Source organism: Sus scrofa, chromosome 10 (assembly GCF_054392235.1).
Source record: "Sus scrofa isolate SSC_HxYL_T2T_F1_AM1 chromosome 10, Sscrofa_HxYL_maternal_Yorkshire_Landrace_v2.0, whole genome shotgun sequence".
NCBI lineage: Eukaryota > Metazoa > Chordata > Mammalia > Artiodactyla > Suidae > Sus > Sus scrofa.
Genome location: NC_139392.1, coordinates 48,925,809 through 48,986,756, shown reverse-complemented (window position 1 = coordinate 48,986,756; position 60,948 = coordinate 48,925,809). Strand labels below are relative to the sequence as shown.

General features: G+C 45.9%; 1 protein-coding gene, 1 long non-coding RNA gene and 1 pseudogene across 17 annotated transcripts; 1 reads left to right on the top strand and 2 right to left on the bottom strand.

Moving 5' to 3' along the window:
• The first annotated feature begins 350 nt into the window (after positions 1-350).
• LOC110258908 (USP6 N-terminal-like protein) lies at positions 351-48,579 on the top strand. Of its 14 annotated transcripts, XM_084979651.1 has the most exons (27): positions 1,133-1,185; positions 15,886-16,163; positions 20,212-20,393; positions 20,743-20,854; positions 23,052-23,134; positions 23,219-25,754; positions 27,036-27,198; positions 29,197-29,351; positions 30,092-30,240; positions 31,235-31,363; positions 32,231-32,379; positions 33,319-33,468; positions 35,989-36,135; positions 37,193-37,316; positions 39,811-39,881; positions 40,335-40,411; positions 41,223-41,289; positions 41,785-41,892; positions 43,008-43,117; positions 43,598-43,646; positions 43,950-44,142; positions 44,351-44,471; positions 45,156-45,250; positions 45,426-45,491; positions 45,915-46,014; positions 46,249-46,401; positions 46,686-48,579. In XM_084979651.1, exons 19-27 carry the CDS (start codon positions 43,108-43,110, stop codon positions 47,129-47,131), a joined length of 1,233 nt encoding a protein of 410 aa, XP_084835777.1. In that variant the 5' UTR covers positions 1,133-1,185; positions 15,886-16,163; positions 20,212-20,393; positions 20,743-20,854; positions 23,052-23,134; positions 23,219-25,754; positions 27,036-27,198; positions 29,197-29,351; positions 30,092-30,240; positions 31,235-31,363; positions 32,231-32,379; positions 33,319-33,468; positions 35,989-36,135; positions 37,193-37,316; positions 39,811-39,881; positions 40,335-40,411; positions 41,223-41,289; positions 41,785-41,892; positions 43,008-43,107; the 3' UTR covers positions 47,132-48,579. The 14 variants fall into 14 exon arrangements, 11 of the variants coding, with proteins under 11 accessions (XP_084835776.1, XP_084835778.1, XP_084835777.1 ...); XM_084979650.1 differs by lacking the exons at positions 1,133-1,185; positions 27,036-27,198 and adding exons at positions 351-692; positions 34,369-34,517 and having other exon boundaries at positions 23,052-25,464; XM_084979652.1 differs by lacking the exons at positions 1,133-1,185; positions 15,886-16,163 and adding an exon at positions 570-692 and having other exon boundaries at positions 23,052-25,464.
• On the bottom strand, positions 15,234-16,002 carry LOC110258909 (isopentenyl-diphosphate Delta-isomerase 1 pseudogene; annotated as a pseudogene).
• On the bottom strand, positions 23,021-58,307 carry LOC146399373 (uncharacterized). 3 transcript variants are annotated; one of them, XR_014817648.1, is made up of 7 exons: positions 58,106-58,307; positions 45,117-45,247; positions 39,685-39,845; positions 36,828-36,904; positions 35,161-35,295; positions 24,838-24,965; positions 23,021-23,112 (listed from the first exon to the last, which is right to left on the bottom strand). It is a non-coding gene; the product is annotated as an uncharacterized LOC146399373 (long non-coding RNA). The 3 variants fall into 3 exon arrangements; XR_014817647.1 differs by lacking the exon at positions 23,021-23,112 and having other exon boundaries at positions 45,117-45,418; XR_014817649.1 differs by lacking the exons at positions 23,021-23,112; positions 39,685-39,845; positions 45,117-45,247; positions 58,106-58,307 and adding an exon at positions 38,771-38,953.
• Positions 58,308-60,948: the final 2,641 nt, after the last annotated feature.

The following is a 60,948-nucleotide window of genomic DNA, read 5'->3' as shown; positions in this document are numbered from 1 at the left end:
CAGACGCGGCTGGGATCCAACGTTGCTGGGGTTCTGGCATCGGCCAGTGGCTACAGCTCCGATTGGAACCTAGCCTGGGAACCTCGAGACTCTGCAGCAGCGGCCCAAAGAAATACCAAAAAGGAAAAAAAAAAAAAGCTAAGGAAAGTTGACAGATGGAGGGGGGAGCTTGAAGGGGCAAGTGCTGACAGGGTGGAGGGGGTAGGTGCCCCATTGAGTGTGTCGCGTGAGTGGTGGGTTTCCAGCCTGCGGCAGAGGGGAGAGCAGAAGGGTATGCTGAGGGACCCCTCGAGGCTGAGGGAGTGCAGTAAGGCTGTCAGCGGACCTCAGCTGACAGCTGACAGCGTGGGGGTTTTTTGGTTTGGTTCTCTTGTGGTTTTTTTTTTTTTTTTTTTTGGAGAAGGGGAAGAGGGTGGTGTGGGTCCTTTTATAAAGCTAAGGCAAGATGGCCGGACTGGGGGTGTGTGTGGGGGTGCACGTGTGTGTGAAGGGGCGACTGCTGGGCTGGTCTCGGGGGGCGGGGAGCCTCTTGCGGGTGGCGCCTGCGGGGTGTGCATTGCGTGCGTTGCGTGCGTTGCGTGCGTGGGTGTTGCGCGCGTGGGGCAGAGGCGAGCGCCGAAGGGTATGCTGAGGGACCCCAGGCGCCCGCCAGAGGGAGTGCAGTAAGGCTGTCAGCGGACCTCAGCTGACAGGTAAGCCGGCGGGTATGGAGTTTTTGGCGAAGGGGCGGAGGGTGGGAGAGGGTCCTTTGAGCAACCAGAGGAAAGAGGTCAGGAAAGGGGGGGGGTGAAGGGGTGAGCGCTGGGAGGGTGGAGGGGGGCGGGGCCCGGCGGGCCTGCGTGGTGGGGGTTGGCGTGCGTGCGTGGGGCAGAGAGGAGAGCGGAAGGGATTGCTGAGGGACGCTGGCAGGCGCGGTGGGAGAGAGGTCAGGCTGCCAGTGGAGCTGCAGCTGACAGCTTCCAGGGAGGAGAGTTTTTGAGAAGGGGCAGAGGGTGGAGAGGGTCCCTTGAAAAAGCTGAGGAAAGATGGCAGGAAGGGGGGGTGAAGGGGTGAGGGGTGGGAGGGTGGAGGGGGGCGGGGCCCCGCTTGCCTGGTGGGGCAGAGGGGAGAGCAGAAGGGAATGCTGAGGGACCCCGCGAGCCTGAGGGAGTGCAGTAAGGGTGTCAGGGGAGCTCCAGCTGACAGGTGACAGTGCGGTGTTTGTTTTTTTTTTTTCTTTCGGTTGATTTTTGGGTCTGTTGGTCTGTTGTGCTTTGTGGTGGTGGTGGTTTTGTGCGAAGGGGGAGAGGGTGGTGTTGGTCCCTTTAAAATCCTGAGGAAGCACCTGAGGAAGGAAGGCAAAGGGGTGAGTGCTGGGAGGGTGGATGTTAGCAGGGATCCAGTGGCTTGTGGGGTGTGCGTGGTGGGGAAGGCGCGCGCCTGCCTCAGGCAGAGGTGAGAGCCTATGGGAAAGCGGAGGGACACCTGGAGCCTGAGGGCGTGCAGGAAGGATGTCAGCTGAGTTGTAGCTGAGAGTTAATCGTGCGTTTTGTTGGTTGGTTGGTAGTAGTCTTTTGAGAAGGGGCGGAGGGTGGAGAGGGTTCCTTGAAAAAGCTAAGGAAAGTTGACGCAAGGGGGTGGATGGGGCGGGCGGTGGGCCTGAAGGGGCGAGTGCTGGGAGGGTGGAGGGGGGCGGGGACCCGGCTGAGTGTGTGGCGTGCGTGGTGGGGGTTTGGTCTGTGGGGCAGAGGGGAGAGCTGAGGGGTCTGTATGCTGAGGGACCCCGCGAGCCTGAGGGAGTGCAGTAAGGGTGTCAGGGGAGCTCCAGCTCACAGGTAACAGTGAGGTGTTTTTTTGTCTTTCGTTTGGTTTTTTGTTTTTTTGTCTGTTTTGCTTTGTTTTTTTGTGTGTGTGGGTGTGCGCGAAGGGGGAGAGGGTGGTGTTGGTCCCTTTAAAATTCCGAGGAAACACCTCAGGAAGGAGGGCGACGGGGTGAGTGGTGGGAGGGTGGATGTGGGCTGGAATCCACTGGCTTGTGGTGTGTGCTTGGTGGGGATCGCTGGCGCGCATGCCTTAGAGGGGAGAGCCTACAGGAATGCTGAGGGACACCTGGAGCCTAGGGGACTGCAGCAAGGATGTCAGCTGAGCTGCAGCTGAGAGTTCATAGTGCGTTGTTTTAGTTTGTTTGATTTTTTTGAGAAGGTTAGAAGGGTGGAGAGGGTTCCTTTAAGAACTAAGGAAAGGAGTTCTGGTCGAGGCGCAGTGGTTAAAGAATCAGACTAGGAACCATGAGGTTGCTGGTTTGGTCCCTGCCCTTGCTCAGTTGGTTAAGGATCCGGCGTTGGGGTGAGCTGTGGTGTAGGTTGCAGACGCGGCTGGGATCCCACGTTGCTGTGGCTCTGGCGTAGGCTGGTGGCTACAGCTCGGATTTGACCCCTAGCCTGGGAACCTCCATATGCCATGGGAGTGGCCCAAGAAATAGCTAAAAAGACAAAATAAAATAAAGTAAAATAAAATAAAATAGAACTGGGAGTTCCCTTTGTGACTAAGCAGGTTAAGAAACCATCATAGTGTCCATGAGGATGCAGGTTTGATTCCTAATCTCCTTTAGCAAGTTAGGAATCTGGCATCACCACAAGCTGTGCTACAGTTTGCAGATGTAGCTCAGATCCATTGTTGCCTCGGCTGTGTTGTAGACCCTGGCTGCATCTCTGATTCAACCTGTAGCCCAGGAACTTCCATATGCTGCAGGTCCAGCCAGAAAAAGAAAAAAGAATAAAAGTAGAATTTGTTTCTCACAGTATTGAACATTTTAAACTGCTACTAATTTACCTATTTATGGTGAATTTGTAAGCCATTGTACATGATGGCTTCGGAGTAACTTCGCTACAAAAGCATTCTGTGTTTTATAAAGTCATGTTGAGCACCCAGATGGCGTCCACATCTGCCCATACTGGTTGAAAGTGTACTGCAGGGTTTATATCCCCACAGGGTATAAGTTAACTCCTCAACACCTTATAAAACAGTTTCTGGAGAACACTATATTTTACATGCTCTTTCTCTCTGTATAAAACTTCAATACTGTACAAAAGATGAAATTGTTGAATTTTTCTCCCATTCATTAATGCAATGAATAGGATTTTAGTGCTGACAATCTATCCTAGAGCTATTTTCTGTATTAATTGAATTTTATTGCCTAGCTTGTGTATAAGTCACATCAAATTCTCAGAGAAGTTATAGAGTATGAATGATTCAAATATGATTTTGAAATTTATACTTGTATTTTATCATTTTGATTGGTCCTACATACAAGGTTATTCTGTAAATAGGAGAAATGAAAGAATTTAGTGATTATTTTTCACAAATTCACTCAGTTGAAGTTTATGTTTTGCTGCATAGTTTCAACCTACTTTGCTTTTTAATGTTCCTGAAACAATTAGTTTTATATGTCCAGTTTATATTGTTTGTTCACATGACATGGGTGACTAATCAAATTAAGTAATTCAAGGTGATATAATTTCAATAAATTTGCACCTTTGAGGATAAAGTTGCAAACAAAACCGAAAATCCGTCTAGAGCACCCTGGAAAAAGTCCAGTTGACCGTAGGGAGGAGGCTTATACATTTAAAAATGTGTACATTAAAAAAATTATGTAAATTAAAAATTGTTGTTATCTAATACACAATAAAATATTTTCTCTACCATTTAAATATCCTATAATTATTGATGGTAATGTTGAAAATTAATTCATTTTCCCATGATAAAGTTATTTCACAATACTTTTTACAAAATAAGAGAAAAAATTCAAGCTTAAATTCAAGAAATTACTAATATTACTACTAATGGATATTGTTTTTGGTAAATTTGAAATTTTTATTATGATGCTTTTTCAAAATTTTTTTCCTGCTGTACAGCATGGGGATCAAGTTACTCTTACATGTATACATTTTTTCCCACCCTTTGTTCTGTTGCAATATGAGTATCTAGACATAGTTCTCTTGCTATTTTTAAGTGAAAATTCATGATTTTTCTTTTCAGATATTTAAATCATCTGTTTATAACAGATGGCAAAATGAATTATATAGAAAGTCAGAGCAGTATCTCACTATTCATTTTTGGGGACTTTCTTCTTACCAGAACATATAAATATTGTGCTTTATGTTTTTCTTATTCTGTTGCATTGCCCTGTTGATAGAAAACTTTCTGATTCTTATTACTATTAGATGCAGTCCTCTTTTTCACCAACCCACATACTATTTCCTCTGCCACAGTCCTCAGTCCTCTTCCTTGGACATCTGCTATACCTCTAGCATTACTCCCAAATTCATTGGTGACCTGCTAGTGGAAAGAAAACCATTTCCTATGGTAATTGGATGTTGTAGGTCTTTTCCAAGCATTTCTTTGGAATGATTGAAGTCTTAATTATTACAGTCATGGCCTTTGATAACCATGTTGCCATCTACAGACCTCTCCATTACATGATTATCATGAGCAGGACAAGATGCAATTTCCTAGTCTTAGCTGCTTGGGCTGGTGGAGCTGTTCACTCCTTTTCTCAATTGTCTATGATAATCCAGTTGCCTTTCTGTGGTCCTAATGAGATCAATCACTATTTTTATGACATCTCTCCTTTGCTAAAAGTTGCCTGTCATTATGCTTATCAATTCAGGAATGGTGGCCTCAATGACATGTGTGGTTTTATTTTCTCTTATGTCATTATATTATTCACTTTAAGGAATCACTCAGCTGAAGGAAGATGAAAAGCCCTCTCCATCTGTGGCTCTCATATCACTGTAGTAATTTTATTTTTTGCTGCTTCACTCTTTACCTATCTTAGACCTTGCTCCAGTTTTCCTGAAGATAAAGTATTTGTCCTGTTTTACTCCATCATTGCTCCTATGTTTAACCTCTTAATCTATACACTAGGAAAACTCTGTGAGATAAGTTTGGTGTCAAACATCATAGCTAAACATTTTCATTAAAAGAAGTTTGGAGTCACCTAAATGTGGAGGTAAGGAGCTAACATCTGTCTAACAGATTAATTGGCCATTGTTGTCATTTTATGAATCACATAAAAAAGGCTTTAGTAAATGACACTTGTTCAACCATACAGGAAGTAAATTTGGCATTTAGTTAATTCTCTCAGATTTTAAGATGATGTGAGCAGATTTACATGCATAAAAAACATCTGGCTTACAACAATTAAAGCAATGTTAAATAAGCAAAAAAAGGATGCAGAAGTGAAAATATGAATAATAATTTTTTAAGAATCAGTTACAGGAGTTCCTGTCATGGTGCAGTGGAAACGAATCCCACTAGGAACCACGAGGTTGTGGGTTTGATCCCTGACCTTGCTCAGCGGGTTAAAGATCCAGCATTGCTGTGAGCTGTGGTGTAGGTCACAGACACAGCTTGGATCTGGCATTGCTGTGGCTCTGGCATAGGCCGGCAGCTGTAGCTCCAATTAGACACGTAGCCTGGGAACCTCCATATGCTGTAGGTGTGGCCCCAAAAAGACAAAAAAAAATTAGCTATAGGAGTTCCCTTTGTGCCTCAGCAGAAAGGAGACTGACTAGTATCCATGAGGACATGGGTTCAATCCCTGGCCTCACTCAGTGGGTTAAGGATCCAGTGTTGTGAACTGTGGTATAATGATGCCAAGTGTTAGGGCGAAAAGACTGCTTCTTTTTGATATTTTCTTTTCCTTTTCTTCTAATACCCAACCAACTATTCCAGCAATGCTTGTCCCAAAAAACAGGTAACTTCATACCAATTATGATATTGTAGGTCATCACTTTACTGACGTATCTTCTGAACATTTTGGATCCTGATAATGATCCATACTTGGAATATAAATGACTATGATTGGTTCTCTCTCCTACCTCATCCCTTGTTTTCCTAGAAGCTAATCTAATACTATGAGAGGCTACATTAGTTTTTTTCCTGTTCTTCAGAATTCTGGAAGAGCACAAAGCAGTCAATAGGTGGACTGGAGCTGCAGGTGGAGCCTGAGCCAGAGGCGGCCAGCCCTCCAAGAGCCTGCATGTGTGCAGAGATGAGTCCTATGGCAGTCCACTTCTCCTCCTCTTGCCCTCCCCCAACAGTGGCACTTTGCTTTCCTGTGGGCCCAGACCTCCTCCTGGATTCCCTCAGCTCTGGTGTTCTGCTCCCTAGATCATGACACATTGCTCCCCAGCCCCTCAGGCTGTCTCCACACAGCCATCCATAGTCCTCTCACCAGAAGTGACCTCTGAAGCCTGAGTCTCAGCACACAGTCCCCACCAGAGTTTCTCAGGCTGTGGTTTCTGGGGTGGTATGCAGATGATCTTTGAGGTTCTCACTCTGCTTTTCCCTCCTCAGTCCAGCTGCTGCACTTTTCTCTGTGACTTTGAGGTCCCTCATTCTCAGTTCATCTCCCTGTTGGTTAGGTGGCTTCCCAAGATGTGGGTTCCTTTTCTCTTTCACAGCTCCCTCTCAGAGTTCTAGTCCCATCTTGCTTCCTTCTCTCTCTCTCTCTCTTATTTGCTTTTGTTGTACTGTTATGTGGAGGGTTTATTACCCTTTGAGGAGGTTTAATTTCTTCTGCCAGTGTTCAGTAGGTGTTCTGTGTGAATCATTCTACATGTAGATGTGTTTTTTTGATGTGTTTGTGGGACAAGTTGAGTGAGATGTCTTACTCCTCCACCACCTTCATCATTCTCAATTCATTATATTTCTTGATTGTTTTGATTTAGGATACCCGTTGACTTATCTGTCAACACAACCATATTAGAAACTCCTTGTCAGTTGGGAATATGATCCTTGATTGAGTTTTTCCAACCTCTATGTAGCACTGGTATTTAGCACATCCTCATTATGTATGTGTGTAATTGATAAAATTATTATATGCATTGATGGATGGATGGAATAGATGGATGGATGGATGAGTAAATCCAGCTTTCTGTATTTGGGAAAATAAGTGTAGATTCTACACTTACAGAGCATATGCCACCAGGGAAGTTTGACACTACCCCTAATGGATGGTGACAGTTTCACCAGCTCTCAGAAAATCAGCTAGAAGACACATAAATAAATAAACTGTTTAATATTAGAGTGCTTCATCCTGCGCTGCAGGTCAATGGGAGATCCTGAAAGAGGCGTGCAAAGCACGCGAGACTCTTACATTTTAAAAGTGGGGAACCAGGAGGCACTCTGTTCTGCTGAATAAAAGCCCCTAGGCTTTAGCCCAAAAGACTTATTAGGGAAAGTGATGTGTTTAGATTAGTGAGCAAGAGTAGGCACAGGGAGTATCAAAGCTATCTCTTAGTGAGATTTAGGGAGGCTAATAGCAATAAAAGTCACAGGTGTATACATATAGGATATAGTACAGCTGCCTAAAGAACAATATAGTTAACATATAAGCCCCTCATTTTATTTTGACAGGAGACCCTGCATTTTAGAACACTGTGTCAGCAGACATGCTTATCTGCCTTTTGCCATCACAAGCATTCCTTGATTTATCATGCTTTTGCATGTACCAAGTTTGCTTTCTGAGAGTTCTGCAGTTCAGTGGTCTCCAACATTAGAGCAGAGTGAAGTTGCAACACATTGCTTCTCTTTGGTCTAGATTGAGTACCATAATAGATCCTCTACTTTTGCACTGGCAGTGGATGTATGTGAAAACCAAACAAGTTTAGGAGAGTACAAATTAGTAATTATTTGCACAAATGTTATTGACATAATCTTTGAGGCTTTATCTTCAGGAAGCAGTGAACAATTGAACTTTGTATTCTGTAAATTAGCAATGCAAAATAATTGAAGTATAAACTCTTCTTTCTCTGGGATAAATTTTGATGCTTCAATCATGAGGCATTTTCTGTGGTTGCTTTTATTCATTTATTGAATTTGACCACTCCCAGGGCATGCAAAATTCTGGGGTTAGTAATCAAACCTGTTTCACAGCAGTGACCTGAGCCATAGAAGTGGCAACACTGGATCCTTAACCTACTGAGCCACTAGGGAACTCTTCTGTGGTTAATCCTTGAGACTTCATTCTTTTTCATTTCATCTTGAGAAGCTTGAAGGAATAGATCATATACATATGAATAGATAATATTGTGCATGTTGTAGTAATTCTGAAACTATAAAAAACTGGATTTGTTACAGAATTATAATTCTGTAATTGAAGACCATAAAATATTGCACATTGAAAGGATTATTTTGAAGTGTAAATAAACAAGTATATGTAAAGCTACTAGTATATGCATAATTTGAGAATTACTTGATCTAAAATGTATACATATATATAAATGTGTAATTGTCCTAGGCGAGATATAAAGCTTTTTCCTGTCACATTGCAATTACATATAATTGATTGCTATTTTACCATTATTGTATTACTATTTGATTTTAAGATAATAGTGTTTGATTTCCTGGAAGAAATTAGAAACTTTAAAAATATCAGGGAAGCATCCCAGATGTTCTTAGATGTTGTCAGAGAGCAAAAATCTCTGGAACAGGAGTTCCCGTTGTGGTGCAGTGGTTAACAAATCCGACTTAGGAACCATGAGGTTGCAGGTTTGATCCCTGGCCTTGCTAAGTGGGTTGAGGATCTGGCATTCTTGCCATGAGCTGTGGTGTAGGTTGCACACACGGCTCGGATCCCACGTTGCAGTGGCTCTGGTTTGGGCCGGTGGCTGCAGCTCCGATTGGACCACTAGCCTTGGAATTTCCATATGCCGTGGGAGTGGCCCTAGAAAAGACAAAAAATTAAAAAATAATAATAATAAATAAAATCTCTGGAACATAATACGCATCCAATGCCCTTCATCATGTGAAAACATTTGCCCTCTATGAAAACATTGTCAGAGTACAGAGTACAATGCCACTCACTTATTATTTTTGAGTGTTTTCTGAAATGGATGGGTTATTATGCATAGTTCTTTTACTTTCAGTGTACTCTTCTGTTGAAAAACATTGACAGTTATCATAGGATGAGCAGATTTTTTTCTAATCATCCATCGTGTTAATGGGACATAAGGTTGTATAACAAAACATACCGATTTCCTTATAGGAACCTATCAAATTTAAGTCTTAAATAAATCTAATTAAATGTGATCATTACAAATATTCTACTTTATTCTAAGTTATTTTTAATTGTGTCCTACTTTATAAAATATATGTATATATATTTACATATATATACACAAATTTTATGTGTCAAAATTACATTAACTCTGTGTTTACATTATCAAAGTGAATTTTAGAAATTGGGTAAATAATGCTGAACGAAATAAATAAAATCATATCTGAGTTGTTCTTACCAAATTATTATTCTGATGTATGTTCAGGCAGTGACCCCATTCTTATGGGTTTCATTTGCATTATGGAAAATTTGCTTCCAAGGGGACCTCTGGCAATACTTTTATTTTCTCTTTAGGACCACACCTGCAGTATGTGGAATTTCCCATGCTATTGGTGTTGAATCAGAGCTGTGGTTTCTGGTCTACACCACAGCCACAGCAACTCAGGATCTAAGCCATGTCTGTGACCTACAACACAGCTCATGGCAACACCAGATCCTTAAGCCACTAAGTAAGGCCAGGGATTGAACCCATTACCTCCTGGATCCCAGTTGGTTTCATTTCAGCTAAGCCACAATGAGAACTCCTGAATACATTTTGATTAGCATAAATAGGATGGTACTACTAGCATCCAGTGAGTAGAGACCAGGGAGGCAGCCAACCACTCTAAAATGTAAGGAATATGAGTTCCCTAGTGGCTCAACAGGTTAGAGATCTGGCATTTCACTGTGGTGAGGATTTGATCTCCCGCCCAGGAATTTTGCATACCAAGATGTGGCAAATTGAAACGAAATGTTTTTCTAATTTACAGGGTGGAGCTTTTCTCTTCGTCTTCTCCCAACAAGAGTACTGGCAAAAAAATCAGTAGTGCTGCTTTTAGAAATTCTGAGCTAGATAAAGTCGTAACAGTTTTATAGTTTGCAAATACATTGTAGTTTACTTATTTTATAGGCTTCTTTTTAGAAGTTTAATATCTTTCAATACTTTTTTTTCTTTTACAGCCACCACATGGCATATGGAATTCCTGGGTCAGGGATCAGATCCAAGCCACCGTTATTAGGACCTACACCACAACTGTCATAACACTGGATCCTTTCACCCACTGTGTCATACTTGAGACCTGGCTCTGCAGAGATGCCTCTGATCCCTTTGCACCACAGCAGGAACTCCAAATCCTAGAGCATTTTTATACATTGGGGAATAAATTTGTAAAACCATGTAATAGAACACATGCATATTTAATTAGAACAAATAGCAATGTATCAGTTATAAATTATAGCGTGTCCTGTATACCATACTTAAAAAAGAGTTTGCAGCCAAATAAAAGAAAGTATGGATTCTCAAACAATATTCTCTCTGACTCTCTTGCCTTATGCTATTAAAGTGGAAAACATTATTTTGTGTGTTTCAAGAAAATATTTTTGTTTATTTCTGAGAAAACAAAATTTACTCATTGACATACTCCTTGGGAATTAAATATTTACTTAATCCTTTAAATATGAAAAAAAAATTTGTCTGATGTTACTAGAAAATTTGGTATTTTTTTAAACTCGTGCCATCAAACTCCTTTGCCCCTGACCTCCAGAGCTCAGTGTAAGGACAAGCAAGATGTAGAATCAGCACATTATTGCTGACCTGAATTAGACATGTTTGTTAATACGTAGGTATTTTTACAGAGGGAATGTAGGTTTTACTTTTTTAGTTTGTATGTTGTATTACTTCCTTATGACTGAAATGTAATAAGGTTTTTTGACATTCTCTCACACCATAGATAAGATAAAAATAAAGCTAATTGGAATTCCCATTGTGGTTCAGTGAGTTAACAACACAACATAGTGTCCTTGAGGTTGCAGGTTTGATCCCTGGCCTCACTCAGTGGATTACGGATCTGACTAGCCAGGGAACTTCCAAATGCTGCAGCCGAGAAAGAAAAACAACAACAAAACCCTAGGATTTTGCCACAGTACATACTTTTTCCTACTGAGATAAAATATTTTATGCACTACAGAAATCGTTTTTGTTTCTTGTGTTCTTGAGCAAACTGAAGGAAAATGACCTGACACCAACTTCAAGCACCTTCCCACCTCAGAGAGACAGAAGAGGTATCAGGTGTACTGTTCTTATCACTCATCCCATTCTGAAGTGAATCTTGCTGCGTCAGCCTTGTTATTGAGAAGTAAGATATATCGCTTTTTTAATAGTATTAGAGAAGCAATGATCCTTCCTCCTTTAGCAGATTGGAAAATGGGTTCCAATAGCCATATGCCCTGGCTAAACCCTGGGTTCTAACTTTTTTTCTGCAAACTCATAATTCTTTAGTTGGGAGGACACCAGCTCCTCCTACAGCTTGACATTGAGAGTGAAAAATAAGACTTATCATTGAGACCATGCAAGAGGACAGAATACTGGCATTGACACAAAAGGACATCACCACATCTCTGGATGAGCAAAGGCTAAGGGCCTAGTCTTGGAGCTGTAAACAATGCCAGGACATGTGACCTAGCTGCCACTTCAGCATCTATTCTGATTGTTTGTCACTCTGTTACAAAACTTAGTAGGTAAAACTTAGTAGGTAAAAACAACAACCATTCATTTATCTAACTAACTTACAAAACTTAGTTTGTCACTTTGTTTGTCACTCTGTTACAAAACTTAGTAGGTAAAAACAACAACCATTCATTTATCTCAGGAATCTGCCATGTGGGTAGAACTGGATAGAGATGAAGTCTCTGCTCTCTAATGTCTAGTATGTCATTTAGGAGCACTTGAATAGCTCAGATTGGATGGAGCTTGGCTGAGCATCTCCTTTTCAGAGCATTTCCCTGTAAACTTTTAAGGTGTTTTCTTCAACAAGATGGCCTCAGAGTAGTTCATGAGCATATGACCCAAAAGACCAAGGTTGATGCTGCTGGCTTCTCATGTTATAGCCTTGGAAATTCCATAGAATTATTCCTGTGGTCTCCTATGGAGAAGCAAATCACTAAAGCCACCAGGATTCAAGAAGAAGAGTGTCAATGATTTTATAGCCACATTTAATCCATGATAGCACTCTATTGTCATTTAATCTCTTTTTTTTTCTTTTTATGGCTGCACTTGCAGCATAAGGAAATTCGCAGGCTAGGGGTCAAATCAGAGCTGCAGCTAGAGCCTACACCACAGCCATGGCAACAGTAGATCTGAGCCATATCTGCAACACACACCAAAGCTTGTGGCAATACTGGATCCTTAACACTGAGCAAGGCCAGGGGTAAAACCCACATCCTTACTGAGACTATGTTGGGTTCTTAATGTGCTGAGCCACAATGGGAACTCCATAATTTATCCTCTCAACCTCTCAACTCTATGTTTTTCATAGCAGTTTACAAAAAAGCAACCAGGAGGGATTTGTTTTGGATAAGTTAGCCCCTAATTCATATTCCTCCATTTTCATCCAGTGGTGTTTTCCATGGTTTATAGCTTACTATGTCAGTGATCCATACACTTACAGATAAAAATGACTGTAAGCCTAAAATGAGACATTGCACAGGGACACAGGTATGTATATTTAGAACAGTACACATATATGTTTGTCTATGTATAGAAAAAGAATTTGTTGCAACACTTGAAGCCCTCCAGCAACCAGGGGCCAATCCATCAGAAAATCCTCCAGGAAAAGATGTCAAAGGATGTGCAGTCAGGAACTTTCCCAGTGCAGGAGACTGTTGATCCTATATACATCGTGATGTGTCAGCCAGAATGCATATACCTCCTTGGCTCCATAGCAGAATAGTTTTGAAGTATAAAAATGTCGAGGCCAAGCATTCTAGGCTAATTGACATGCCCCCAAGAACTGGATGGTCTTCCTGACAGACCCAATTTTTTTTCAGCTCAGGTACCTCCCTCCCAGTAAAATGACTCAACCATAGAAAAGAATGAAATAATGGCATTTGCAGCAATATGGATGGAACTAGAGATTATCATACTAGGTAAAATACATCAGGAAGAGAAAGAAAATACCATATATTATTTACAAGTGGCATCTAAAATATGACACAATTTTACTTATCTATGAAACAGAAACAGACGCACAGACATAGAGAACAAACTTGTGGTTGCCAAGGAGGTGGAGGGTAGAGAGGGATGGATTGAGAGTTGGGATTAGCAGGTGCAAACTGTTATGTATAGGATGGATAATCAACAAAATCTTATTCTATAGTATAAAAACCTTATTCAGTATCCCCAGATAAACCATAATGGAAAAGAATATAAAAGTAACTTGTATGTATGTATAACTGAATCACTATACTATACATCAGGAATTGACATGACATTATAAATCAACTATACTTCCATTGAAAAATAAAATCAGTTTGAGTTATAGGTAGATAATTTGTATGTCATAGTACTTACAAAATTCTGCCCATTAGTGTTGAAGCCAAAGTATGACTATGATGTTGGAAAGACCTGGAAAAATGAGCATGGTTGAATCACCAACTCCAGAGTACCAGCTATGTCCACATGTGGCTAATAAGGATAGACATTTGCTCACATGTGGAGACTAGCCTTATAGGAATATGTCCACCAGTGAAGGCATCACATGAGTCAACCAGGCCCGGGCTGTTACTTCTATCATGGATGTAAATATTGCAGGATAGGACTGAAAACTGGCTACAGTGTCAGGACCTGCATCATTGCTCAGAAGCCCCTACCAGTGACCAGGTTCTCTATTTTAACTTAGATGGCTGTGGTAGGCAGAATGGTGCCCAAAGTTCCCACCTCAACATTTATAAATGAGGAAACATCAGCCTTTCCCCAGACCTAACCAAGATCGAGGATCTATGGTCCAAACCTTTTTCTTGCAAATACATGAGTTTGGTCAACATTAGTCTTCATGGTTAAGGCATGGATCAGTTGGGAATGGAGTCCAACTGATGAGGCTGAAGCTTTATGACATGTCAGACCCTGTGGCCTGACCACTGCTTCAAAACCTCAGTGTTTTCCTTCCATTTAGTGTTTTTTGGGGAGTTTATATTTCAATAAAGTTAATTATATGCTATACAGTCCTGTCTGAAATGAACCATTCAGGGTTAAAAATAAATGGATTTTACTACTGAATTTATAAAACATTTAGCTTTGTAAGAAAATTTTTTATCATTTTCATTAGTTATTACGTAGCTTTCAAGGATAATAAAGCTGTTTTGAGATTTCAAATGTGAGAAATGTATGGCAAGGGTATAAAAAGTACATCAGTCAAGGTGCAACTTAAATGTTAATATAAACATACTCTATAATCCAGATCTATTTAACATGAACATTAGCGCCCTTTTTGTTGTTAATTTCACCTGTACAGTACAGCCTGAATGTTGGACAGTGGTTCTCAACTGTGGGTGATACTGTTCTCCAGGTCACACTTGGCATCCATTGTCACTGCCATGTAGGGAGGGGTGCCAGTGGTATTTGGGGATAGAATGCAGTGATGCTGCAGTCCTACAGTGCAATAGATGGCCCCCAACAAAGATTTCTCCAGCCAAAACATGGGCACTTCCAGTTTTTCTCCAGCCCAAGCATAGCATCTATCACAGAGTATGACCTATATGAGCCAAGCTGTGTTTTACAGATTTCTGGTCTGTCCTCAGGAATTCTGAATACAGATTTGCTAATCTACAAAGGCTGTTTCAATGACAACGTAATGAATGTGTACCAAAAGCAATGTTTCTAGAATGATTAAACCACAGAATTAACTTACAATGACAGAAATCAGGATATATACAATTTAATGCCTTTGAATATGTTCAACTATATTATCTTCTAATATAGAAAGTTAATTTGACCTGTGTTGACGTGGAAAAGAAAATATATTCCATTGTTCATTTTTCTGGATTATGAAAAAATTTAAAGATATGCCAAGTACCAGGAAAATAGTAAAAGGCACTACAAGTCTTCTAAAAATGTTTATAATATATCAAAAATGAAGAGTCTCACTTATCCAAATTTGTCATGACCATTTGTTTATTTAGATAGGTTAAATTAAGTTTATTTATTCTTTTTTAATAATCATTTCTCAGATTTTTTTTTTTCAAATAGCAGTGCACATATATGGGGAGTAGAATAAAAAATGAAGAATTCTCTTCCATACCAATTCTGGTTGTAAAATGTCAGTATTTCCAATGAGAGTACAATGGGGAAACACATTTTAAAAATTCATTTTAAGCTTACCAAGTAGAGGAATTCTTCAGTACTTTACAGTCATTCATCTCCACGTTTACATTCTTTGTATTTTCTTGTGGTCAATAAACTGATTCAAATGACTTAACTTATCCCACCATTGAAAGAGAAAAGTCTCTGCAATTATTTGAAGCCAAAATGACTTAACTTATCCCACCATTGAAAGAGAAAAGTCTCTGCAATTATTTGAAGCCACAGGGTTATCTTAATTTCACCAGTGGCTGCCTTTTTCAGAAGTTCCTTTAGTTCTTCCTTTGATACATAATGATAGCTTTAGTCTCAATGGGCTCTGGATTCAAGGTTACATTCTTTCCTCACCAATTTCATGTTCTCCCCAGATATCATCAGATTGATCCTTAAAGTGCATTTGTGTCAGGTAATTACTTTCTTCTGGAAGAACCTCTTCCACAGGAATTCCCAGTTCAGGCCTCTGTGCTGCTCTTCTAACTTCACTTGTGTCATTTTTTTCATGCTCTTTTGGGATACTTAATGGATGACTAAAACAAGTATCAGTGAAACAGTATGGAAAAATAATTTTAGAATCTGATCGCTATTGTAGCACAAGTTCATTTTCAATGTTGAGTAATAGGAAGACACTAAAACCCTGATGCAGTTATCCTTTCTCAATGTTCTCCTTCAGGTGACAGTTCTTGATCTCCACCCTGATCCTGCAATCTTTCTTGTCCATGAGGATGCACATCTCCATCAGCAGCTGCACCTGCTTTGCATCCAGGTGGTCTCTGTTTATCTCAGGCATTGTGGGCAAACTTGCACACAGTCCTGGAGACCTGGATCCAGAAACTGCAGGAGAAGACTGCTACCATGTTTCCCCCATGGTCAGAGCGCCCTGCCCCTTCTGGCCCACAGGACAGCCTCCTCAATGCAAAGCTCAGGCCCTAGGGTTTCTTCCTCAAACAGGTAAGGTGAAGAACTCCCTGACCAACAGGCAGTGGGCCCGCCCCCTCAGCGTGCCAAGCGCCCAATGCTAAGCCCAGGACACACATCTGCCCCCAGACCTTGGCCTCTGAACCTCAGCCACCGGCTGTCCCATAATTGTCACGACTACTATCTCTTTCTACCTAAAACTGTAAAGATATAAAAAAATAAAGAATACAAATGTAAAAAAAGTAATGTGTAAAATATAAAGAATAGTATGAAATATCATGTTAAGTTTTTTTAACTAATAGTTAACACTTTTTTTTTAAGTGCTGCACCAGCAGCATATGGAAGTTCCCAGTTTAGGGGTCCAATTGGTGTGGCAGCTGCCAACCTACACCGCAGCCATAGCAAAATGATCCAAGCTATGTCAGTAACCAACACCACAGCTCTGGCAATGCTGGATTCTTACTTAACCTGAGCAAGGCCAGGGTTCAAACCTGCATCTTTGTGTATACTAGCAAGATTCATAACCCGCTAAGACACAAGGGGAAGCCCTGGTAACTAACTTTTTTTTTAAGTGCAGCATATAAGACATTCTATTAGTCACTGCTAAACATAGAAAGATCTTCACCTATGGGAATTTGATAAAAGACTTGTACAATGAGGTAGAATGTGGGGACCTGTATCTAGAAAATTGCGTTAAAGAATATCTTTTTCTAGATGGTAGAGTTTACTAAGCATAGGTCTAGAGGATAAAAAAAGGCAAGGTGTATTCTAAGAATGACATACTAGTAATTCCTCTTAAAAGTTTTCAATTTCCAATCAGGCTTGAGTAGTAAATCATTCTTTACATAATTAAACTTGGCACTAATGAAAATTACAAAAGTTTTGTCCTCCATTAAAACATTTTTAGCATTTAATATCCATTATTTTTAGTATAATTGCTGTATATAAAATGAAATCAAAGAGAACATAATGGTGGGCTTGTCTGAACACAACATCACATTGCTCTATTTTTCAGAGAGACACATATGCAAATTATAGAGTGTCTATCTTCTATTTTATAGATTAATTTTCCTGGTTCTTTTTCCTGGATCAAGTTTAAAGCTCATAAGACAGTCTGTTCTTCAAGTGCGGATGGGGAAACAGGTTTCCTGAGGCCTAACAGATGTGTAGGTTTTCTTTCCTCTGTGATGTAGTGACTCAGAGTGTAGATGCTGGAGTCAGATAACCCAACCGAGTAGCAGTTCTGCTACTGACTAGATAATCTCTTAAGTGTACCTATGAAATGGGAACCAATGATACTATTATTTATTTCATACAATATCTGTGAACATTAAATGAAATATTAGTCATAAAAGGTAACCTACTATATAATTTCATTTATATGAAATATCCAGAATGGAGAAATCCATGGAAATAGGTGGGATTGGTGATTACCAGGGAACAGGGAGAGAAAGGGATGGAGAAGACTTGTTTAATGGGTATGAAGTTTTATTTTCGGGTGATGAAAGTGTTTTGCAACCAGAGAGAGGTAGTGATTGAACAACATTGTGAATGAGTGGAATGTCACTGAAGCATTCACTTTAAAATAACTTATTTTACGTAACATGAACTTCACCTCCATAAAAAACCTAGTTCTAAGTAGAAAATACATATATATACATATTTCATATCTATATATGAAGTTTGTAATGTCATTCCAGGTTGCTGTTGTCTTAAATACATGTGGAGACTCCTTTCTTCTTTCCTTCCGTCCTTCCTTCCTTCCCCCCTTTCTTCCTTTTCTTTCTGTCTCTCTGTTTCTTGTTCTTATTTAGTATTAGATTTCATGTGGGCACAACTATAAATTTTTAAATCCAGTATCACTAGAGTTTTGTGAATGATAGTTGGGAATCTGGATATAAGTTTTATACTGATAAGCCAAAAGGAAGGCACACAAGTTAATTAATTCTCATCTCTCTCTCTCTGTTTGTGTTTGTGGGTCTGTATAATCACTCAAAAACTTTAAAGTGAATGATTACTAGAGTTTTGGTAGTATGATGTCATGCATTAATTTATATCAATTTCATAACAATGTGGTCAATAAAGCATGTATAAATGTTACCATTCTATAGGAATGGAAACATCAGCTGTTTTAGAACATTCAAACACTGTCTGAGTAGTGTCCATGTCATTGGAACACATTTCTTTAGTTCCTGACAACTGCATGTGTTCTCTGTGTTGTGCCTTCCTTCATCCCAAGATATTTTAGAGAACACATGTTTTCAAAATGTTATTCATAAAAGAAAGTATACTTTATCACAGTGAGAGCAGGTACAGTTGCTGAGAGGACCTGTAGTTCTGATTACTTTCAGTCTCAAGAGAACAGAAAAGATGTTCCTGATCCAACCTGTGGACATCTGAGATGCACATCTATGTAGGAACTACTGCTTTATCCTCAAAAGAAAAAAATCAAAGATAATAAAATCTCTACTCTCAATAAATCTTTAAGAATTGTGGAAAACCTTGTCTTCTCTGAATATTCTGATTATTCTGTATTTTGCTTAATTGTGAGTGTTGAGGAAGTAGTGACAGAGCGTTCTTTAAAATTTTTGACATTTCCTGCTGTTTCCATACTAAGAGCATCTATTACCATCTGTATGATTTGTCTTATTCCCAGACAGAAAACAATTTCCTAACCTGTGTTTATCTTTCAAATGCCTTTTTCTCCTTTTGTGGAAAGAAGGCATTGTTAATAATACTATGTTCAGTATTTTCCTGTGTGTGTATGTTTGTGGCATTACATATTTGGTTTATATAGTCACTTAACACCCTGTGCATATGTATGGAAAATTGGAGCTATTTTATGGAAAGTGGAATATCTCAGAATTGCAATCTATTTGTCTATAATACAAGGAAAATCATTTCTTCCTTAATTAGCCTATAAGTGCGGTTTCTTATATGTGGAATCTTTACAAAAGGATACAAATGAACTTATTTGCAAAACAGAAACAGACTCACAGACTTTGAAAAACTTCTGGTTATCAAAGGGAGCAGGTTGAGGGGGGGATGGACTGGGTGTGTTTGGATTGGCATATGCACACTCTTGTATATGGAATGATTGGCCAGTGGGGAACCTGCTGTATGTCACAGAGAATTCAACTCAATATTCTGTGATAATGTGGGGAAAGAATCTAAAGAGAATGGATGTGGGTACCTGTATAATGAATCACTTTTTGCTACTGTTGCAGAAACCAGGGCAGCGGAAAGAGGCAAGCTGCACTTGGAGATGCAGAATAGCCAGGCTTTTTCAGCACAGGATGCTGGCTCAGAAAAGTGGCCTCTAGAGTCTGAGCCCCAGGTCTTTGTTCTGGGTAGCTTTTATACCATACAGACTTTACAGACTTCCAGGTCTTGTTTTTCCTGCCCAAGCAGTCTGGCCCTCCCCCTTTCCTGAGCAGACAGTGTTCCTAAGAAGCTGAGTAAACAGGGTTACAAAAGTGAAACTGACAAGGAATGCTGGGTAAGCAGCTCTGCTATCAAGGACATAAGGTACATAGTTGCTACAAGATTACAAGAAGGGTGGTATGTGGACAGCAGAGGCAGCTGACAGGCACTTAGCTGCTTCTTCAGCCAGGAGGTTGTTTCTTTAGTTACAACTCTTACTTCATTCCCACAGAAATTATCACACCATTGTAAATCAACTATACTTCAATAAAAAGAATTTTTCTTTCTCTCTTTTTCTTTCTTCTTCTTTCTCTTTTTCTTTCTCTTTCTTTCGTTTTTTTTTTTTTTTTTTTTTTTTTTTGTCTTTTTAGGCCACACCTGCAGCATATGGAACTTCCCAGCCTAGGGCTCAAATCAGAACTGTAGCTGCCGGCCTACCCAATAGCCACAGCAATGCCAGATCTGAACTGCGTGTTTGACCTACACCACGGCTCACTGAAATGCTGCATCCTTAACCCACTGAGTGAAGCCAGGGATTGAACTCACATCCTCATGGATACTAGTCAGGTTCGTTACTGCTGAGCCACAACTGGAACTCCCCTCATGCATTTATCTTGTTTCTACTTTCTTCACGCCCACCCTTTAAACTGGATCCCAGAATGACTCACAAGAAGTTGAAGATCTCCAATGATGGATTGCAGATGGAGAAAGATGAAAGCTCTCTGAAGAACAGCCATACCTCAGAGAGGTTTAGTGGCACAGGGTGCTATGGGGCAGCAGGAAATATATTCATGGCAGTGGCTGCCACTATTGGGAGGTGGTCATGGGTTCCTCCACATGGTAAGTATACCCCGCTTTTCTTTTCTCTCTCCTGTTGTCAGTGTCTTGGGCAATTCAGTTCTATAGCACAAACATAATACCAGTAAGTCAGGGTTAAAAGGTATGTATGTGATGGAAACCACTTCTAGAAAAATTTGCCAGCTTTTAAAAGTAAAATCTTGGAAAATATACTGAGCTAGGACTTGAAAATTGCAACACTCTAATTGCTAACTTTTTTAAAGCTCTAGTGTTGTCAGTATCTAGCTATTTAAGGAAGAAGCATGTATTCTATTTCTTATATATATGGTGTCTAGCACAACTCAGATCACTAATAAATGTTTATTCTTTTCTTTTGTTCACTGTCTCACAGGTATGCAATTGGAATTGCCTACAAATCAGCTCCTAAGAATGAATGGATTGGCAAGAATGCCTCCTCGTGGGTCTTCTCCTGATTCAATAGTAACTTCATAGTGAACATAACAGTAAGCAAATGCTGGTGGATGTACACCCACAGTTGAAACGTCTGGGTATCCTTTGGATTATGATTCTTTCTACATATTCTATGGTCAATATTTAAATAAAAGTAGTTTGGTTGCATCTAAATACAAATGATTATATGGTGCTCACTGGCAATTATTCTGTTAAAATTGTAACTGTAATGTGATCACATTTCCAGGATTAAGCTATTCTATTTCTTTTTTCCCTCTAAATTGTTAACACAAATTATGTAAACTGGATTAAACACTTAGGAAAGTAAAAATATCCTTGCTGTTTCATTTGCTCAACTTATGCAACCAAGTAAGAATGATAATGGCAAACCTGATTCTGTGGGACTCCATGAGTAACTGCCAGAACTTTCTGATTGGCAACAGCAAGGGTCATCGACCAAAAACTGCAACTTACAAGTTGTGTCGTAGGCTGGCTGCTCTGATTGGACCCCCTAGCCTGGTAACTTCCATATGCCACAGGTGTGGCCATAAATAAATGAAAGCAAAACCAAAGCAGAAAACCTCATGAAAGGAGTTTCTGTAGGGTGCAGTGGGTTAAGAATCCTACTGCAGTGGTTTGGGGCATGTCACTGCAGAGGTGCAGGTTCTCCCTGCCTGGCACAGTGGGTTAAATGGTTCTGCATTTTGGCAGCTGTGGCTTGAATTCAATCTCTGTACAAGGAACTTTTATATACCCCTAAATAAATAAATATATTTTAAGATAAAATAAAACCGCCTGAAAGACTGCATCTCTGCACACTCAAGTATTGGGGAGAGCACTTGTCAGGTGAAGTGAGGGAAAAGATAAGCCCTGGCCAGTGGAAGTGCTGCTCAGGTGCCTGATTTCAGGAGAGCACAGCGGGGCACACTTCCCTGACTCTTGAGTACTCTTCACAGGTGTATGGGCACTGAGAGCTATGCCAGCACCTCAGTCAGCCTTCTGGTGTGGTAGCCTTCCTGCCTGCCAGGTGGGCACTGCTCCAGCAAGGAGGGCCTTCCCCCTGCCCAAAGACCCTGAAGGACTTTAAGAGGAACAGGCTCTTTTAGAGTAAAATCTGTTTCCACTATTAGTGGGTTTGGAAGGGCTGGTTCATTTAGAGAGTGTTAGGCACCCAGCATGGCACTGAGAACATAGTAGGTGCTTAATAAATGTAAAGGAGTGACACTTAGAGTGTCACAGTGTACTGGGTGCAGGGTGGCAGGAGCAACACACAGGCCTGATGTGGCTGAGGGTTCACGAGAGGCAGCGCAGGACCCACTGGGGACAGGGTGTGAGGATGGCCACCTGCACCACACGGGAGCTCTGGAAGTTGGCCTGGAAGAAACTCTTTGCAAGCACTAGTGCACCCTTGAAAAAATGTACTTTTATCCCCAGGCACTGGTATTCCCCTGGCAAGCCCTGGTATCTGCAGCTTCCCCATAGCCATAGGTAGATTTGAATCCAGGTGGGGCTTTTCCATGAGGGCACATGCTGCAGGAGGCTGGCTGTGCTCCTGGGCCTTGGGATTGAGGGCATCCAGGAGGCAGCTCTTTTGCAGCCATGCAGGACCTCCAAGCTCTCAGTTTCCTAAAGGCCCACATTTGTAGATGTTGCTTTTGTCAAGGAGGCTCTAAATAGAAAACTCGTCTTGAGCTTACAGCTCAGCCTGGCCTACTTCTGCCTCAGAACTGCTGGCTTGGTTGCTGGGTCTCTGCTGTAGGGGCTGGTTTTATAAACACAAGTCTTTGGACTATGAGTCACTCTTTCCCATCTGTTCTGTTGTTTGAGGACATGGTCATGCAGTCAGCCCTGGAGCACCAGGAGTTTGTGTGCTCAGAGGACTGCCTCCATGATGGGACACTGGGGCAACTGTTTGCCTGAAGACTTGGTTGAAAGAGGTCTAAGAGTTCCTGTTGTGGCTCAGAGGTTTACAAACCTGACTAGTATCCATGAGGATATGGGATTGATCCCTGGACTCACTCAGTGGGTTAAGGATCTGGCACTGCTGTGAGCTCTGATGTAGGTTGCAGATATGGCTCAGAGCTGGCATTGCTGTGGCTGAGGTATAGGCCGGCAGCTTCAGCTCCCATTTGACCCCTAACCTGGGAACTTCCATATGCGGCAGATATGCTCTAAAAGCAAATAAAGTAAAATTAATTGAGACAGTCTAGAATGCAGGCTTACAATCCAACCACCTCTTTTATTCCTCAGGTCATCATAATTCTGTGTCCACCAGTGGGAAGTTAAAAATCAATGAAGATAATCCATGCTCCTGGGATGGAAAAACAAATATTGTAAAAATGGCCATTCTACCCAAAGCAATCTACAGATTCAATGCAATCCCTATCAAATTACCCATGACATGTTTCATTTCACAGAACTAGAACAAACAATCCAAAAATTTATATGGAACCACAAAAGCCCCAGAATTGCCAAAGCAATCCTGAGGAACAGAAGCCAAGCAGGAGGCATAACTCTCCCAGACTTCAGGCAACATTACAAAGCCAAAGTCATCAAGACAGTGTGGTACTGGTACCAAAACAGACAGACCAATGGAACAGAATAGAGAACCCAGAAATAAACCCACACGCCTATGGTCAATTAATCTTTGACAAGGGAAGCAAGAACATAAAATGGGAAGAAGACCATCTTTTCAGCAAGCATTGCTGGGAAACCTGGGCAGCTACATGCAAATCAATGAAACTAGAACATACCCTCACACCATGCATGAAAATAAACTCAAAATGGATTAAAGACTTATATTTAAGACACCATCAAACTCTGGGAAGAGAACATAGGCAAAACATTCTCTGATATCAAACTTACAAATGTTTTCTCAGGTCAGAGTCTCCCAAAGCAACAGAAATAAAAGCAAAAATAAACCAACGGGAGCTAATCAAAAGGGCAAGCTTTTATACAGCAAAGGAAACCAAAAAGAAAACAGACAATTTACAGAATGGGAGAGAAATAGTTTCACATGATACAACTGACAAGAGCTTAATCCCTAGAATATACAAGCAACTTATAAAATTCAACAGCAAAAAATCCAACAGCCCAATTTAAAAATGGGCAAAATATCTGAATAGACATTTTCCAAGGAAGATGTACAAATGGCCAATAAGCACAGGAAAAAATGCACATCACTGATTATTATAGAAATGCAAATCAAAGCTACTATAAGATACTACGTCACACCAGTCAGAATGGCCATCATTAAGAAGTCCACAAATACCAAATGCTGGAGGGGGTGTGGAGAAAAGGGAACCCTCCTGCACTGTTGGTGGGAATGTAAGCCTGAACAACCACTATGGAGAACAGGATGGATGTACCTTAGAAATCTATACATAGAACTACCATATGACCCAGCAATCCCACTTGGGCATACATCCAGACAAAACTTTCCTTGAAAAAGACACATGCACCTGCCCTGAGATTGTCTAGTCAGCCATGTCCTCTTCAAATGGGGAGTTTGATTCTTCTCTCCCAGTTTGTCTGTTTTTCTTGCTTTTGGAAGCAGCTGGGGTTCTTGGGGCTGCTGTGCAGGGGGAGCAGACTTGCTGGGTCATGTCCACTCCAGGGAAAGGTTGGGGCCAGGGTTGGGACCTGCCAAACTTCCATCCAAAGAGAACACAGATGTGGCATCGTGTCACCTGCAACACAGGGCTGGTCCTTTTCTGCAGTGATCATGGTGTGGCTGGCTCCCCAGATAGGAAGAGATGGTGCCACTGTATGGGCACTACAGGACCAGATTACACAGCCTTGGCGGCCAGCAAGTGAGGGGCCTGGACTCAGTCCAAGAGCTGGTGGAGTTCAAGCTAGAGAGAGATACAGAGACAGAGAGACAGATGGACAGAGAGAGACATGGACAGAAGATGTGGTGGCAGAGGAGGTCCTCTTTTGTGACTCTGTCCCTTTGCAGTGTGACCTGTGGTGGGACTTACACTGACCAGCTATAACAGAGCTCTGGATACAGATCGAGTTCCCACTACTCACCCACCTCAGCTGGGTCTCAGCACTCCTGAGGCATCAGGTTTAGGACACCTCCTGGGACCACAGCAGGTGTCATCCAGTACCTGGTAGGGGCAAGTAGTGCAGTTCCTTTGATTTTCATTGGCACTTTCAACTCTGTAGGGATCAGAAAATCAGAAGTGGATGATGATCACACATGGCAGTGAACTGGATGTATCTTTGTAGCATCCCCTCAGGACTTTCCAGCCTGGGCCAGTCTGGGAACAGTCAGAAGAGTGGAGCTTTGGCCAGCCTCCCAGTGTTGGTCATTGGCAGGTCAGAACATGCAGAGGGATGGAGAGCCTAGTGCCTCTGCAGGGACCGGGCAGGGTGGAAGGGGGCCAGGCACTCTGGTTGCCTGGCCCCACAGGCTTCGGGGACCTGCTTGTCACTGAAAAATCACGTGTCCTGAAGCGGCCCCGGACTCCCCTCACTCTCTCCAGAATTTCATGGCATCTGGTGGCCTGGTGGGCATCGCTTGGTGCACATCCATCTGGCCAAGACCGCAAATGGATTTCTGCCAACAACAAGGCTCCCACTGCATTCAGCGAGCTCAGTGAAAACTAGCAGCGAGGCCACATCCACTGGACCCCTGGGCAAAACTCTCGAGCCTCAGGTGAGAAGGTGGTTCCCTGCCTCCACCATGGCTCATGGGGAATTTTCACCCACCACCAGGCCCCCAAGTTGTGTGCTCATCTGCATGCTCATGGACTGCAGGCTTTTTGGAAGGACCAGCTCCTGGGCCCTCTTCAAAACTCTTCTCCTGCCACTGACTCAGCCTATTTTGCATCCAGCCCCATGAGTTGATGACCCACTCATGGACCTGCAGTGTCCCTTGTCACCTGGTTCAACCACACTGAATCCACTCTTCTCCTGAAATCCACTTGAGCTGCATCCCACATGCCTGTTGGTGTAGTCACTCTAAGTATCCCTAATTCCCATTGTGAATCCTGCTCAGACCTGTGATCCATTGAGAAATGCATCTTTGTTTCCAAATCTGTGGGTTTTTAATCCATCAACAAGGAAGTATCGAGGGCACCACAGAGAAGTCACTGTGTTCTGGGTCTGAAATACCCAAGAGGGCCACTCCCCACTAAACTTGTATATTTTTGGCTATGCATGTGTTTTGTTTTGTATGTTTTTGTTTTTTGTCTTTTTAAGGCCACACCTGCATCATATTGAAGTTCCCAGGCTAAGAGTACAATTGGAGCTACAGCTGCCAGCTTATGGCACAGCCACGCCAATGCCAGATCTGAACCACATCTGCAACATATGCCATAGCTTGTGGCAATGCAGGAATCTTAACCCACTGAGCAGGGTCAGGGATCAAACCTGCTTCCTCATGGATATTATTCAGGGTCTTAACCTGCTGAGCTACAGTGGGAAATACCTACACATGTGTTTCTGAAATGTGTTCGGTTTTGCTTTTGTTTGTTGGGCCATGTCTGCAGCATGCATAAATTTCTGGGCCAGGAGTCAAACCTATGCCACAGTAGCAACCCAAGCCCCTGCACTGACAACACAGAATCCTGAACCCCCCCCAAAAAAATGCCAGCCTTACCTGCATTTAGATAGAACTTTTTTTTTTTTTTGCTTAAAATCACTACTTTCAAAGAGTAAGTGAGGCTGTTTTACAATTATTGTAGTGACTGCCGTACTGGGCTTTATTTTTAATGTCTTACTTCACATCATTTGCACCTCATTTTTCTTTTTTTTTCTGTGATATAATCATGAAATCTATCCTTTTGACTTGCATGCACAGGACAGTGTTGTTAACCAGGAGCATCTCTAGAACTGATGCTTTCTGCCACATGTGTTAAACTGATTTCATTCTGGGGCCTGTGCTCTGTGACCAGGAGCTGTGCAGGGCACAGAGAACTAGAACAGAGGGCACCCAGCCCATGTGAACTTAGAAACAGTGGAAATCAGTAGAATATTTTAAAGTGGTTCATGGGTGCTGAGTGAAGAGAAAACTGGAGCAGGGGAGTGGGAGCAGGGCTCCCTGAGACATTATCCCAAGGAAGGTGGCGATGGTGGGTGTGATTGGTAGGGTATCCAGGCCTTTGTGGCTGCTGCTCTGGGGGCAGGATACAAGTTAAAGGGCAAGAGCCCAAAGCAGGAGGACTGGCTGAGCAGGATCAACCCATGGCCATGGTCAACCTCAGTTCTCCTCTATTTCCTTGACAGTGGGGGACCCCATCTGACACCCTTAGGGGAAGAGGCAGTGAGTTGATGCTCCAGGATCCCCAGCCACTCAAGCCTTGGGAGCTGGGCAACCACTCCTGCTGACTCATGCGGGACTGAACTTCCCTCATGTGGTCACCATATCCAAGCCCCGGCAGCCAGGAGGGTAGGTGATGGGAAGGGCTGTGGATTCCTGGCCTGCTGGACAGTACTGGACCAGTGCTGGACCAGTGTCCATACCCCTCTGTACCCTCAGCACATACCTAGGTGAGGGAGGGAGAATGGGCAGCAGCCATGCCTGCTCCACCCCATGCTGTGGGTGAAAGTGATGAGTTTCTTGTGTGTAGGGTGGGTCAGCTGGGCCCAGAGGAGGAGCCAGATGCCCACCCACACAGCACATTTGCATGGTCACATGCAGAAAGCATACATGTGCCACTGTCAGAGGCAGGGCTAAAGGGGACACCTGTACCAGGTGACTTTGCTGTAATCCAGGCCACCAGCCCTATGGACTGGCCTGGGTCCACCAGTGGCCTTAATCACTTTTTTTTTTAACTTATTTTTTTTTAGGGCCTCGGGTGTGGCATGAGGAAGTTCCCAGGCTACGGACTGAATCACAGCTGCAGCTCCAAGTCTATGTCACAGCCAGAGCCAAGCCTGAAACCCACACAAAAACTTCTAGGAATGCTGGATCCTTAACTCACTGAGCAGAATTAGGGATCAAATTCACATCCTCATGGATACAAGACAGATTCATTTCCAATGAGCCACAATGGGAACTCCCAGGTTGCTATACTTTAGGAGGCTCTTGGTGTCAGTGAAGCTACAGAGGCCCCCACAAACCCACCCCTCACTGTAGGAAGGTGACTATGCAGCCTGCAGACCCCACCCCAGGCCCAGACAGGAAATTCTCAAGCCCACCACCCATCAATGTCCACTGCCTCCATGGACCTGCTTCTCCCTAAGTGGATGACACAGATGACCCCAGGGAAAATGTCATGCCAGCTCTTTTGAGGCCTGCTTGGGCAGCTTTAAAAGTTCACCTGCAGAGTAACTAAGCAACAATAGCTAGAAAAACTGGAAAAAAATGTTCAAGAGGGGAGGCCCTGGCAGCTAAGAAGATAAACCTAATACAAGGCTGACATACATAGGAAAAGTCTTGCTAAGTCAGACAAAATCCTAGAGGCTACTTATAAAAAGGGACAGGTTCAAAACACACAGAAGTCAAGTATGTGCATGGGGGCCCCTCAATGAAGTAAAAGAAAATTTGAAACTGAAAAGACATTTGCACTTCTAAAGGCCTTATTGAGTGAGGAATTTCTACAGATAAACTTTGTAATGGCAAACAGCTAGAAAATGATGTGACATATAGATCACAATACAAAGGGAGGAGAGAGAAAATATGCCTATTGACCTCACTACTAAGAAACATGCAGATGGAGCGCAAAAGCCCTGGCACTTAGCTCAACAGCTTTTAAGGTCAGAGCTGGGAGGAAAGGTCTGAGGGTCAGGAGGTCTGAGAGAGTGAAGCTGGGGTCAGTGGAGCACCACAAATACCCTTATTTATAACCACAGGCAGAGGTGACTAACAGGACCTCCACATGGGGGAGCAGCAAGGGCCTGGGGCTCCCCCTGGACTCCTGGGTATTTGCCAAATGGAAAGACCTGAGAGCTCCAAAATAAGGACCTTTAATAAAATCATGATAGATCCATAATACACATGTTACACAGCCACTGACATGGGCCCCAAGGTAATGATAGTCCCTAGTGTTGGTATAAGTGCAAAAGCTCTGCAGTGTCCTGGGGGCAGGAACAGAGCACGACTGTGATACCACCCCCCGCCAAGGGGTGCTGTACACCTGGGGAGATGGGCCAAGGGACAGTGGGACAAGGCCAGGCCTCCTGGGGGAGATCAGTTTGGTCACAGGACCCTCCCCCGAAGGCAAGAGCTTCCAGGTAAGGGGCTCAGGGCTGATGCTGACCAATGAGATGGGCCCTCATGGATGGAATGGCAGTGACATCATAGTTCCGATGCTGCCTGGCACCCACTCTGCTTCGTGTCCGAAGGCAGTTGGGAGCCCTTGTGGTCTCTGACCTTTTCTGGAGATTGCCTGTCTATCCTGTTCTGACCCACTGTCCCCCTCATCCACCTTGTCATTGTTTTTAGAGGAGAGGCGCACCTCCAACAGCGAGAGCTCAGAAAGGTGAGCAAGAGAGGCACCCTCATCCCTAATGGGCACCTTGGGCACAGAGGCCACTTGGCAGGTGACCCCCTTCCCCATGAGCTGTGGCTGAGCTGACACCAACACTGGAGCACAGAAGGTGAGCCAGGGGGATGCAGCCCCTCAGGGAGCTGAGGGGTGCCAGCTGCAGCCACAGTGCCCAGGCTCATGAAGGAGGCCAAGGTCAGAGCTTAGATTTCTGGAATGGGGAAAGGGGGGGGGTGAGAGGAAAATGAAGATGAGAATAAATGGAGGTGGGAGGATGGGGGCAGGAGGAGGTGGTGCAGGGGTGAAGGAGGAAAGATGAACAGTGAAGGAACAGGGCAAGAAGGAAGAGCAGGAAGAGGACCAGCACAGAAAGGGGGAGCAGGAGGACAGGAGGCCAAGACCAACCCAAGCCAGTTCCTTGAGAGTCATGTTGGGGTCCCTGTAGATATTTTACTTGAGTGATCCCTTGGTTTGATGCTCAGAACTGGGGAACCTCAAGGTACTGATTGAGGCCTGTGTGGGAAATCACTGGCCTGATTCAAGACTAACCACAAGAGCTTACTCTTCACATCAGTACCCTCCTGACACTACTAACAAGCAGTAGGAGAGGAGGAGTGAAGGAAGATCAGGGTTCAGGGACAGCTGGTTGTGAGGGTCCAAGTGCCCAGTTCCACTGCATCCCGGCCACCCTCCCCTGCGTGGAGAGACGACCCTCCCCCAAAGGAAAGTCAAATTTCAGGCCAACGGTTCAGGGCTGCTCCTGGCCAATGGGTGGGCTCCACTGTGGGTGGAATAGCAGTGACCCCAGAGTTCTGTCTGTTGCCTGGCACCCACTCTGCTTCCTGTGCCCAGGCAGTTGGAGGCCCTTGTGGTTGCTGACCTGCTCTGATGCTCGCTCGCCTGCCCGCCCTGCTCTGACACACCTGATTCCCACACCTTCCTGGGTGACTTATTATCATTTTGAGAGGAGAGGCCCATATCCAACAGTGAGGATCAGAAAGGTGAGCATGAGCTGCACCCTTGACCCTATCAACACCTCAAGGACAGAGAGGTCACTGGTTGGTGCCTGGACTACTCAGGTCTGGGCCTGAGGTGACAGGAACCTCCAGCACCAATCACTGAGTGTGTAGCTCACTCAGGGCTCTGTGGGGTGTGGGCTGCTGCCAGAGAGCCTGAGGTGAGAGCTCAGAACCCTGGCCCAGTAAAGGAAGAGAGGGAGAAGGAAGGAGGAGAGACGATGCAGGAAGAGAAGGAGGAGGTGGAGGAAGGGAGATCTAGCCAAGAAGAGATGAAAGTAGAAGGGTGGATACAGGAGGCTCCAGAGAGGAGGTGAATTAGGAGGAGTTAAAAAGACAGGAGTGAGAGCAGGAAGAGTAAGGATGAAGGAAGTAGAGCAGAAAGATGGAGGAGGAGGAGAAGTAGATGGAGGAGGGGGAGAACTAAGCAGGACAAGACGGATGGATGGAAGTGATGCATGGAAGAGGAAGAAGGAGAGGTGGAGGACCAGGAGGAGGGGAAATAGGGCATCTATGCCAGCCTAGAGCAGGTGGTACTGCAATCTGGATGAGGTTGCTTCAGTGGTGTAGTGAGCCCCAGGTTTGATGCTTGGACCCTGGGTACCTCAGGGAGCTGTGTAAGGCCTGGGTGGAAAGTCTCTGGCCTGATTTAAGTCCATTGGCAAGGGATTAGCATCCACATCACTACTGTCCTGGAACCCCTAATAGGGAGGGGGAGAGGAGGAGTGAAGAAAGGTCATGGTTGGGGGACCAAGTGTTTCTGAGGGGCCCTATGCCCAGGTCCATTGCCTGCCATACTACAGCTGGCCCAGTCACCTTCCACTGCCAGCTGACTGTCCTGTCCCTGGAGGAGATGACCTCCTTGGTTGTGGATTCAGTGCTAACACTGACCTCTGACCTTGGTCCTATTTTGGGTGGATTGGCAGCAACCTCCAAGTTCAACCCTCTGCATAGCACCCTCTCTGCTTTGTGTCCCCAGGCAGTTGGAGGCCCTTGTGGTCTCTGACCTGCTCTGACACTCGCCTGCCCTCCCTGTTCTGACCCACCGACCTGAACTTGGGTCCATTTATACAGCAGAGACCAGCTCTAACAGCAAGAGGCCAGAAAGGTAAGAAAAACCTGCACTGCATACTGACTCTTGGGGACAGGGGCAAGCGGGTCGGTGACTCAGTCCTCCCTGGTCTCGGCCAAGATGATGCCAAACCCAGCCCTGACCATGAGCCAGCTGCGTGCAGTCCCTTGTGTCTCCAAGGGGTGAAGGCTGCTGCCCACAGTGCCTGATTCCATGTGAGGGGCCCAAGGTCAGAGTTCAGAAAACTGACTCCAGGTGGGGGGCACGGTGGGAAGAAGATTAGACAGAGAGGTTTCAGGAGGAGACGAAGTGGAGGAAAGAGGGAGGGGAAGGGCAGGAAGGAACAAAGGAGCAGGAGGAAAAGTGTAGCAGGAGGAGGACAAAGGAGCATGAGGAGATGGATGGATGGAGGCGCAGCAGGGGGTCCAGGCCAGCCCGAGCCAGCTCTATGGGTTCCAGGAAGGGTCCCTGCAAAAGCCATGCCTGAATGAGCCCCTGGTTTGATGGTTGGACCTCAGGAACCTCAGGGAGCTGGGTGAGGATGAGGTGGGAAATCATTGGCCTGATGCCAGTCCAACTGCAAGGGCTTAGTGTCCACATCCATATCCACTTGGCACTTCTGACAAGCAGCGGGAGAGGAGGAGTTAAAGAAGGTCAGGGTTGGAGGACCAGCTGGTCATGAGAGTCCAGGTGCCTATGACCAGTTCAGCCAGGCTCCACCTGCTCCTGGTCCCACTCCCCTGTGTGGAGAGAGGATCTCATACCAAAGGAAAGTCATTTTATAGGTCAAGAGTTCAGTGCTGCTCCTGGCCAAGGGGATGGCCCATTTCCACTGTGGGTGGAAAGGCAGGGATCCCAGAGTTCTGCACCCTGCCTTATACCCACTCTGCTTCATGTCACCAGGCTACTGGAGTCCCTCAGAGTTGCTGATCTGCTCTGACACTCACTCGCCTGCCCACCCTGCTCTGACCCACCTGATCCTCACACCCGCCTGGTTACCTTTTCACCATTTTGAGAGGAGAGGCCCAAGTCCAACAGTGAGAGTCAGAAAGGTGAGCTTGAACTTCTCCCTCACCCACTACCAACACCTCAAGGACAGAGGCCACTGGTGGGTGCCTGCACCACTCAGGTCTGGGGCTGAGGTGACAAGGACTGCCGGCACCAACCACTGAGCATGCAGCACCCCTCAGGGCCAGAATGCCCAAGTCCCTTTGAGGAGCCTGAGGTGACAGCTCAGACTCCTGGCCCAGAAGGGAAGAGGGGGAGGAGGAAGGAGGGGAGAGAATCCAGGTGCTGGAGGAGGAAGAGGGGAAGGATGGGGAGGAAGGAAGGTCTAGCTGGACCAGAATTGGATGGAGAAAGGAGGAAGGACGAGGTGATTGAAGAGGAGTATAAAATACAGGAGGGTGAGGTAGTAAAAGACAGATGGTTGGGGAATAGCAGGAGGAAGGAAGCGGAGGAGAAGTGGGGAGATGGAGGTGGATGGAAGAGAATGCAGGTGAGATGGAGAGGGGAGTGAAAGAGAAGCAGGGTGTCCAGACCAGCCCAGGGTCTGCTGTATTGAGTTCCAAATGGTGTTTCTTAAAAGTTGTACCTGAGGGAGCACCTTGTTTGATGCTGTGACCCAGGGAACCTCAGGCAGCTGGGTGAGGCCTGGGTGGGAAATCTCTGTCCTGATTCAAATCCAAAGGCAAAAACTGAGGGTCCACATCACTATCCTCCCAGAAACCTCTAAGATGGAGGAGTGAAGGAAGGTCAGGGATAGGAGACCAAGTGTTCCTGAGGGTTGATATGCCCAAGTCCATTGCCTGCCAGGCTACAGCTGCCCCAGTCACCTTCTCCTGACAGCCTTGTCCCTGGAGAGGATGACCTCCCTGGTTATGCACTCAATGTTGACCCTGATCTCTGACATCAACTCCACTGTGGGGGGAATGACAGTGAACTCACAATTCTGCCTGCTGTCTGACAGCCACTCTGCTTTGTGTCCCCAGGCAGTTGGAGGCCCTCGTGGTCACTGACCTGCTCTGACGCCTGCTCATCTGTCTGCCCAACATTCTCTGGCCCACCTGATCCCCCACCCGACTGGATACCTTGTTACAATTTTGAAAGGAGAGGCACACATCCAACAGTGAGTGAGAAAGGTGAGCAGGAGCTGCACCCTCACCCCATACCAACACCTCAAGAACAGAGGTCAATGGGTGGGTACCCGGATGATTCAGGGCTGGGGAGGAGGTGATAAGAACCTCCAGCACCAAGCACAGAGCTTGCATCTCAGACACCTGGCCCAGAAAAGAAAGGTTCAGAGTAGGAGGGAGGGGAACAGATGCAGGAGAGGAGAAGGATGGGAGGAAAGAAAGTCCAGCTACACCAGAGTTGGATGTAGGATGAGGGAGGGAGGAGTGGTGAGTGAGGACGAGAAATGAAGACAGGAGTGAGAGAAAGAAGAAAAAAGATGGAAGGAGTGTTAGGCAACTGATGGAGGAGGAAGAGTTAAAAGAGGGGGAGGACTGAGCAGGAGGAGATGGATGGTGCAAGAAGTGGATGGAAGAGGATGTGGAGGAGAAGCAGGGGGTCCAGGCCATCCCTGAGAGTTGGTCTTGGGTTCCAGTTTGAGTTGCTAGAGAGTATACTTGATTTACATCCTAATTTAATGCTGCAAACTCGCTAACCATAGGGAGCTAGGGAAGGACTGGGTGGGAAATTGCTGGTCTAATTCTAGTCCAATGGCAATGACTTAGGGTCCACCAGGGAACCCCAAGATGGAGGGGAGAGGAGGGGGGAGGAGGAGTGAAGAAAGTGCAGGGTTAGGGACCAGGTGTTCCTGAGTTTTCATGTGCCCAAGTCTATCACCTGCCAGGCTACACCTGTCTGTTGTCATCCTCCCCTGCTAGGTTACAGCCCTGTTCCTGAAAAGGATGACCTCCTTCATTTTGGGCTCAGTACTGACCCTTACTTATGATCTTAGCCCAATATTGTGAGGAATTAGAATGAACTTGCAGTTATGCCAGCTGCCTGGAACCCACTCTGCTTCATGTCCCCAGGCAGGTGGAGGCTCTTGTGGTCACTGACCTGCTCTGAAGCCTGCACATCTTCTGGCCCTGATCGAACCCACCTGATCTCCACACCCACCTGCTTACCTTCTTACCATCTTGAGAGGAGAGGCCCACATCCAACAGGGAGTGTCAGAAAGGTGGGCTTGAGCTGCACCCTCACCCTCTACCAATATCTCAAGGGAAGAGGACTGTGGTGGGTGCCTGGAGCACATGGGTCTGAGGTCAAGGTGACAAGGACCTCTAGCACAAATCCCTGAGCATGAAGCCCCTTCTGGGTTCCATGAACTACGGGCTGCTGCCAGAGGTGCCCGACACCCTGCAAGGAGCCCAAGGTTAGAGATCAGGCTTTTGTCCAGAAAAGGAAGAGAAGGAGAAGGATGGACAGGTGAGGCTGAAGGAGGTGCAGGAGGATGCAGGAGGAGGCGGAGGATGGGAAGGTCTAGCAAGAGGAGAGATGGATTCAGGAGAAAAGGTGGATGCAGCAGGATGGAGGGAGGAGGTGAATGAGGGGGAGAAGTAGGCACAAGAGGGAGAGGAAGAGGAGAAAACATGAGTGGAGGAGAGGTGGAGGATGCAAGGAAGATGGATCAGGAAGAGCATGAAGAGCAGGAGGATGAAGAGGAATAGATAGAGGAGAGGGAGGAAAGGACAGAGGAGGAGGACATGGATGGATGGAAGAGGTTGAAGGAAAGATGGAGGAGGAGGGAGGGGAAGCAGGGGTCAAGGCCATCCCAGAGCAGGTGGTATGGCGAGCTGTGTGGGGTCTCTTAAAGGGTGTACCTGAGTGAGCTTCTGGTTTGATGCTTGGACCTGGTGAAATCCAGCAGCGTGGTGCGGCCTGGGTGGCAAATTTCCAGCCTGAGTCAAGTCAAACTGCAAGGGCCTAGAGTCCACTTGAGTACTTTCTTGGAAACCCTAAGTGAGAGGGGAGAGGAGGAATGAATGAAGGTCAGAGTTGGGGTCCAAATGTTAGTGAAGACCTATTTGCCCAGGTCCCTCACCTGCCAGGTGACACCTGCTCCTGTCAACTTCTCCTGCCATGTTACAGCCCTGTCCCTGGAGAGGATAACCTCCTTGGTTATGTGCTTAATACTGACCCAGACATCTGACCTTTGTCCCAGATGGATGGATGGAGCGGGGAGCAGGGGGTCCATGCCAGCCCAGAACCAGCTCTATTGGGATCTGGATGGGGTCCCTGCAATGCTTGTACCCTACTGAGACCCTGGGTTGATGCTAAGTCCCAGGGACCTCAGGAAGCTGGGTGAGGACAAGGTGGTATGAAATAGCTGGCCTGATTCAAGTCCAATGGCAAGGGCTTAGGGTCCACATCAGAATTCTCCTGGCACTACTATCAGGCAGGGGAGAGGAGGAGTGCAAGAAGGGTTGGTGGACCAGCTGGTTGCAAGTTTCCAGCACAGCCAGTCTCCATCTCCCCCTGCTGATGCTCCCCTGTGTGGACAGAGGACCCTCCCAGAAAAGAAAGTCACTTTTCAGGTCAAGAAGTCAGTGATGCTCCCGGCCAATGGGATGGGCACCATATTGGTTGGAATGGCAGAGACCCCAGAGTTGTATCTGCTGCTCTGAACCCATTCTGCTTCGTGTCCCCAGGCAGTTGGAGGCCCTCGTGGTCACTGACCTGCTCTGACGCTCACTCACCTGCCTGCCCTGCTCTGACCCACCTGATCCCCACACCCGCCTGGTTACCTCGTTACCATCTTGAGGAGAGGCCCACATCCAAAAGTGAAAATCAGAAAGGTGAGCAAGAGCTGTACCCTCAGCCCCTACTGACACTTCAAGTAAAGAAGCCCATGGTGGGTGCCTGGACCACTCTGGTCTGAGGTTGAGGTGACAAGGACACCCAGCACTAACCACCATATGCACAGTCCCCTTAGGCCTCTGTGAAATGTGGGCTGCTGACAGAGGTGCCTCAGTCCCTGTCAGGAGCCTGAGGTCAGAGCTCAGAATCCTGGACCAGAAGTGGAAGAGGGGGAGTAGGAGGGAGGGGAGAGATTGTAGGAGGAGGATGGGAGAGGATGCAGGCACAGGAGGAGAAAGAGGATGGGGAGGAAGGAAGGTCAAGTCAGAGGAGAGATGGATGTAGGAGAAAAGGTGGATGCAGGAGGATGGAGAAAGCAGGTGAGTGATGAGGAGCATTAAAGACAGGACTGTGAGGAAGAAAATAAAATTTTGATGCATGGGGAGGGGGATGATGGAGGAAATGTAGATGGAGGAGGGAGAGTGGGAGGACCATGCACGAGGAGATGGAGGAGTGGGAGGTGGATGGAAGACAAGGAATGTGAGATAGAGAAGGGGCTGAAGTAGATTTTCAGGTCCAGGCCAGCCAACAGCCTGATCTACTGGGATCCACGTGGTGTCACTTAAAAATGTACCCATGTGAGCCACTGGTTTGATGCTCAGACCCAGAGAAATCTGGGAGCTGCTCTTACCTGGGTGGTCCATCGCTGGCCTGAGTCATGTCAAACCCAGGAACTTAGGAGTCCACATCATTATGTTCCCTGAACTCCTAAGAGGGATAGAGAGAGGAAGAGTGAGCAAGGTGAGGGTTGGGGGACCAAGCCTTCCTGAGTTTCCAAATGCCCGAGTCCATCACCTGACAGGTTAGAGCTTCCCCTGTCATCTTCCCCTGCCATCCTGTCCTGCTGGGTTACAGCCCTGCTCCTGGAGATAATGAGTCTCTAGATACAGGCTCAGCATGAACTGTGACCTCTGCCCTCAGCCCTATTGTTGTTGGAATAACAGTGACCCAAGAGTTCTGTGTTCTGCCTGGCACTCACTTTTTTCTTGTCCCCAGGCAGTTGGAGGCCCTGTGGTCTCCGACCTGCTCTGACGCTCGCCCGTTTCTCCACCTCTCCCACCCCATCCCTGGGTGCATTTCCACCAAAGAGGCACAGCTCCAGCAGCGAGAGGTCACAAAAGTAAGTGTGACTTGCACTCTCACCACATACTGACACTAGGGGACAGGGGCCTCTGGTGGGAGCCTGGAGTGCTCTGGTCTGTAGCCTAAGTGACAAGGACCTTCAGCACCAACCAACTGAAGATGCAGCCCACTCAGGGATCTGTGGTGTGTGGGATGCTTTCAGAGGTGCCTGAATACCTGTGAGGAGCCTGAGGTCTGAGCTCAGACCACTGGCCCAGAAAAGGAAGGTGGGGAGGAGTAGTGAGGAGAGAGGATGCAGGAGGAGGAGGAAGAGGTCGACGTGCAAGGAAGCTGGATCAGGTGGAGAGATGGATGTAGGAGGTGGAAGGATGAATAGCTGGTGGAGGAGCCATGGATGGGGAGGAGGAACGTGGAGGACTGTTGCGGAGGTGGATGGGGAGACATGGCCCTGGGAAGTGGGCAGAATGTAGCATTGAGACCATTGTGGATGAGTGTGGATGTTGGAGGAATGTGGAAAAGTGGTGTTGGGAGGCGGACATTAGGGAGACAGAGGAGGAGGAGGTCAAGAGGGGTGAATGGAGGGACGAGGAGCAGCACCGGGCAACTGCAGAGGAGGAGGTCTGAGTTCAGGCAACTCTCCAGGGCCCACTTGTTCCTCAAAGCCCCTTCTTTGGCCTAAATCCTAGAGGTTGCTCATCCATCCTGCCTGAGATCAGAGACCCCAGCTAGGTGAGCACATGTGGTCTGTGAGCTGGGGTGGGGACACAGAGCCTCACCCAGTTCAGCATGCTGTCCCCCATCGTTCCATGTGTCATCTGACCCACAGAACCCAGCTGTGTTCCCCATTGGCTAGACCCTCTTTGTGTTGTCCCACAACAGATGTGTCCCACCACATCAACAGGGAAAATGAGCCACTTCCCCCTGTGACTTGTTCACAAGTGTGAACCTAGGGATGGTCTCATAGCACAGTGGCCACCTGTGGTCAAATGTGTCATCCTGTCCCCAATCCTGCCCTCCTCCTGATAGGCTAGCACTCTACTCTGATTCACCAGCCAGAATCAGCTGAGAGTTAAGAAGAATGGAGCAGATGGGAGCCTCCTGTCCTAGAGACCTCTGGTCCCCACATCCCAATCTGCCTCCCCAGTGGGCACATCTGGGGTAGGGGCATGGTTAGGGAAGAGCTTAGTGGGCAGGAGCAAAGGGCTGTTCTTGGCTGGGTGAGCACCTGATATTATTTAAACCTGTGCAACTTCCACTCCCACCTTCAGAGCCTCTTGGGGCCCAGAAAGTGGGGAATCTGACTCAGAGCTTTTTTCTTAAAATTCACACATCAAATGCAATTGCTAAAGTATACGACTGAGAGGTTTTTAGTGTATTAGCAGATCCATGCCACAACCACCACTATTTCCACCTTCCACTACCTCATCACGTAAAATCTCTTAGTATCAGATACTCCCACTCAGCCCTCCTGCAGCCCTGGGGACTGCTGACCTCTTCCTGTATCTCTGGGCATGGCTCTGCTGGATCGGGCTCCTCCTTGGAAACTCAAAACAGGCAGTCTCTGTGCCTTCTTTCTTTCCTGAGCATCATCTCTGTCCATGTTGCAGCATGTGGCAGTGTTTCACTCCCTCTCTGGTTGAATGATGTTCCTCCACATTCTGGTCATCAGGCCATCTGTCCAAGGAAACTTAGATGGGGCCCACCTTTTTGTTCTTGTGAGTTGCTCTGCTATGAACATACATGTTTAGATGTCTGCATCCCTGTCTTCCTCTCTCTTGGGTTTATATCTGGGAGTAGAACTGTTGGGTCATGCAGCGGCTCTTCATTTAACTTTTGGAGAAAGGATTTGTTTTCCATAGACATTGCACCACTTTACAATCCTGTCAGCCATATAAGAAGTTTCCAGCTTCTCACATCTTCATTTAATCAGTAACATTCACTCCAGTGGGGAGACGTTCAGCCCTCTGGTGGCTTTGATTTGCATACCCCTGATGCTAATATTGAGCCACGTCTCCTGTGCCTGCTGGGCTTGTTCTCTAAAGTTGGGTTGACTTTGGAGAAATATCTATCCGGGCCCTCTGCCCATTGTCTACTTGGCCCGTTTCTATAGTGGAGTTAGGAGTTTGGCCATATTCTGTACACCGGGCCCTTATAGGTCAGGTCATTCTCATATTTTTATGAATTGTGTGGGTTGTCTGAGCCAGCAGGAGCCTCCCCACCTGGCAGCTGCCCTCCCCTTGGCATACCTGAGCCAGGAGTGCACCCCCATGTGCTGCAGGACAGCCATTTCCATGGACCTCTGGGCCCCCTTCTTGATCTCCATCATCTCATTGTGATAGGATCTCCCAGGCTGCTGGGAGGGGTCTATTAAGTGGAAGTGTTAGGATGTTTGGGTTGTCACCTACCTAGGCAGCACGGTTTTCTCCCCTCTGATCAGATAGATGGGGAGCCTCCAACAGGGAGCCCACTTTAACCTGTTGGTGCTCTGGAGCTCTTCCATGAAGTGGAATATTATGATTTTTGTCTTGCAGCATCAAACATGGTGAAGATGGAGACTCTGCTGGCCCTGGAACGAGCAGAAATAGTGGCCAAGTATGAGCAGGTGAGGCCCCAGAGGGAGTGATGTCACTAGGAGCAGGTGCAGCTGTGGCAGGGGTCAGAGACAAGAACAGACAGGGAGGCCTGGTGGGAACCAGAGCCAGGTAACAGGTGAGGCCCAAAGGGGCATCATCATCAGCAGGAGCAGGTACATCACCCAAGTGGGAATTATAGCAGCCCAGGTGCAGACCACAGCCTGAAGGGGCAGGTGAGGCCCAGGAATGGAGTCACAGCCCATGGGGGCAGGTATGTTCCTGGTAGGATCGGATCCAAGGTTGAGCAGGTGAGGCCCATGTGGGGGCCAGAGGCAGCAGGAGCAGATGTGTCCCAGGCAGGATCAGAACAGGTAGGAGCAGGTAAGGGGCAGGGTCTTATGCTGGGCCTGTTGTCAGATGTTCCTTGGCGCCCAAGGACACCCTGCATGTAACTTCATCTCATTGCACCATCTGGGTTTCAGGGGCACCAGTCAGGGTCTCCAGCGGACCCGGACCCATGGGATGATTCTGACCTCTCGTGCTACAAGGTCACCTACAGGTTAGTATTTTCACTATGAGTCATCTGGACACCCCCTCCCTCTCTCCTTGGGGAGGGTTGCATTTGGGGAATCAACTCTGGAGGCAGGACCCTTCAGCCTAGCTCAGGGCCTCTAGCCCTGGTGGCCACTGGGGACCAAGGTCCACACTAGACTTTGGACAAGAGTGCACAGGGGAGGTAGTACAGGCAGAACTGGGGGCTGGGCCAACATGGGCCTCAGCTCTGTGGCCTCCACATCCATACTGGGGAGAGCCCAGGGCATCCATCCAGCAGGGTCAGGGCCAGGCTGGTCTGCAGCGGCTCTACAGAGCGTGGCCACAGGGAGGGGGCACCTGGCCAACAAGTCTCCGAAGGCAGTGGGCCCAGACAGGGGGCCATGTGGGGACAGCACAAAGGGCAGTGAGATATTGCTTTAGAGAGATGGTCAGGGGACAGTCATGCAGAACCTGGAAGCTCATGGGTAGGTGACAGAGGCAGGTGGAGTTTCATCCCTTGTCTGGTGCCAGGAGACACAGGGTAGGAGGCATGGCCCAGCCATGATGGGTGAGGGGAGACTGGGCCAAAGTTGCTGGGTCAGCTCTGGGAGATGCTGCTCACCTGTCAGGTCAGGAGTGGGGGTGCACAGTGCAGAGGGGGTGACCAGCCCCATTGGAAGTAGGGGCTCCACCTGGGGTGCTGCAGTCTGCTCCAGAGCTGGCATCCTCCTTGGGTCCTCCTCTGTTTCTGGGTGTCTCTGGTTAAGATGGGGGGTGGCAGGGGCAGGGGTTTCCAGGCACCTGGTTCCCACAGCTCTACTTCTCCTGCCTTGCAGATGGGAACAGCCTGGCCTCAGCACCCAGGGCCTCAGCATCCATGGCCTCAGCACCCACAAGGCGAGGGTGAGAAACCATCTGTGCTATGCTGGTGGGAGGTAGCCAAGGGGTGTGGCTGTGGTTCCCTGCCTGACCCCAGAGCAGCCAAAGGGTCCTTGGGCTGTGAGGGGTCTGTGCCTTCTTGCCTCCTCTAAGATCATGGCCCTGAGTCAGGGCCACTCTAGGGAAGCTAGCAGCTTGGCTGACACCACCATGTCCCCTTTTCCAGCAAAGAGCCCAGGACATTAGGCGAGCCACTAAGTGGGTGAAGATGCTGAGGAACTGGAGTAAATACCAGGGCAGTCGAAAGGTAGAAACCTGAACATCCTGACCCTGAAGAGAGCTGCCCTGGGTCCCCTGGGGCTTCCCTGGCCACTCTGGCCCAGGACACCACAGGGTGGACCAGACATGCCCACGCCACATGTAGAGACCAGCCCAGGTCCAGGCAGAGGCAACTTCTCCTGAGCATCCATTGTGCCAGGTGTCACCTGCACCTGTTTTAGGGCCCCTTCTTTCCTGCAGATGCGCCGGCGAGTCTACAAGGGGATCCCCCCACAGGTGAGAGGACAGGCGTGGTCTCTGCTCTTGGATCTGGAGAAGGTGAAGGTGGAGAACCAAGGGAAATACCAGGTATGGCCCATCCACCTGTGCCTCAGGGACCCTTCACCCATCCCCAGATTTCCTGGCCCCTCCCAGGCTCACAGGCCCAGGGCCCACTTGTCAGGAAGTCCCTGCCCACATCCTCACTGAGTCCCCCTGGCCCAGTGCAGTCACTGAGTCCACAGATGGACAGGTACCACCTGGCTTCACACTAAGGCCTCCCAGAAACCTGAGGGGGACAGAGTCACACAGAAAGGAACAGAAGCCAGGAGGAAAGAGCAAGGAGACCCTCACACAAATCTTGGAAGGAGATGGCCAGACCAGATGAACACAGGCCTGACTAACTTGGGACAAGAAACAGGTCTCAAACCATTGACCCAGAGAGGTCCCTGCCCCCAGCCAGTTCCTGACACTCAGCCCCTGTCCCCAGTGTACCCGAGGTCCCACAGCTCAGGGTGGATGCTCTATGCACCTGGTTGAGCAGCATCATCAGGGGAAGTGAAGGGGGAGCAGGTGTGATAGTGGCCACAGGTATCCGAGTTGCTCAATGATGGGCAGTCTGAGAGGCCCAGAGCATGGTGGGCATCCACTGACACTGTGGGAAAAGAGCCAGCATCACACTCGGTCCTCATGCTCTCAAAAGGTCCTGAAAACCAGGCATGGGCTCCTTTTCTGGCCCTCTGCCTCACCCAGCCTGTATGTGGTGGGACTGGGAGGGGTCAAGGGACAGAGGCCCAGCTGCCCTCCCAGCCTCCCCACTGCCCTGGGACACCCACACCTGGGAGAAGCCTCCCAGGAGATAAGCCCAGGGCCAGGGTGGCAGCACTGTCATCCTGGACTGCCTTGTGTGGGCTGGGGGAGGAGGGAGGCTGTTGGCCTGGTCATTGTGTCACTATTGGGTGGGGGTCTGAGCCTTGGAGAAGCCACAGGCTGATCATCCACAGGCCGACGTCCCCTGCCTAGTGATGCTGGACACAGGCTGTGACCTGGGCACCCTTGTGACCCTACCTGGCTTCAGAAACAGGCAAAAGAAAGATTTCTCCAGAAAACACTTGTGTTGAACCAGCAGCACCTGCTCTGCTGTGGCAGTTGGTTAGTTTTAGGCTTTTTACCTCGCTATCCCCTACCCTTGACTCTACCCACAGAGAATGAAGGAGCAGGCCAGGCTCTACTCTCGGGACATCAAATATATTGACATGGACGTGAGCCGCACCTTCCAAAACAATATCATGTTCCAGGAGCGGTATGGCATCAAGTGAGGATGCTGAGCCACTGGTCCCTGGGCAGAGGGGCAGGGGGTGATGGTCAGGGGTCCTGGGGGAGGGGAGACTCGAGGATGAGGCTGGAGCTGAGGTGGCAAGAGTGGGGCCTGTGCAGAGCACCTGCAGAAGTAAAAATGCACAGGGCAGGCACCCTGAGGGAGATTGGCTGTGCCTTCATAGGTCAAAAGGCCCCCGTGTGGAGGGGAGGGTCCCTGGGCAGCAGAGAGCAGGCTGCACAAGGACATAAGAGGATAGAGTGAGTGTCAGATGGGTCCAGATGTCACCTCATTTAGATCTTTGTCTACTTTTTTAGACCATCTGCATCATTTCTAAAAGTAAAGTGGGATGGAACCTGCAATGCTATCACCCCATCCTACATTAGTGATCCTTGCTCCATCCAGTGTTCCACACACACCACACACTTGACCAGTGGAAGGCTATGTTTATAGCGAGCCCCATTGTCCCCTTTCCAGGCAGCAAGCCCTCTTCAATGTGCTCACAGCTTACTCTGTCTACAACACAGTGAGTACCCACCCCTGGCCAGCCATCCCACAGTGGCCCTGCTTCTTAAGTGGCCTGTTGGCACCAGTCAGCATGCCAGCTCCAACAGCCACAGAGGTGATGCAAGGGGAGCTCTGCTCTCAAACTGACATGGATGGCTGGGGTGCATACCCCACTTTTAGGACAGAAATGGCACATTATGCCTAGGCTGTGCCAGCCCATGAGCTTGGGAATGTTTTATAGCAAGTTCACATGGGCCTAAAAAGCATTGCTATGGTGGTGACACTTGAGTTTGAATCCTGAAGATGCCATTTCATGAACCAGAATCTTAACAGGGATGAGAGTTCCCAGCAACCCAAACTCCTGTGTGGCTCCCTGGAGGTGGCTCCGCACCCCACCTGCACTTTCCAGAATATTCCCTCAAGGAGCACCAGCTGAGATGACCACACAGGATGACCAAAGTGGGGTCTGCAGCTGCTCCACCACCACCATGGCCCTCCAAGCCTCACATATGCCTGTAAGCAACCCCCACCTGCCCTCATGGCAGGACCTCCAAACCTTGCTGGTCCTCAGCACCCGGCATGCCTCGTCTGAAAAAGGGGGCCATGGGATGGTGCCCAGGCACAAATGGGAGACCATCCAGTAAGTAGCTGAGGAGCAAGTGCCAGGGAGAGGGTGGTGGAGGCCTCCAAGGGGGTCCCTGCAGCCATATCTGACTCTTGCAGGAGGTGGGCTACTGCCATGGCATGAACCAGATTGTCGCTGTCCTGCTCATGTTTCTTAATGAGGAGAATGCTTTCTGGGCACTGGCTCAACTGATGGACAACAAAAGACATGCCATGCATGGTAGGTGACTACCCTGGAGAGCTGGATGTGACTCAGCGACAGGAGTCTCCCTGCAGAGTTCCCCCCAGCTAACAGGGACTAGCTTGGTCCATCTCCCCATCAGCAAAGGGCACCAGCTCCCCCCACAGCCCTCTGTGTCCCACAGCCATGGCCCTCAGCCCTGTCCTTGTCCAGACCACACCATCCCTGCTGGTCCCTCTGCCTCTCTTTTGCCACCCACCAGGCCACCTCCAACCCCACCCCAAGCCCCTGATCAGAGGAGGCCCAGGTGGCAGTGTCTCCCTGCTGTACCCCCTCCCCCCGCCTAACTCTCAAGCCCAGGAAATGTTCATGCACACCCCAACCCCCATCCCATGGGCCACATAACCTGCCCCTCAGTACTGGGGTCCTCATCCCCTTCCGCAGCCACAGTGGGGAGGGGCTGTGCCAGAAACAGATACCTGCCTGATGCTCAGCACTGAGCACCTGCCAAGCTGGGCCTCTGTGAGCAGGTTCTCAACCCTGGGCCACCCCAAGCCTCAAAGGCAGTCAGTCATGTCTGGGAAGATCCATGTAGCCAGGCTGGGGTGGGCCTTGCACACTGGAGTCACTACCTGGGGAGGAGGCCTTGGGCTCCCAGGACACACAAGCCCTTGCCAGGCTCACCTCTGACTTCCAGTGGGGGCGGTCCTTGGGGCTTCTCAGGCTTCTTCATTCCGGAGTTCCCAAAACTTCAGAGATTGCAGGCCCATCATGATAAGATTCTGGAGAGGACTCTTCCCAAACTGAAGAGGCACCTGGTGAGTAGAGGCAGCCCTCAGAGAGCCTGGCCTGCCTGCACTTTCATCTTTCTTGTCCTGGTGCAGCCAGGTCTGAGCTGGGATCCACTGGTTGAAGGGGGTTCCTGCACAGGGTCCCCAGGCGGGGAGGACTCGGGCCATTCAGGCCAGCCCTAAACATTCTTTCCTCTGTCAGGACAAGGAATACATGTACACAGAAATTTATACTAAGCTGTGGTTCCAACATTGCTTTATTGACCAGGTAAGTGTACCCAGGGAGACTAGGTCCCCAAGAGGCATCCCCCCAGGCAAGCCCAGAGCCCTGGGGAGGGGGCGTCTGGGGTCCTGAGGCTGAGCCATCTTCCCCTGGGCTCCTGTAGGGAAGGCTGGGTCAGGCTGGGGGGAGGGCAAGCATGTGCCCACACTGCAGTCAACCCCAGGCTCCTCTGAATATCTCCTGCAGAGCATGGGGCTGTCTTTTGTCCCCAGGACAGTGGAGGTACAGGCCAGGCTGGCTGGGACCTCCTCAGTCCACTCAGTTAAGGGCTGTACGGCTTTTTTGGAGGCAGCCTGTGGGACTGCAGAACCCAGAGGCAGTGGGAGCTCCTAACCTGTGCTGGGACACCCCCCCCACACACCTCATGCCCTGCTCAAACCACCCCTCCTGGGCCTGCTGTCCCCACAGACACCTTTCTCACTCACACTAAGACTATGGGATGTATACATCCTGGAGGGGGAGCGAATGCTCACAGCCATGGCCTATACAATCATCAAGCTGCACAGAAGTGAGTAAGCCCGAGCCTGGGCCACTCAGGCCACAGAGGAGGGCCAGCCAGGACTCAGGCTGGGCAGGGTCCCTGGAGAGGTGGCAGGAATGGGGCTGGCTCCTGGTTGTGGCACTGCTGTGGCTCTCCTGGGCCCAGCCGATCATGCATGCTGCCCCCAGGGAGGGGCCCCAGGGTGGGGGATGAGCCTTCCCAGTGGGGGCCCTGTTGGCTTGATGACATCCCCATCCCCAGAACACCTCCTGAAGCTGCCCCTGCAAGGCCTGTATGAGTTTCTTCAGGACAAGATCTCCGGGCCCTGGGCCCTAGAGGATGATGCAGTGATCAAAAAGCTACAGGCATCAATGGCTGAACTGCACAGGAAGAACTGGGACCTACCTCCCCCAGGTGGGCTCAGCAGGGGTCTTCTCCTGATTCCCCCTCCAGGGCCGTGACCTGTGGAGCATCCCAGGGCCTTCCTGTTCACCCTGTCCACCTCCTGGTCTGCTCTAAGGCTTGGCTGGCAGGGGTTGGGCCCCAGGGCAGCCTAAGCAGATGCTGACCCTAACCTTACCCAGCCTGAGGGATGGTCTCAGGGTGAGGCCAGGGTGGCCATTTGGGCCACCAGGAGGCCCACCCTGCACAGACAACGCAGCCTGGGGGAGATTCTGATCCAGTGTGCTCACTTCTAGCAAAACCTGAGGAGTTCCCCACGAGGACCCTGGGCGTGGAGCGATCATCCCTGGAACCCAAGCCTTGCCCAACCATTATAAGCATTAAGGAACTCTCTGGAGAAGACGGGCCTGACCTCCCTGGCCCACCTGCTAAGCACCAGCAGCCCGGACCCTCACACAGCCAGGCCTGCCTAAAGGCTGAGGAACACCAGCAAGAGCAGACCATGGCACCACAACTCCGTTGGAGGGCCCGAGAGCCACCACGTCTGGCCTGCCCGTTTCCACCCCTGGACATACCTCAGGACCGGATGTGGCCGTGGAGATGGGCTTCTCTTCCCAACATCCCCAGGAACTATGAGTGTCCCCTCAAGTGGCCAATTGATATAGGATTCGAGCCCGAGTGTTGGGACCTTTGCCCCTCAGCACGGGCCAAGGTCGCCCTCAGGGCCACATTGCAGGCCTAGCCCTGCAGTCCCACAAAGGCCTCAGCCACAGGTCCTGCCCAGGCCCACTGAACACGCAGCCACGGGGCCCAGGACACCCCTCCTGACCCATAGCAAGTGCAGCCAATGCCCCTCCCAGGGCCGTGATCAGCACGGCCAAGATAGGATACGTGGTTTCAATTTCATTACAATTTGTAACGCTACTCCATCGTTTTGCAAATGACCCTCTGACATTATCTATGACATAAAGGGCATTTGTGATGAAGTTTTTGACAAAAATCCAGTGACTTCTAGGATTTGTCTTTCAAATGACATGCATCTAGCCACTTGTAGCATGAAATTATTGAATCCCAAATCCCAGTGTCCACCACAGGGTGGCAGAATTCATTTTCTGCCTCAGTCATCAGGCTGCAAGTATTCATGGAGCAGACACTTCCAAAAACATCTAAGCATTCCTATTAAGGAGCTCTAATGGCAGTGTACCAGTAATTTCCCACTATAAATCTCCTAGAGCTAGTTTCATTTCTTTTTTGTTACTATGATGCAAAAATGGTAGTGGTGAATTTGGTAGGGTTTGCAGCATGTCTCTAATGACCTTAGACCATGTTATTTCCAGAAACTGGCCTAATTACTTCAAACCCTTTAGTTTGGCTAAACAGAAGAGTTCTATTTGGCTAATTCTATTTACCACAGCTCGCCTAGTCTCCCAAGCTTCTCCCTCTGAGACAAAAACTATTATGAAGTTGTCAATATAATGAATTAACTTACTTTAGGTATGGTAATACATAAGTCTTTTTTAAAAAGTATGACAGTATGCTAAATCTATATCTTTGGGGGAAAATAGTAAACCTATACTGTATTCTTTTGCATAGAAAAGTAAACTATGCCTGACGGTTCTTTGTTTCTAAAAGTTAATCTGGAAGCATAAATGTATGCAAATTGCAATTAATTTTCAAAAGAGTAATGAGTCTTTCTAGAAGGCAAAACGAATTATAATGTTAGAATCATATCCTGGCTCAGAAATACATATCGAATGCAAATCATTAACAAAACATGTATTAGCCCAATTTCACAAAGATATATTTAGAATAAGGATATTTCAATATAAAATATGGAATCCCTGCTGTGGCACAATAGGACTGGCAGCACCAAGGACACAGGTTCAATCCCCGGCCTGGCACAGTAGGTTAAATAAAAGATCCTTTGTTGCCACAGCTGTGGAGTAGGTTGCAACTGCATCTCAAATATGACTCCAGGCCTGGGCACTTCATATGCCACAAAAAAATGTTTCAATTAGGATCATTTTAGTTGTAAATGAAAGGAAGATCAAATGAAATTGTTTTTAAATGTAAGGATATTTGTTGACTTGCTTATGTAAATGCAAACTCCAAAACCTGGACAGCCTCAGAATGCACTGATAAAAATGATCAATTATACTATAATAAAATCCTTTACTTTTTGTATTCTTATCCCACTTGTCAGTATTGAATTTATCTTAAATCTTACAGCCTGAGCACTAGAAGGAGTACAATCTGTAATAATTCAGAGAAGAGCCTCTTTCTATGACACTGGCAGAGGTAATTGACCCTGAATATTAGGTGGAAAAGGAGAAGCTATAACACTGGTGTTGGGAAGAATATTTTTGAAGAAGTGATTAGACCTTGTATGGTAAGGTTCTGGACTAGACCTCCAGCTAAGTTACAGAGATCAGTTGAGCTGTGGGTGAAAAGTGAAGCCAGGAAGAACTGCCACTGAAGGAAGAAGATGAGAAGTAGAAAATGCAGCTCTAAGATCAACTGCAGTAGCAAAGGAAAGAGTTCACCACTCTAACCATTTCTTTTAATTTACCCTCAGAAACAGGACCCTAGAGGTGCCATAAGGGGCATAAGGGGTGGACTATGGTGAATATGGTAATGTATTGCCCAGCTCCCCTTTCAAAAAGAATAATATATTGCTCCTATTGCTGGCAGTGCTGGTAGCAGACAACCTCTTGAAGATCTGAATATGCCTCCTCATCAGAGACCTCATGTCCTTATCCAGAGCTGTCTCTCATGGCTTTTGGATCAAGAAAGTTTCAGGCATCACTAGAGATCAAATAGGAAACAGAGTCTTGTTCAAGAAGGAAGTCGCTTGTTCAACCAACAATTGCAGAATCTAGGAACATATGTGGAAATGGACCTTTTAGCTATTGGAATGGAGAAGGGAAAATATAAGCCTTCACATGGGAAATTCCATTAGCATGGGGGTTTTCCCCCATGAGTATGGCTACCATGAAGTACAAAATGGCCAAAGCTTACTTAGCACATACTGTATACTAAACATACAGGAGGGTATTCCAAACTTTCAGTCTAGGGTGTCCCACATGGTTCTACAGCTCAGCCTTCAGCAGGAAATACCAATTTTCCACTCAGTTAATGATTCTTGGTGATGGAAGCTATAATGACACAGTGAATTCTATGATGGCAAGTGATTTGGTTTAATTTACTATATATTGTGCGAACTTTTTAGAGATGATGGTGAGTGGAGTAGTCTGGCAGTGAGTGGATCATGGATTATGTTCCTTGAATAATAAAACAGAAGAACTACAACAGAGGGAATAAATATACACCCAGAGTATATTATGACACGATGCTGTCTCCCTCAGGTTGAGATGGTTTTGGTTTTTTGTTTCTGTGTGTTCATTTGTTTGCTTGTTGGCTGTGCCAATGGCAGGTGGAAGTTCCTGAGCCAGCAGTGAAACCCACACCATATCTGTGACCTGAGCCACAGCAGTGAAAACACAGGATCTTTCATCCATTTTTCCACAAGAGAACTCTCAAATTGAGGAGTTTTAATGACCTAAGATGCCACAAATTTTTTTTTTCTCTAGAGAATTGTGCCCTATGAGGGAGTTAGTGGTGGCCTTTACTAATGGAATTTTGGACACTCAGCAGGGACAGGAGCCAGACAAGAATTGGGAACAGGTAGCTTCTATTGCTCATTGTGTCTATACAGAGCTTTCTTCTCTGCCACATTGCACAGTGACCATAAAACTGAATGAAAATAATGACCAATATCACATTCTGATTTAAAGCACCTTTCCTTTCTACCAACTTTTGCAAAAATTGATTTTTTTAAGAGGCAAGCAGCTGAATATTATTCCATAACAATCCTTCTGTTTCCCACTTCCCAGCAATACCACTGCTTTCATATACAATCTCTATTTACCTATTTTTCTATTTTCTCAGGTTTCCATCTAGTTCAATTAGTGTATCTAATACTAGAGTGTCTAAATTACTGCACTATTTCAGACACCACTGCCTTATAAAAAAAAAATCACCCCCCAAACAGTGGCTTAAAACATCAACATTTACTATTATTTCATATGTTTCCAGTGGGTTTGGAATTTGATCAGTTCATTTGGGTACTTCAGGCTCAGCATCTCTTAGGAGGTTGCAGTTAGAAATTTGCTAAGGTCTGAGTTGCCATTGTGGAGCAGCAGAAATGAGTCCAATCCATGAGGATGTGGGTTTGATCGCTGGCCTCTCTCAGCAGGTTGGGGACCAGGTGTTGCTGTGAGCTGTGGCGTAGGACTCAGATGTGGCTTAGATCCCATGTTGCTGTGCTATAGACCATCAGTTGCAGCTCTGATTGACCCCTAACCTGGGAACTTCCATATGCCACAGGTGTGGCCTTAAAAAATGAATGAGTGAATGAATGAATAAGTAAATAAAAGAAATTGGGTGAGACTGAAGTAATCTAAAATGATTTATTCTTTTACTAGATGTTTAGGCTGGAAAGCTTCGAACAGGGGAGACTGAAATAGGTGTTGCTTCCTAATAGAAGGGGTACTAATAGAATAGCACTAGTGTTTGCATGTTTTCTTGGAGGAAAGGCCATGTGAGGACAGAGTGAGAAGTTGGCCATCTACAAGCAGGGAAGAAAGGACCCACTAGAAGCCAACCCTGTTGTTGTCACCTTGATCTTGGAGGTCCAGCCTCCACAACTGTGAGAACATAACCATTGTGTTAATAAACTTTCCCAGTCAGTAGTGTTTTGTTGTGGAAACCCTAGCCAATAATCTGACAATGATGATAATGGTGGTGATGATGCAACTTAACCTGAATTGGTGAATACAGAAGGATGAATGAACTGCCAGATTTGATTCAGAACAATCTTCACTCTCAACCCATCATCAAAGGTGGATATTTTCCATATCCATAGATTTTGGAATAAATAACACATCAGATATTTTGAATAAGAAATCTGAAATATCATCCAAAAATAACTGGTGTACACCTTCAACCTAACCTTCCTCTGAGGAATCTGAGAGCATTTACCAAAGGAATTGTGCTCTGTGCAAATGGAAATACTCAAATCATTCAGGAGGTTCCATGAAGTAGGTTCTAAGCTAACACTCACTCATGGGTGGCACTATACTAGCATCCTCCATTGGTTGTTGATGTGAAACAAGAAGAATGCTAGATATTTTTGCAGAAAGACGTGTTTACTGGGGGTCAGCAAGAATTTCAATTTGAGGCCTGAAATCATGACAAACCATATGCAATCCCCATCAGGGCAAGAAAAGGTGAATGCTCTACAGAGGATAAAAGAGAGTTTGGACTGAGAACTATGTCTAGATACTTACAACGCATCATGACAGTGGGAAAAAAAATTACGTATACATGTATGTGTAACTGGGTCCCCAGGCTGTACAGTGGGGGGGGGGGGCGGGGAAGTGTGTTGGGGTAAATAAGAATAAAAAATAAATTTAAAAAAGGAAGAACAGAGAGTTTGGGGAGTTAAGTAAATAAATAATGAGCCCATGGCTCTTCATGGGCTGAACAACTTGCAAGGGAAGAAGTCTATCTTATTCCTGCTGGGCTCTGCTATGTTACAGGCCATAAAAGTTCTTCCTTCTGGTCACCTAATTCCATTGAATTGAGTATATGTTAATTAATTTTAACAACAAAGGCAGGGAATATTGATTCAGCACTCTCATAGTGGACCAGTTCTTCATATCTAGTAGACCATGTGTCTTCTTCAGAAGGCATAAGTTTCCATCTTGTGTCCCAGATGCCTGAGTAAACTTGTTGTAAAGGACTGAGTAGACGTATTTGGAACAAATCTCCTTTTCCAAAATAGGAAAAAGAAGCACCGTATTCTTGTGATACCAAAAGATTTGATAGATGCAGAGAGTAAGTCTTGTCATATTCCCACACAACTTACTTATATGATTTAGGAATAAAATGGAGAGACAGGTTAAATCCATGTGGAAAATGGAAGCTTAAAAAAATCCTGTATCATAAATGTTTTCTTTGTGTGAGTTTTCTTTATATGATAAAATGCTGCAAGGCAGTGTCAAAGGATGTGTTTGATTATCATCTTTTAACCTCTTCTTTTCCCTAGGCAGGCCTCACCTGGAAAATGATAAGCCTCATTTAAGTAATTACATAGATCAATTGGAAAAACTAAACTGTCTTTTGTTTGAATTGCTCTATAACAAGTTGGTACATCAGTGATTCCAGGTAGGGGAAAAATAAAAGAGGTTGGGATTTAGGAAACCTGAGTAGTTAACTTAATTCTGCCAGCATCAGAATGTGCAGTTTTAGAAATGTTCCTTTCCTTTTTTCCATGTCACAGTTTCTTTTGATGAAATGTAAAGAGAATGAAATAGATACTCTCCCACAAAACACTCAATACGCAATGCCTAAGATTTTATTGTTTATGTGTAGGTCAAATACTGGTCTCCACATAGATGAATTCTCAGAAAGCTTATTTATAATATGATCTAAAAGACAGGATAAATATCCTTCTTGTGGGGAATCATGCCTGATACTTTGCAGAGACTTCTGCTTTTGAAGGTTTTTAAATTAGAAAGCTAAGAGCTTGGAACTGAAACAGCAGAATCAACCTTTCAATTCCACAACTTACTGGTTACAGCATCCTGGACAAGTGAAATAAATTATTCTAAGCTTCAGCTTTCATCTCTATATATTGGAAATAATGCATTCATGTCATAAATGTATGTTGAGATGAAATATGAAAAGGAATTGCAAATAATAAGAGCTCAGTGCATGACACTTCTTACTAGCAAATTTAGGGCAGATTAGAAATGGACAGGATGGAGTTCCTGTCGTGGCGCAGTGGTTAACGAATCCGGCTAGGAACCCTGAGGTTGCGGGTTCGATCCCTGGCCTCGCTCAGTGGGTTAACGATCCGGCATTGCCGTGAACTGTGGTGTAGGTTGCAGACGCGGCTCGGATCCCGTGTTGCTGTGGCTCTAGCGTAGGCTGGCAGCTGCAGCTCCGATTCGACCCCTAGCCTGGGAACCTCCACATGCCATGGGAGCAGCCCAAGAAATGGCAAAAAAAAAAAAAAAAAAAAAAAAAGACAAAAAAAAAAAAATAACAAAACTTCTTTGTAGTATTAGTCCCTCATTTGCAAATATTCAGTGTTTCCCCTCAGCCTAATTAAGTATCCTTTGTAGTGTTGTAATAAAGATCTTTGATTATCTGACTTTTACCTACTTTCCTAATTTAATCTCCCAATATTATTTTCTATTTCAAACCAAAAAGGTATCCTTTCCATAGGCTTGAAACCACCAAGCTATCCCAGGCCGATGCCACCACCTAGTGGTGGGGCCTCTAAACTTGTAACATCTTCACCCCTTCACTTCTAAGAGATAAGGCAAACATGACTTTTTCCCCCTGCCCTTCACTCTCGTATAGAGTTTATTTATTTTCCTCTTTCTCTTCAGCATTTCTATCTTTCCTCTCTTCTTATCCCCCATGCAAATTATCTTTTCGGTCTTTATAAGCCAATGTAAGCCCCGGTCAGAGATTTTCTATGTTCTATAAAAAGGAAAAACGCAAGTCATAAGTCATGTGAAAACAGAATTAAAGAAATACTGATAATAAACAAACTAACCATCGTCTGAATGATAACATGGGATGCTTAAGTCTCTTTACTCACCATTCATCAAACCAGAAATCAAGTCTCAACTAAGGCTTGTACAATTTACTTTACTTATATTTGCTCTCCCTGAACTGTCCCCTCCTGATTAACTCTTCCCTCAGATCCCACCCAATCCTCATACCAACCCACCCCAGATCCCCAGCTCACTGAAGTGCAGTGATGAACCACGCAGACCCTGATGGATCTCTCTCATCACCATGGAGAGAACTGTTTGTATGTTCTTACCACTTCTACCCAGAGTATAAGGTAAAATGCTTTGTTCACCTGTCTTTACTGTGTCTGGCCCAGTGTCTGGCACAGAGGAGATCCACACCTGCTGAGTTCATGAGTGGACAGATGGATTTGGATTAAGGCTGGAAGGCAGGACTGAAACAGGGGTGGGGAAGTAAGGCGTGGTAACATGGGAACATCCATCCATCACTGTAAGCTTCACAGAAAATCCTGGTGCAGCCACCAGGCCAATGAAAATGTTGCAGATGGATGCCCTGAAAATGGCTCTAATTTCCAGCAGCTGAGAAACATGTCACTACTCACCTAAAAATGCTTCCAGTGTGGCTTCAAGTGATGCCAGATCAGTGTCCCTACTGCAGAGTTTCTTAGAAGCACTATGCTTGAATATCCTAACAAGGAGTAAAGAATGGCTGATTTTCCCATGTTGTCTGTAGAAGACAATCATAAATTTACCTCCATATAGAACATAAACCTTTGGAATTAAGCAAGAATTTTGGCCAAATAGTTATCTGTTGCTTTTTAAGGCTGTACTTGCAGCATAAAGAAGTTCCCAGGCTAAGGGTTGAATTGGAGCTACAGCTGCTTGTGTATGCCACAGCCACAGCAACTCAGGATCCAAGCCACGTCTTTAACCTATACCACAGTTCACTGCAATGCCAGCTGCTTTAACCTACTGATTGAGGCCAGGGATGGAACCCGCATCCTCACGGATACTAGTCAGATTTTTTTTTCCACTACATCACAATGGGAACTCCCTGGCACAATATTTAAATCTTGGACTTAAAGATTAAAAAAAAAAACACTTAAAATGTGACATATACTGAGTCTTCCTATGCTTGAATACATTTTTTGAAATAAAGAGCTCCTCTCAGCTAGGAGATGAGGAAAAAAAAAAAAAAGAAAGCAACTTTCTGATCTTAGCTATTAGCTGCATCACTCATTTCAAAAGCTCCTTACCAGGGTCTCAGGATAAACACCTACAAATTGAACAACTGAAAAAAAAAAAGACACAGGTTGGCTTCATCATCTATATAATTTGGCTTTGACCAAAAAAAAAAAGCTCACCTACAGCAATTTACCACTCATAAAGATTAAACTGACACCTGGCCTTATGGCTTCCTTCTATTAAACCAGGTCCTTTAGGCCACAAATTAGGCCATGCAGATAACATTTAATGCAGCAGTAATGCACAAATTTGCTTAGGTTTCTTGATTCTATGTAAAATCAGCCAACTTGGTTGGAAAACAGGTGCAAGTAGGTCTGATGAGGCAGTTAAAATATTCTGTAACATCCCTTTCATGTCTGTCTAACATTCAAAGAAATGACTGCTTCAGAGATGACTCAACAGCTAAGCCTAGAGTCATACACTAGGAAGGCATGGGATCCATGGAACAAAAACAGTATTACTTTACATGCAATTTTTATTTTTTAATTTGAATTTTTTATTCTTTTGTCTTTTGGGCCCACGGCCAGGGCATAAGGAGATCCCAGTCTAGGGATGGAATCAGAGCTACAGCTGCAACCTTTAGCCACAGCCACAGCAACACAGGATCTGAGCCACTTCTGCGACCTACACTATAGCTCACAGCAACACAGGATCCTAACCAAGTGACACCAGGGATTGAACCCACATCCTCATGGATACTAGTTTGGTTTTTTAACCACTGAGCTATGACAGGAACTCCTGCACATAATTTTTAGATTCCTCTTCTGGCACCTGTCCATAACATGGATTTAAATGATCTATTAACATGATGAGACACCATTAGAAGTATTTCTAGTAACTAATGAAAAGATACAAATGAATACATAAACAGGTGGCCTGAGAGATTTTCTGAAGTTTTCTAACAATCTCACTTCCTTTCAGAGTGACAAGGAATTTGGTTCATTTAAGCTAGTCATTTTTCAAGGAATGAATACACAAATGCACACTTTATTCAAGTCAAACCTTAGAATGAATGTGTTAAGTGCCATGTATGACATAATTTTTTTTTTTTACCTTTTTTTTTGTCTCTTTGCCTTTTCTAGGGCCACTCCCATGGCATATGGAGATTCCCAGGCTAGGGGTCTAATCGGAGCTGCAGCTGCCAGCCTACGCCAGAGCCACAGCAACATGGGATCCGAGCCGCGTCTGCAACCTACACTACAGCTCATGGCAATGCCGGATCATTAACCCACTGAGCAAGGCCAGGGATCAAACCCACATCCTCATGGTTCCTAGTCAGATTCGTTAACCACTGAGCCACGATGGGAACTCCTGTATGACATAATTTAGGGTTATATTAATTGCTTTTAAAAATTATGTAATGTTTTAAGTACTTTTGCACTCATGAAGTTTAAATACACAGCAAAGAAAGGTGGATAATAATTCTACTTTTGGCACCACATTTGTCCTTCTAAAACACAAAGCCAAACATCAGAATTAACCTAGAGACCTGGAGAAACACATTTTCTGAGTAACTGCAGAAAGTGGATGTGTTGGAGCACCACAATTCTAAGAGTAATATGGAAAAAATCACCTTTACCTACTTTTAACACTTACTGATAGAAATCTTCTTAAACTACTGAAATCTCTTTCTGAATGTATGAAGCCTTAAGAATCTGATTTTGTAAAATATATAAAAATAACTGAAGATCATCTCTTTTAAATCTTTTCAGATTCTAACAGCAACTGTAAATACACAATTAAACAAACAAACAAAAAACTTCTCTACCGGGCACCTGGGAGTTGCCTAACAAAAACCATTTAATAAGACCATAGTTCAGACACACACAAAAAAACTTTAACTGCATAGAAAATACTTATGAGTTTACTTTCCTAATGCATAAATCTGGTTCTTGTTTTCAAAGCCCCACAATTCACATCAGTGGGAACAAAAAATCTTACAGACACAACAGAAAGTTAACTTCCTAGAGGAAAGCGCTTGGGGTAAGAAACACCACTGAAAGATCCAGGATCTCTTTTTCTTTTCTTTTTTTTAATAACCTTACTAGTTTCTCTTCCAAAAGAGAGACCACAATAAACTGATAGCACAGTTTCAAATGTTTAGCCCAGAGATTTGGCCAACCACACCTATTCTAAGTACATTCAACCAACTCCAACTCAAACCTCAGAGCAGCACTCCTTCAGGTCACAAAACATCCAGTGGAACTCGGTAACTCCATCACAAAGATACTATCCCTTACCAGTTGATCTCTCTTGACATCACACCTACATTCTGAATATTTCACAAATTGGAAGCAAAGTGCAGGTTCAGATCAGTGGAGTCTTTGCTGACTCACCTTTTACCTACGAAAGCAGGGCAGGGCACACATGTGAGATTTCCTAGCTCCTCTGCACCAGAAGTTCTCCTGCCTGGGCCAATACTCTGCTTTCCAGCAATGGCTCCAGGGCCAAACCTGGTGTGGCCCGGGTCGCCACCGGCTGCTCCTCACTCCAGCTCTAGGGTGAGTACCATTCTGATCAAAGACAAATTATCTGCTCCTGCCGCTCTGCCTCCCCCCACACAAACCTGCCAAAATCCAGGGCCAGCCCTGAACTCTCCAAGTGGACCAGCACCTAGGCACCCCCGCAATCTGGTAGGGCGCTTTCTTTCCATCCACTTCCCCAAACTTAAGAGGTCTACTGCCCAGGGCTGGGCAGAAGCAAGGCCCCACAGAGCTGAAAACCCACAACAGTGCTGCAGCAAGTTGCCCCTGCCACAGGCACAAAGGGCTCGGGGCCTTGGCCAGGCATTCCTAAGGAGTGCGGCACCACTTACCCCTCACCCACCACACAGGCCGCAATGTGGTTTCTCTTAAGCTTACCTTAAAGTTGGCCTCAAGCTGAGGCGGAGTTCACCAGGGGTGTACTCTTCCTTTCAGCGCGCCCTCCGGGGGTGGGGGGGCAGGTGGGCAAGGGCATTGCTTGGCGGGCAAGTCCTCATGGTCTTGGCAGATCCTCCGCAGGGCTCCCGGAAGGCTCCGAGGTCACCCTTTGTTCTTCAGCCGGGCAGGCGCGCATGGCCGTGCTTGCAGGCGCGCATGCCCAGTGATCTGCATTTGCTCTCCACCCACCCAGCTCCTAGGCCCCCTGCTCGTCTCCCGTGTCTCAGGATCCCAGCGCACAGAACAGAGGGCCACGCCCACAAATGCCGGTTGCTTTCTCCACCGTGGAGTTTCAACCTGACTTTCCTTCCCTAGAAGCAGGATTCACACCTGGTGCAGGGTTGGGGCTCTGTCCCCCTGCCTTGGGTCAGGGATCTTCCTGCAGCTCTGGCAGCCAACTGCGAAGTAGGAGACAAGCAAGTGCCCTGGGTAATCCAGAGATGCTCCTCCGAGGAACAGTCTGACCCTCCCTCTAGGGCCAAGTTTGGTTATGGCCAGCACACAGATTTGTGCAGAGAATTAATATAGAATATGTTCTCTTCTAGGTGTTTGATGGTGTCTTGTCTTAGCTTTTAAGTCTTTACTCCATTTTGAGTTTATGTTTGTCCGTGGTGTGAGGGTGTCTTCCAGTTTCATTGATTTGCAGGCATCTGTCTGGTTTTCCCAGCACCACTTAATGAAAAGACTTTTTCCCATTTTATATTCCTGCCTCCTTTGTCAAAGATTAATTGACCAGAGGTGTCTGTGTTTATTTCTGGCTTCTCTGTTCTGTTCCTTTGGTCTGTATGTCTGTTTTGGTACCAGCACCACACTGTCTTTACTTTAGCTTTGTAATATTGTCTGAAGTCTGGGAGAGTTATGCCTCCTGCTTGGTTTTTGTTGTTGTTGTTGTTGTTGTTCCTCAGGTTTGCCTAGGCAGTTCTGGATCATTTATGCTTCCATATAAATCATTGGATTGTTTATTTTAGTTCTATGAAAAATGTAATTGATAATTTGATGGAGATTACACTGAATCTGTAGATTGCTTTGGGTAGTATGGACATTTTTATGATATTAATTCTTCCAACCGAGGAGCATGAAATATCTCTCCATTTCTTTGAATCCTCTTTAATTTCCTTGATTAATATTTAATAGTTCTCAGCATATCAGTCTTTAACCACCTAGGTCAGGTTTATTTCTAGGCAGCTAATTTTTTTGGGGGTGCAATTTTAAAAGGTATTGTAATTTTGAATCCCTTTTCTAATATTTCATTGTTAGTATACAGAAATGTAACTGTTTTCTGAATGTTAATCTTGTGCCCTGATACATTGCTGAATTTGTTGATCAGTTCAAGTAGTTTTTGTGGGGAGTCTTTAGGGTTTTCTATTTGTAATATGTCATCTGTATGCAGTGACGATTTTACCTCTTCTCTTCAATTTGGATACCTTTTATTTCTTTTGTTTATCTGATTGCTCACGTTAGGACTTCCAATACTATGTTGAATAAAAGTGGTGAGAGTGGGCATCCTTGTCTTGTTCCAGATTTTAGCAGAAATGCTTTTGGCTTTGCTCCATCGAGTATTATATTTGCTGTGGGTTTGTCATAAATGGCTTTTATTATGTTAAAGTATGTTCCCTCTATACCCACTTTGGTAAGAGTTTTTATCACAAATAAATGTTGGACTTTATCAACTGCTTTTTCTACCTGTGGTTTTTGACTTTTCCTTTGTTAGCGTGGTATATGATGTTGATTGATTTGCACATGTTGAACCATCCTTGTGGACCTGGGATGGGTCCCACTTGGTCATTCATGGTGTATCATCTTTTGGATTCAGTTGGCTAAAATTTTGTTGAGAATTTTTGCATTTACATTCATCAAAGATATTGGCGTGTAGTTTTCTTTTTTGGTAGTATCTTTATCTGGTTTTGGTATTAGGGTGCTGGTGGCTTCATAGAATGTCTTGGGAATGCTCCTTCTTCAACCTTTTGGAAAAGTTTAAGAAGGATGGGTATAAGTTCCTCTTTGTATGTTTGGTAGACTTCACTGTGAAGCCACCTGGTTCTGCACTTTTGTTTGTAGGGAGTGTGTTCATTATATATTCAATTTCATTTCTAGTGATTGGTCTGTTCAGTTAATCTGTTTCCTTTTGATTCAGTTTTGGCAGGCTGTAAGTCTCTAGAAAGTTGTCCATTCCTTCTAGGTTGTGAAATTTGTTGGCATATAAGTGCTCATAGTATTCTTTTATTTATTTATTTATTTATTTATTTGTATTTCTGCAGTATCCATTAAGATTTCTTCTTTTTCATTTCTTATTTTGTTTATTTGGGTTTTTTCTCTCCTCTTCTTGGTGAGTCTGGCCAGAGGTTTGTCAATGTTGTTTACCTTTTGAAACAACCAACTCCTGGTTTTATTCATTTCTTCTATTTTTTTGCATCTCTATTTTATTGATTTCCTCTCTCGTCTTTATGATTTCCTTCCTTCCGCTGACTTTATGTTTTGTTTGTTCCTTTTCTAATTTATTTAGGTGGTGAGGTAAGCTATCGATTTGAGATTTTTCCTCTTTTTTGAGGAAGGCCTGTATCACTATGAATTTCCCTCTGAGCATTGCTTTTGTGGCGTCCCATAGATTTTGAATGGTTGTATCTTCACTATCATTTGTCTTGAGGTATTTTTTAATACCTCTTTTGATTTCCTCACTGACCCATTGGGTTTTAAGTAGCATGTTGTGTAGTATCCATGTAGTCGGTTTTTTCTCATTTCTTTTCCTGTGGTTGATTTCTAGTTTCATGCCATTGTGGTCAGAG

Excerpts from the sequence above, each read along its gene's own strand:
- LOC110258908 (XM_084979646.1), top strand. The coding sequence starts at position 39,819 with ATGGTGAAGATGGAGACTCTGCTGGCCCTGGAACGAGCAGAAATAGTG. Across the intron at positions 39,882-40,334 it reads TAGTGGCCAAGTATGAGCAG|GGGCACCAGTCAGGGTCTCC; the intron begins GTGAGGCCCCAG and ends TCTGGGTTTCAG. Across the intron at positions 45,251-45,425 it reads CCAAACTGAAGAGGCACCTG|GACAAGGAATACATGTACAC; the intron begins GTGAGTAGAGGC and ends TTCCTCTGTCAG.